Below are 72,089 nucleotides of genomic sequence, written 5' to 3'. Positions count from 1 at the left end.
GGGTCGTATTCCGGGGAGCATATGATTAAGGACTTGCCCGAAATGCTATGCATGCTAGTGGCTATGCAAAAATGTAAGAACTCCTGTATAATAATAATAATAATAATAATAATAATAATAATAATAATAATAATAACAATAATAATAATAATAATAATAATAATAACAATAATAATAATAATAATAAAAGCTCAGGAATCAGGCTCTGTTTCAATATGAAAAGCACAATTCTAAGCAAGTACATTTACAATGTACTATATAAATTTATGAACATTTACTGTAGTTGCTTCTGCTCCTACTCATTTTTCTCATTCTCAGCTATGGGCAGATTCATATTTATACATATTCAGATTTTTATTTATACTGTATATACAATAATTCTTACATTCTTGTAAAGTTACTAACACGCATAGCATTGTATAGCCTGTATCTATAATACCTATCCTGTATAATACAGGATAGGTATTATATAATACCTATCTAGAATATATGTATAATACCTATCCTGTATTTCTTCTCAAATGAATGCTTTTTATTGATTGAAGCATGACTTTTGTAAGCCATGAATTATTTATAGCCTCTTAGTGGTGACTTGTTTAGTAATCATGGGATGGTGAATTTTGTACATGCTTAGTTTATGAAGAAATGTTTGCACACCTACACTGATGTTTTCCACGCTATAGTACTAAGTTACACCTCCCAATTTATGTTGCTGACAGCCTAAACAAAGTTGGTTACGGAAGCTTCATTGTATTGTATCTCTGATATTCTGAACTGGATTAAGCTTTTCACCAGTACAGGTATGTACTTCCCATGCACTGGTTAATATGACCCTGCAAAGACCAGGGATATTTGACAGTGCCATTGTTCGAACGTTGTACTCCTGACTGTTCATGAATCCTATCTATAACCGATTTGTACCTTAAGGACCAACTTAATGTGTCTGCTCAGAGAGGTACTTTTTATATTGATGCAAAGCCTGACTTTTATTTCAGACTGAAAATAAACAATTCAGTTATGTCTCACCTTAAGTTTGTGAGCTACACGGTGTGCCACTCCTAGGTTTGAAGTCCAGACAGATGCACAAAGACCATACGGTGTATTATTGGCACGATTAATTACTTCTTCCTCGGTGGTAAAAGGAACAACACATGTCACAGGTCCAAAAATCTCTTCTTGCATGCAGCGAGAATTATCATCCAATCCTACGATAACAGTTGGTCTCATGAAATATCCCTGAAAGTGTAAATAAGAAAATGCCTTCAAGTTAGAGCAAATATGTCTTCATGCAAGATTGAAACTACGTATATATATTTTGGTGAGAATGGGAATATAACTTCAGATGAGAAGGTTAAAAAAAGCCTGCAGGTGAGAAAGAGAAAAAAATGTGTGTGTGTGTGTGTGTGTATATGTAATCACCTGCATTTACCCGAGGGCCACTATTTTTCTAGTGACCTCAATGGGGACTGAAAGTTGGTAGCTTAAGATCCCCCCCCCCATTGTTCTGATGACTTTTTCAAGCTGAATTTGAAATGCCATTGTTCTGGCATTTACAGCTTAAGTGAGTAGGCAGTTCTGTGGGTTCATAGTGTAACTCCATGGGTGAAAAAGCATCTCCTGTTTTCTGTCCTACATTGTAGTTTGTTGAGCTGGAAACGGTTTTTCTCTTCTTGTGTTACATTTAAGCTTTTGAAGATGTTGTCTGCAACTTGTTCGGTATTTTAAAGTGTAATTAAAATATGATAGCTATGATCATGATGTTCCATGTTCTTGATGTTCTAAATTTAAAAAATCCTCATTAGGTTTGCCAATTCATGTTACAATTTTATATGTGATTATCATATTACTGTACCTCTATTTTTTTCTGATCACAATATCAATATTTAACATATCTAATACCTCCATATTCTAGTTTAGGTCTCACAATATGCAGGTGTAATTGTACATTTTGAGTGTAATTTACACTTAGGTAATTACACCTAAGTGCACAGGATGAGAGCTACACTCATGGTATCCCATCTTCCCAGCACTGTCATATAATGCTTTGAGGCACACATGCATGCATGCATATCTGGTATATACACTACGTCTTAGTGTGGGGAAAGAGGGACACATTTATATGATATATGCACTATGGCTGTTACTTTATTTATTATGCACCCAATACCCCATCTTGTAAGTGGTAATTAAAAAGGTAAGATGCATATACATATACAGTAATGGCTTCAGGAAACGAGCCCCCAGTTTTTTTAAGTCAACAAACTACAACACATATGATCTATTTGCAATTACACCATTCAAATGCATGGGTTACATAACAATGAGTAGATTGTATATAAGATGTATAGAACATTGTAGAAATTGTCAAAAATGTGATTGCCACAAGGACTGGGATAGCTATCTACTATGCAACTCTCCTATTACCCTGTAATATTCAAAATTGAAAATTATTTTACACATTAACAAAATGAGTTGCATAATGTACTTCCAATATATAATACTGTAATATACTGGAAATCATACAAAATGACATTGCAAGATGTGTGTTACTAGTACAGTAAGTAAGTACTGTAATTATCAAAAGAAGACACCAATCCTGGAAGGCCATGTAGCACCATCAAAAGTAGTGTTTCTAGCTATTGTTATAATTATAAGGTGTGTGTGTGTGTGTGTGTGTGTGTGTGTAGATAAATTGTAAAAGCTAATGTAAAATATCCACCAAAGTCTGCTTAAGACTTCTTGTGCCTCTGTTATCCTTTTGTGCCACTTCTCGCAAACTGAGAATGCAGCACATAAGAGACTAGAGATGCCACTGGTACTGGTAGCAACAATTAACAAGATGCAGCAGGTACCTTTCACAAGTTTACTAGTAGGTCAAAATTTTGAAAGGAATGGAAAAAAACAGATACGTATTTTGGTGGGACAGTAAATCATCATAGGTCAGTTGAAAAACGGGCTGAAAGGGTGCCAGAAGGTAAATACAGTAGTATGAATGAAATAGAAAAACAAATACAGCAATAATTCTTTACAATCTCAAAAAAAAAAAAAAAATGACAAGTTCATAGAATAGAATTGCTTACATTTCTGTTCTCCTCTTGAAGAATACAAAGATCCACACCCTCACCACACAGAACTGTACCACCATCTTCAATAGCATAATGAACATAACTGCGAACTTTATCCAGGTGAGCTTTTGAGATGAGGGCTCCCATGAACATGTCATCATTTGATGGGTCTCCTACCTGCAGCTCCCTGAAACAATATTTCCAAACAACATAATGTGTTAAGTTAATATTAACATCAAATTTCAGAGTAACATTTAAGAAAACATTTAGATTACAATACTTCAACACCATTTCCAAAGACAAGAATTTTTTTTTCTGCAGGAGCTGTATATCATTTACGGAATAATCATGAATAAAACAATCTTATCATCCCAAAATGACAGCATTTATAGTAACTATTGATCAAACATACAAAAATGGATTGTTGCACATACAAAATTTTATTAATTTTAATACAATTACTTTTTCAAAAGGGCACGAGAAAATAAGCAACAACCATACCTAAACTTTCTTAGCCCTAGTACAACACATATATATATAATATGTACAGCAAAGATGGTGTATATTATGCCTAAGACAGGTTAGGCTAGGTTGTATAGTTACTATTTAACTTCTTCCGAGTATTCCGATAGCACAAAATTTAAAAAAAAAATTGCGTACAATACTCCATTTTGTATGTCTGATCAATAGTGTTTACTATAAATACTATCCATTTTGGAAGATGTATTTTAATTTAGTACTACTGTAATATAAGAATGAAACCCAATTGCAGTACAGTAATTAGAACAGTAAAAATAATGCAGTACATAAAAATAATAGTACAGTAAAAATAATGCAGTAATGCAGTAATAAAATTACTGCATTACAGTAATTTGGATTCCTACCCTTAAAATATATTCTTAAGATAAGCTGCATAACAATACAAATTAAAACTTTAAAATTATACTTGTACCTGTACTCACTTTGTAACTTCCACAAACTTATCTAAGAATTCTTCATAGAGTGGTTGCTGAACAAATATTCTGGAGGTACACAAGCACACCTGAAATAAACAATTCATTACTTTAACAATCTAAAATTAATTCTGTACAGTATATACATTACCCGACATTTTAATGTATTAACCACACTAACATGTGAACACCCATGTCCTATTGGAAATTAAATGTGCAACACATTATAATCTAGAAGAGAATGGGGGGGGGAATGAAATGGCTCATAAACCTGACTTCAAGAGAGGACTAATGCTAAGGAACTTGCTAAGGAACTTAGCAAGTTTTTAAATTAATTTGATTGGAAAGATTTTTTGTTAGGCAAAGAATAAAAAAAAACAAGAGAGAGATTTATGCCAAATTTTATAATACAAGTGATAACGTCGTCGTCCCTTCATTTTCTAGTGTGTGGTTTGGTCAACATATTTCAGCCATGTTATTGTGACTCCTTGTCTGCACAAGTGATGATATATGATGAAGGTACAGTACACAAATAATTATACCAAAATGGAGATGCAGAACTAGAAATCAGGATTGGTTTGATGAATTGTGAGAAGGCTAGAGAAAAAAATACAAACAAATTTAATCAGTAAAGGAGGAGGCCTAACTCTTAAACATACCAGTAACACAAACAAGAAACTTCTATAAGGCAGCAAGAAGAGAGGCAGTAAGAAACTTTGAGAAATGGATAGCAGACATATATGAAAAGAAACCCAGCCTATTCTATAAGTTCATAAAGAGCAAGTTGTATGTAAAGGATAAAATCCAGAGAGTAAATGCAGACATTAAGTCACAATGACATGGCCGATGATATGATGACCAAACCACACATCAAAAGATGAATAAACGATGACGTTTCGATCCATCCTGGACCATTAACAAGTCGAGTGTGAGGGAGAAGAAATGAACGGGCAAAAAAATAAGGAAAGAGTGAGATGAGGAGCAGGTAAGAGAAAAAGGTAAGAATAAGGTGAAAGGTACAAATGGGATGAGTGTAATAATGGGATCAAGGAAGAATGGGATGGGGTAAGAATAAGTGGAGGGGAAAAAAAGGAAAGGAAGGGGGGTAGGCTTAAGTAGGTCATGTTTGTTAAGAAGGTTTGAGCATTTAAGTATTTACTGTGAAAGGGAAGGGTCAACAGCAAGAAAGCCAGGACTCGGGTGCATGTTGGGTTGGTTGTGCATCAGAGCCGATTCGACAAGATGGTTGTGATACACAACATACCCAACATAAACCTTAGTCCTGGCTTTGTTGCTGTTGACTCTTTCCCTTTCACAGTACATACTAAAATGTTCTAACCTTTTTAATAAACATGACCTGATTTAAGCCTAACCCCTTTTCTTTTTTACCCTTTTATTCTTATCTCATCCCGTTCTTATTTGATTGCATTATTACACTCATCCCATCCATAACTTTCATCCTATTCTTACATTTCACCTTACGATTCTCAGACAGGACAAAAATCGTTTGGCACATTTCCTTTCACCTAAAGTTCACCTAGTATGAAATAGGTACTTGGGAGTTAGGCAACTGCTGTGGGGTTCCTGTCCCTGACAAAATGAGTTAATACCAGAAAAAACTCTAGACCAGATACAGCAATAACAGGGGAAAAACTACAGACCTGCATTAAGCTATTAGGACAGATTTTGAGGCACAAGCGCTTTCAATGGGGAATGTTAGCAATAGACAAGAGTTGGATGAATCTAACATCATGAAAAGGAGACCAATTTGTTGACCACATGTAAATTTACTATCCAAGGAAATAGCACTCTTAGATCTTATGCTAACAACAGAAGAGGGCCTGGTCAATCAAATCCAGGCAGAAGAAAATCTCACATTCGTGCATCCTAACTATTCAAGGAGACCAAGACAGAACATGGAATGAAAGTTATAAATTAAGAGTCATAGATAATAAAATGAACAAATCTGGTATACAGTATCGTACCTACCTCTCCTTGATTGGTGAAAGAACCTCGCTTAAGTGCCTCAATACAAGAATCCAAGTCGCAGTCATTAAACACCACAGCTGAGTTTTGCCACCCATCTGAAATATACAATAATCACCATCAAATAAATACCATAACTCTATTGTAATGGAAAAAGACCACCTTATGCTCCTGTACAATGGCATCTCCCAAAAAATCAGCACTCCATCTAATGGATTCCTATTAACAATGGATCATGTCCATCCAGTTAATTTTACCTCAAGATATTATAACAAGGAAAAAGAAAATCTTGATTCCAGAGGAAGAATGTAATCCAGATTGTTAGTTCATTACATGTAATAATTTACATCAAATTGTATTACTGTATTTATTTTTTTCTATATTTTGCTTTTTAATTTGTAAATCATATAAATTTTCTAAATGTTTTACCAAGCTTAATGTGCAGTGTATAAAGTGAACAAAGAAGTTTGTGGGATTTATATTTTTAGGTGGTATATAGCCTGCCTGGCTTGGTGCCTTTTTTTGATAATTACTTTATTTTTTGGCATCCAGACCTACTATGAACAAACACATTGATCATGCCTGTTGCTTGTATTTGTTGTCAAACTTCTTGATTCTTGATTCCAGCATTCTCATTGGTTTTCCTTCTGATATATAATTGTTTGAGAGTTAACACCAAATATGAGGCAGGAGAAGTATTGGTAAATCAGACAAGGGTAAGAGGACTTCAGGGTCTTGGTAGTATAGTTGGGTTCATTTTCAACTCATAATTGAAAATCTCGGGTTTGAATCCTGGGCAGGACAGAAATGGTTGGGCATGTTTCCTACCTCCTAATGCCCATGTTCACCTAGCAGTAAACAGGTACCTAGGAGTTGGGCAACTGTTGGGAAGGCGAATACTGAGAAGTCGGTAATTCAACCTTGGGGGGGGGGGGCCCCCCTCGACTTAAGCTTAATTTATGTACATATACAAGCTGTCTGTCCTTGACAAAATTATTATTATTATCAGATTGCCGAGTTATTAGAGAAACATGATCGAAACTGGAAACACAAACACCTGGCATATGATTAAAACATTGGTAATAGTGCCGTTCCCGACACAGAGATTTATGGAAGCAAATCATATAGAATGTGAATAAAAGAGAGCAATGGTGGAAAGAGTATCGACATAAAACATTGAAACTGTCTAAGTACTGTACAGTATATGAATTTGGATGACACTGATTACCAGTGAATGTTAAAGCATTGCAGCCAAGGGCTGGCTGTAGCTGAATGAATGACAGTAGTCATGGACACTGAGGACTTCAAAACCAATTCAGGGTGACTGCAATGGTTTAACAGGTGGCATGATATACCATAGTACTTTAATTGCATTTTGCTGCCTCTGGGTTATCATGGCCAGCCTGTCCTACAGAAAGTTAAGTGAATAAATTATTTGTTCATACAGAATTTATTTTATGCATAATTATTATTTATATGTCCACAATCATTATCTATTTTTCTGAATATGCTGAAACATGTATTACATAAGAACATTTCTGAAAATTGGGGACAAATAACTAAAACTTTTAAAAAATCCAGAACAGATATGAAATGATAAACATGGATTTTGGAGGTGCCACTGAATAATGAAACCTGTCATCAAATAATATGTCCTCGTTTGGAATTTTCATTTTGTAGAGGGTCTGAGAAAGACGGGAAATCCAAATTTCTAACATTTCCTAGGCCTAGTATATACTAAATGCTTAAGGCTTACGAATGCATATGTTAGGCCTAAGATTGCTTATTTAGGCCTGCAACAGGTAAATTCAGATTAGGTTTATGGTTAATCTGTCATTCCATCCAATGATGCTATAGCTTTTATCATTTCAGAAAGATGACTTGGTATATATTATATTGCTGGTAGGGACAGAAGTCAATTATTTATATACTATACTGTACAGTATATCTAGCTGTGCATGTGGTCATCAAGCCAGTGCTGGCCTTAACCTGGCTGCCTGAATGACAAAAACATCAGCCACTGTGCAATGCCATTAATGTACATGTAGTACCAATAAGAAAGCCAATAAATTTACAGTTACAGAGTTTATCCATAATTTACAGAATACAGTACTGTACTGTATTGTACAATATACTAAGTTCAAAGCCCTATGAACCTGACTGATTCTTCTTCCCTTACTGCAAGTACATCTTATTAAAATAAATGTGAATACATCACTCACTTCAAGCGATAATTTCTTGAACATGGGAGAAGCGACTTCAGCAATGTGTCTTCCAGTGACTGTAGAGCCAGTAAAGGACACTAGGGGAACATCAGGGTGAATTACAAGAGCTTCCCCTGCAGATGAACCGAGCCCAAATACCATGTTCACTACACCAGCAGGGAAATCTGCCAAAGATACATAACGGAATATATATATATAGTACTGTATTGTATCCAGTTTCATAACCAATTACAGGCAGCCTACGATTAAAGCTGTACAGTATTGGAGAATGACGATTCGATGGTATGCGGGCAAGCAATTTTGTAGCAAGGTTTAAAGTGTGCAGGTGAATTTTGATAGTTCAGTACACAAGTTAAGTGCAGATCGGCACTGATGATTGCATAATACATGGGGGTCTTCCACATTTACAGCAACGTGTAGAGATACAAAATACTGTACACCACAACTCTTGTTTCATTATTTTTTTTTATTCATAACATAACAGATAACAGATTCATAACATGACACAGTAGCATAATAGACATTAGGATAATATAGCATGGGATTGCTGGATTGTTTTAAAGCATAGGTTAGACATAATGTGAATTAATTTGGGTGGATACAAGTAGGAGCTACCTCATATGGATCAATAGGCTCTATAGTTTCCTTTAATCTTATGTTCTTTCTGTGTTCTTAAATCATTTCACATTCCAAGCATTCTGGACTTTATTATGTACTGTTAATTTTGGCTGGCAAGTGGAAGGAGTATAATTATTAAATGTTAAAATAGGTGTTATATTGATAAAAAGAGTGGGAAACTGAACTTTAGGGTGTTTCTTGAGCCTAACCTTATTTTTCCTCTATACCATTAAGTTTGCACAACCTGAGGTCTGTCCGGATCCATTAGGAGTCCGGAAGCACCGAGCTGGTAGCTAGTCCAAGTTTTACATATAACTTGCATACGCTCTGGTGCAGGTAATGGAGTTTTTCACCAAACACAAAATAAAATCATAACAACATGATATATCTATGAGAAAAATATACAGTATCCTGCACCAGAGATACTCATAAATATATTATTGTGGTTTAATTTTGCATCCTTGATATATTACCGCTGCAGTGTTTTCCACAGCCTTGAACATGTTTATACTGTATTGTATTAGAACTTGACATATGTTAGTTTCTGTAAAGCTAGTCCATAATGGTAAAAAACTTACCAACTTCTTCGAGAATTTTGCAGAACATGTAGGCAGTAACAGAAGTCATTTCTGATGGTTTAACAACAACAGTGTTGCCACACATAAGGGCTGGAGCAAGCTTGAAAGTCAAGAGATATAGTGGCAGATTCCACGGAATGATAAGACCAGCTACACCCACAGGCTCTCTGATGGTGTAGTTCACAACACCTGCCTCTGGCTGCATATTTGACCTGAGTAAAATTAAATTTATCATATCAAGGGTCTAGTAGTACAGTTGGTTTCATTCTCAACTGACAGTCGAGGATCTCAGATATGATTTCCGGACAGGACAAAAATTTGAATTTACCTGGTTGGGCACTTTTTTCACCTAATGCCTCTGTTCACCTAGCAGTAAATTGGTACCCAGAAGTTAGGCAACCATTGTGGTGTTGCATCCTGTGGAGGGTAAGTAGTTTAACCTTGTGGGACGAGGGAGACCTCAGTACAAGAATAAACATTTTGTTTATTCTTGTTCACCTAGCAATAAATAGGTACTGTACGTGGGCATGAAGCAGCTATTGTGGATTGCATCCTGGTCAAGGTCAGATGGCCTTAGAAGAATCTCGGTAAGCTTAACAGGCTTCCTGTCCCTCACAGTGGGAAACCCTTTGAAAGGTCAAGAACAGTACAGTCCATACCTACAACACTGTACTGGATGTGTATCAATTTAAAAGCTTAAACTTTTCTGAAGCATCAGAAGTCATCTGTTCCTATCCCCAACCTATGTAAAAAAAAACAAAAAAAATGATTTAAGGCAAGGATGCAGCACTCATATTTTAAAAGCTAACTATAATTTCTTTTTGTACAATATCTTTTCTCTTTTTTTTTGTCACAAGACTTACGTGTTGAGTTGGTGAGGAATGGTGTGGGCAAAGTGTCTGAGGTTAAGCACTGCCCTGGGAATATCCATAATCTTAGCAAGCCACACAGGTTTGCCCTGGTCCTTGGATTCTGCCCTAGCAAAGTCTTCCAGCCGTGATTCAAGTATATCCGCCACCTTCAAGAGGTGGTTTGCACGCGCTTGAGCAGACAGACTTGACCATCTGGAAAATAAATTGTAAATAAGGTTTACACGGACCAGGCCTATAAACCTACTGCATAGCTCAAGAATTCTGAATTCAAAATGTAATACCTGAACATATTTTTTTAGTATAAAAGTCTAAGCAAAGTGAAAATGCTGTTCATCAACTTTATTATTTATATCAAAATACTAGTATACTGTATTATTTTATCTATTAATGGTGTGATCTCCATGCTTGGATGTCGTAGTCGGGATGATGATGGTTCACCAGAGATTTGTACAGCTAAATAACCACTTTAATTTTCTTTTAAATTAAAGGTTCATTTGATTATTCCTATTTTCCCTTACCTCAGCTCCTACTTGCTGAGCAAGTTGATGTGGTAGTCATGATGTGTATTGTAATACAGTACTCTACATAAGGTCTGGCATTTTTCAATATTATGAAGCACTTGCCATTCTTTTGACTATTAGTAGGCTTCATATAGGTTGTTTAACAAGGCCTCAATGTTCAAATTCAAAAAGTTCCCATTTTGCCATAGACTTTTGTGTCATCTGCAATATAGATAATGTGATTTATGATTTTCTCATTTATAGGAGCCATTAGGAGAATTCAAACCTGCTCACTTGGTACTCCCAAGCCAGTGCCCAAGACCACCACAGCACGACATAAACAAAAGCCGTGCAACCCAGGACTCCACTGAATCCTCGAAGATTACAGAGGCTTACAACTGAAGCCCAGTCAGGGTTTTAAACTGCATGAACTAATACTGTATCAGTAAAAATCCTAAGTTGAATAATTAAGATCTGTTATCCATGTCTTATAATTAATTTAAAAGAATTTGTAAAACAGTAAAACATACATTTAGACATCATCAGCATACAAGACGTACTTTGGAAAGGCCCTCTTGGCAGCTGCCACACCAGCCTCAACCTCAAGCATGCACGAGTCTGGTATCTTGGCCCAAACTTTCCCAGTGCTAGGATCATAGGAGTCCAGTAGACGCTTGCATTGCACCATCGTCCCAGCAATGAAGTTCTCTAGGGGTGGCATTGCATCCATTATGCCTGGGGATAGATGGGAAGAACAATATTTAGAAAATGGAACTGCATGTCTACTTCTCTTCCTGTTTATTTGGTTATTTAGTTGCTTAGCTCATAAATATTGCTTGCTGCGAGCCTCCAAACCTGATGATGGGTTTGGGTCACCTAATTGTGTTTGCAGGGAATAAGCTACAATTTTCCCCCGAATACGACCCGCCAAATCATTTACCGTTCCCACTAAACGCCGGGCGAGTGCTCTGACGCTGTGCCACAGTTACATTAGATATTAGAATATTAGTATAAATTACTCAAACATCTGCTACAACCCTGGACCACATATGGACTAATATAACAGCTCCCCCCCCCCCTTTGTCTCTGATATAATCACTGATAGAACAACCAATCACTATCCTACCTTTCTCTCGGCAAACATGGATATAACACCCTTGGTTACCAATAAACTTACCTTTAGACTACACAGAAAACCAGCAATAGGGAACCTCATAAATGGTATCTGTGCATGGAAATACCACAGCAAATTACCTCAAGTCTATCAGCAAAAATTTGCTATGAGAACTATAACAAACTCTGTCTTCTGACAACGCACAGCCCCTCTGTGTAAGTCCCTTAACATGCTAAACATACACTCACTCCACACATTCTCATGTGCTATCTTCTTCTTCTTGAGAATAGGTGCAGTTTGCATGAAGGGGTGTGCTATCTACATGTACAAAACCTTGTTCCTGAATGCTAATTTTTAACTGAAATTTTGTTTTGATAGGTGTAATAGAACCCATGAGCACAACACCAGAAATAAATATCTCTGATATCTGCAGAGTCAAACTGTCATACATTTATATTTAAATATGTGTCTGCCTCCAGTATCTCCTCTCTCTTGGTGCATTACTTAAGTACTCACCTGGCAGAATTTGCCAAATCAAGCTCCAGATCTTGGGTTTCACATTTCAGTTATCCATTATCTCTTGTAAAAATCTGACCGTATTTATTATTATCCCAGAGCTTAGTCATCTCTCGTATCAGGAACGGTTGAGGGCCACAGGAATAACAACACTGCAAACCAGGCATGACAGAGGCGACCTCACATTGTTGTTGTTGATTTAGGGGCGACGACGATCGTGGGATGGGATGCGCCCCGGCGTACCCGTTAAGGGTGAATCGCGAAGCCAGGAAAGGTGAAACGCCAAGCCAAATCGCAAAACGAGTGACGCCAATCACTGGAAACTAATATGCCATACGGCAAATAAATGCACAGACGGATGAGGGCAGAGCAGAAGCCGGCCGCCCACCACGGATGAGGGCAGAGCAGAAGCCGGCCGCCAACCACGAATGAGGGCAGAGCAGAAGCCGGCCGCCCGGCCACCACGAATGAGGGCAGAGCAGAAGCCGGCCGCCCACCACGAATGAGGGCAGAGCAGAAGCCGGCCGCCCACCACGAATGAGGGCAGAGCAGAAGCCGGCCGCCCACCACGGATGAGGGCAGAGCAGAAGCTGGCCGCCCACCACGAATGAGGGCAGAGCAGAAGCCGGCCGCCCACCACGAATGAGGGCAGAGCAGAAGCCGGCCGCCCACCACGGATGAGGGCAGAGCAGAAGCCGGCCGCCCACCACGAATGAGGACAGAGCACAAGCCGGCCGCCCACCACGGATGAGGGCACACCAGGAGCCCACCAAGACCCGCCAACCCCCGGCACCTCTCGGCCAAGCTGGCCCCCGAACACCATCAACCTGCCAGGAGAACCAGCCAGTACACGTAAAAAAAAAAATCTATCAGCAATCCTGTGACCCAAGGCAATATGTGCGCCAGGCGTCGTACAATCGGACCGCTGAAAAGGGATGCCAAACGGCAGTAGCAAAGCCAAAACGCGAAAACAAGACGTGATCCAGCGGCACCCAGGTGGAGGTACAGGCGCTCAACCCAGCACCTCAGCTTCCACCAACCGATCAAAGACTTTCCAGTCATACTAAATAGTGGCTTCTCCCACCAGGCGACCCAACCTTCACAATGGAGCCCCACAGGCACCTCCGCAGCCCCTTGCATCACGTGCAGGCATTAGCTCTGGTCTTATTAGACTAGCAGAGAGGCTTGCCGGACCCAACAACCATTGATACGTCAGGGAACTGAACGCACTGTACCTAGCCAATGGCCTGGACTACATCATAACCCCTGACGCAAGTCTCACTCCCTCCCTTACCACACAGGGCACTTCCTCAAGGTCGACTACCGAGTCGATCTCATATCAGACTTCGGCTCCATCGAAGACCCAGGCTGCACAAACAGCAGCATCTTCCACTCCAGCCCCACAAAGATCCCACCATCATCATCTATATCATCATCCATCATCATCTATTTAATATTGACCTCTGCGAGCCTGAACACCCCACTGCTGTTAGCTTCCTCAACTGTATGAATTCCTGCTTCCTCATACCCTTAATCACTAGACCTACTAGAATCACTGATAGCACTGCCACGACGCTCGATCACATCTGGACAAACATAACCTCTCCGCTTACTTCAGGTATAATCATCGATAGCACTACAGATCATTACCCCACATTTCTCTTAACTAACATTAGCAAACCACCTCTTGAGTCAAGAGTGATACGTTTTAGACTACACAATGAAACTGCTATAGACAATTTTATAACTGCTGCTGATAATGTCAACTGGGAGTCCGAGTTAGGTAACATAGTGGACATCAACCTAGCAGTGCAATCTTTTCTTCAAAAAACTCTTAGCCTTTATAATACCCACTGTCCTATGCTTACAAAACAAGTCACAACCAAAAGGCTTAACAATCCCTGGCTTACAAAGGGAATACTTAAATCTATTAATAAAAAACATGACCTTGAGAAGAAGTATAGGTTAGGAATTGTCTCCAAAGAATTCTCAAAGAATTACTCATTATTGCTGTCTAAGATAATTAGACGAGCCAAAACTAAATACTACGAAGATAAATTTACCCAAATAAAGAGCAACATTAAACAAACTTGGAGAACAATTTCTCAAATATTGGGATCAAAGAAGTCTTTAAATAACAAACCGACTCTCCTGTCTAATAACGATGGTCAGCTTTCAGCCTCTGATTCTGCTATTGAGTTCAATAGGTTCTTCTCTTCCATTGGTTCATCCCTTGCAAATGATATTCCATCTTCCAGTACAGACATTAATGACTATCTTTCAGGTAACTATCCACAGTCTCTGTACCTAAAGCCTATTAATTCCACTGACGTCAATGAGATAATCCTTTCCCTTAAAACCAAGTCTGGTGCCCTTGAGGAGATACCAACTTTAATTTACAAAAAAGCCTTCAGATCTTTAGCCCCTGCTATTGCTTTGCTCTTCAACAAGTCACTTGAACTCCAAACCTTCCCAGATATTCTAAAAAAAGCGAGAGTAACGCCTGTCCACAAATATGGTAATCTCACAGATGTTAACAACTACAGACCTATATCTATCCTGCCAAACTTGTCAAAAATTTTTGAAAAACTAATCTATAAGCAGCTTTACTCATATCTAGCCAAACTCAATATACTTAGCCCTTGCCAATATGGCTTCAGACCCAAAAAAAAGCACTAACGATGCACTTATTAGTATGCTTAACTCGATTCATACAGCTCTTGATAAAAATGAGTTCCCTGTTGGGTTGTTTGTGGACCTGCGTAAAGCTTTTGACACTGTCAACCACCAAAACCTTCTTCTTAAATTACATCATTATGGAGTCAGAGGACACTCCCTACAATACCTTAAATCCTACCTTACTGACAGGCTCCAATATGTTTCTGTGAATAATACAATTTCTCCCACCCTACCCATCAACATTGGTGTTCCCCAGGGCAGCATACTTGGCCCTCTCCTCTTTCTCATCTACATTAATGACCTTCCAAATGCCTCCCAACACCTCAAACCAATTCTATTTGCTGACGACACAACCTTCATTTACTCCAGTCCTGATCCCCTTGCTCTAAATGCCACAGTAAATACTGAGCTAAATAAAGTCCATCTGTGGCTAACTGCCAACAAACTCACCCTTAACATTGACAAAACCTTCTATATTCTGTTTGGCAATAAATCCTCTAATCAAATAAATCTCAAAATAAACAATACCCAAATTTGTAACAAATTAGATGGCAAATTCCTTGGCATTCTCATTGACCACAAGCTTAATTTCCAGGGACACATTCTAAACATATCAAAAAAAGTTTCAAAAACTGTGGGCATTCTTTCTAAGATCAGATATTATGTACCACGCCCTGCCCTGGTGACTCTCTATTACTCCCTTATCTATCCATATCTCAACTATAGTATTTGTGCTTGGGGCTCTACTACCCAAAATCACTTACGTCCTCTAATTACTCAACACAAAGCTGCTATTAGGACAATATCCAATTCTGGCCCCAGACATCACTCGGTACCCCTACTTAAATCTCTGAATATGTTAGACATTAAGTCACTGCACATTCTCTCATGTGTATTATACATATATAAAACGCTAAACTATAATGCCAATCCTGATCTCAAAAGCTTCATAGAAGGTTGTATCAGAACCCATGAGCATCACACCAGAAATAAATACAGTTTTGATATTCCTAGAGTACGACTTAATCAAACTAGAAATGCTCTACAAATCAAGGGGCCCAGAATGTGGAATGACCTTCCCAACCATGTTAAAGACTGTACCTCTCTCAACCAGTTTAAGTTAAAAGCGAAGCTATACCTAATAAATTCCCTGTAACCTACCTTACCCTTCTATTGTCAACCAATGTCTGTTTTTTTCTTTAAAGAGCGCTGTTTGTCGACATAATTGTATTTGTGCTGCTTTTTCATCTATGTTTTCATTTCTTGTTTTCATTCTACTCATTATGCTCAATTAGTATTAAGCTTGTCATTTAAGTTTATCATGCCCGAAACGCTTCGCGTAATAGTGGCTTTAGGCATTGTATGTACTAGCTCTACCTATAAGTCAAACAATCCTTGTAATTATTTATTGTATGTATGTACCTTACCTAAATAAAATTGTATTGTATTGTATATCTCAGCAGATGCCCTCGCTGAAGTGCTATCCACGACCACCAACAGCACCACCGAAGCGACTGAACTAGGTTCTACTGCCACACTGCAACTCCAGAGCCAACAACAGGCTGTGAGGCCAAAGCAAATTCCACCAACTGCGGATTCCTCGGACGAGGAACTCTCAGTAGGAGCTCCATCGACGCAGTACTCCACCTACTCCGTACAAGATTTCCTCATGGAACCCACCTCACCAAAGTCCAATATGACAGCACAGCCATATCAGCCTGAAGCAGGGTTCAGAATAAGAAAAAACGGAAGACCTAGAGGCCTTCACAAACTCACCTGCTCTATAATTGGTACAGCCAGGCCCCCCCCCAAAAAATATATATATATAGGTAAAGTATGGCCTTTTGGCTGTCGCTTTGACTTCTTCGCCCCCCCCCCCTTTGGTGCTTTGGTTGGTCCATCAATTCCACAAGTACCCAAGAATCATCGCCCTGCTGCTGGGTAAGCCATGGCTCTTTCTCTACGACTACAAAGCCTCTTCTCCGGACTATTCTTACGTCTGTCCCCACTTCCCGCTCCCTCTTTACCTATACAATCCATGCATTCATTCATGACAGGGCGGATCTCATCGAAACCTTTAAAATACTAAACAATTTGGAGGATGTCGATTCAGACAACCTCCAAATTGTTTAGTCAGATGTATCACGAACGAGGAGCAACGGGTTCAAGCTCAACAAGCGACAATGTAGGACAGAAAACAGGAGATGCTTTTTCACCCATAGGGCTGTAAACACATGGAACCGCCTACCCGCCTAAGCCGTAACCGCCAAAACTCTGCTGGGTTTTAAAATACAGCTGGAAAGGATAATCAGGGCAAATAGGGCTGCCGGCTTCCTGTCCTCATCGGGGCCACTAGTATTAATGGTCCGCGGGTAAATTATCACATCTAGTCATATAATTAAGTAAGGAAGTAGCTTCTAGTTCCCTTGCTACTGTCACATTGAGTAAATGTTTTGTTGTATTCCTGTCAAATCTGGGTCTCCAGCTTCCATGTATCTTTGTTCTCTTGTTTCATACACTTAAGATTTCAACTTCATCTGCTCTGCCAATCCCTCTGACTATCTTGCATACCACAATCATGTCACCGCACTCCCTTCTGTTATCCAGCATGTTTAGCTACAATTCTCTCAACCTTTTTCAATCATTTCTTACCCCACTATACTTATCCAGTTATGTTTGCATTAATCAAGTTTCAGCTTCTTAACCCAGCTACAATATTAATTGTCTGGAATGACTTCTCAACCCCCTTGTGTTTTAAGATATTTATAGATGACAGGTGCATGGAGCTTTCCTCCCTCCCCATACAACGTTTCAATGGGACTTCCTCTCACCAGCTGGATAAAATCTATTGTATGTCTGGCTCATTTGGGAATTCATCTTCCAACTACACACTCTCCTCGTCCTGGTCCCTACTTTCACACAGTAGATTTTTTAAGTCGTGTTAGTACCCCTTACGATGAAAATAGGTCCCCTTGTGTCTTCTCAAGTATTCCGAGATATAGCTCCTGTATATGTTATATACATATATATATAATATAATTATACTAATAGTGTGTAATATGTATACTGTAAGTACACATGCATGTGTGAACAATCTTTCAGGAAATAATCTGGAATCGCCTATTCACTGAAGCCGTAAATGCAGAGTTCAAAGTTAATCTGGACAAAATCCTGGGAAAAAACAGGGGAGGTTGTTGAGAACCCGGCAGTATAGGGATGGTGCCAGTTGTGTTGGTAACAGCTATGAGGGTGATGGTGGCAATAGTGTTTGTTCCCGGGGTGGTGGTGGTGGTGGCAGTGATGTTGGTTGTGGTGACAGTGATGTTGGTGGTGCTGGTAGTGGCAGTGATATGCTGTCGATAGTTAAGATTATGATGATAAATGAATTAAACTGAACTTATGGTGGAGAGGAGAGAAAGGTGACATGTTACACCTTCCGTACAAGTAAGTAATTATCAAAAGAAGGCACCAAACCGGGAAGGTTATGTAGCACCATCAAATGTGCCCCCCTCTGTACAAGACAATATATCTCGTATAATTTTTAAGTGACAACTAAAACACTACAACAGACAAATAATCCATAGTGATTGTTATTTAACTTTCGTGTGGAAACAATATAGCAGATATGAACGCGAGTGAAAAAAACCTCCTTTCCCCTCCCTCATGTCTTGAGCGTACATACGCGTATTTTTTTTATTAGCAAAAATATAGATATACACAGCAAAGTGCTACTACCCTATTCTAGAAATAAGCTATGAGTTCATCTAATATTCCAATCTCACAGGATGTTAGTCATACATGGAATCAGGAGAGAACATGCGAGTCTTAATTCTGTTAGCCTGGACTAGCAAGCTCTTTGTAGAGCACAATTATATTTTTCCAGGAATGTCCAGGACTTATATCTTGGAATGTCCAGCTCTAACTCAATTTCAGGCTTATCACATGCAGCTTTAGCTGTCTTGTATGTGTCATATCATGCTGGACAACACTTATGTGAGATGGTTCCCATACAAATGAGACAAATTCTATCTCTGTGTATTAATGATATTGCTTGTAATTGATGTTACAACATTCTTGGTATCTATTTTGCATGTTAAGTTTTGAAATGCTTGAATAGCTGATTTGAATCACAGAAAATTACTCCAATATTTGTCATGCAGCTAATTCTGCATATGTGGAGTTAAGGCACAGTCTCACACTGGTGGTCTGTGTACATTTGTTGTCTTTGTGTATTCTACAGATCTGCAGTGCACCCTGTTGGCCTTTGAACAGAGTCGTCAGTGTAAGCATAGTGCTCGTGAGGACCAAAATTATTTATAAAGGTTTCAAGTGTTGCTGCTTTGGGGATTGCTGGGTGTTCCTTACTCTTTTTTGCTGATGGAGATGTAAGACACTGTATTTTAGGGTACATATATAATGGGACATCATTAGCTAGTACAGTACTGCACTTACAGCCCCGCTCCTGTGCCAGGTAAGTCCACTACGGGCTCACCATAGCCCGTGCTACTTGGAACTTTTGTTCCCAGTAGCTGAATCTTAAACAGCAACAGCTAGTACAAGTGCGTTGGTAACACTCACCCATCTATAAATAACACCAGTCAGTTTATCTCTTTTAGTAGAACTGATGATGTTGAATCTGTCATGACCCTTACACTCATAGTTATATTGAGATGCCTAATTCTTCCACATACGGTTGGGAGTTTCAGGTTCTTCCCTCATGTTGATGATTCTTGTGCATCTGGGGGCTCCATGTATTATCCTCGTGGTTCATTTTGAATTTCCTCCAATACTTTCAGCCTAGCCTTTGGGAGATTTATAAGGTGCAGGGTATGATAGTCAACTAGGGACCTAATGAACATCATGTAGAACATATTGGCCTTTTTCAAATTTGTAACATTAATAATATGCATTCCAGCATTGTTTTTACGTGCTTTAGTCTTTCTTTAAGCCAAAGTGTAGTTCGCTTAGTATTACTGTTGATATTCATAGTATATTGCCTGCAGTTTTTGATGCGCTGATCATTGACTTTAAAAAAAGGGCGATTGTTGTTTCTTTGGGGGACAAGAGGGAAAATTGAGTCCTGCTTTTTTATGTGGAGACGGTAAGCCCACATTCAATACATCTATTTGCAAGCATATCAAGGAGAGTCTGCAACCGGTTACCACTGTTTGCAATGATGCAGCCTCATCGACTTGTGTAGGTATGAATGACAGGGATACAAGACACTCCGTACATTGACAACATCGCACACTAATATTTTTACCACTTCGGACACCAGCTTTCGATGTTTCGCATATGTGTACGTGTTCCACATTAAAACGACAATATAATGCTATTAACAATTAAAATCTTCTATTTAACAGGCATATAGTTATTAAATGAAGTTTAGTGATGTAATAGACATAATCCGGAGTTGGTAAGGGCGCCGCCCGCCAGCGTAAACACAACACACCCGAATGCCCACAAACACGATACAACGCACAAAACACAACACTTCTGTCAGTTTTTAGATAAACTCCTTTTATATTTATTATGTGAGAGTTATACTTGTATAAAATGATAACTATTATAGGTAAGCGCCTAATATTTAATATTAATCAATAAAAAAGAAGTCAGAAGCCACACGCCTGTCTGTACATGTCTTTTGTTTAAAAGTATTTTGGGCGCTCATGTACTTGTGCGCTAGCTGGCGTTCACAACTGTTCTCGCCTACAAGCATTAGAATTAAACAAACGAATTTATTTTTTCATTTATATACAAGAAGAGAAGGCTACCCTTGAATCTGTAATATTCATCTGATCACTGGTCTCCCATTTGGTCCTCATTGCTTTATCTTACTATTATTGAATGTCAATAACCGTATTATGCAATTTCAATTTCTTCTATTTCTTTCTTTATTATGCACCCCATACCCATCCCGTGGGTGGTGGTGTAAAGGATTACAGAGGCACATAATCGGTTCAGGAACTGAACCCTCTAGTTCGTTTAGCTAAGCAAATAACAATGTTTGACGCTAGTTACAAAATTATTAATGTTGTATACACATGTACACACATACATATATATATATATATATATATATATATATATATATATATATATATATATATATATATATATATATATATATATATATATATATATATATATATAATTATACCAGTATAATCTAATAATATATACTGGTCTAATAAAATAATTAGACCAGTTAATACTCTCACTCGTTGTGTTAGGATATGTTAGCTTGATAAAACTGACTGTTCATTGTTGAGAAATGTGTTAACAAACAATATATCTGACTTATCAAGACTGTAGCTTGCTTAGCAAAAGGAACTTTTTTTTAAATTTGGGTTCAGTTTAACTACCGCTCAAGGGATGAGTAATTGGGGCATAATAAAGGAACTAAGCTGATAAAATGAAAGATGGGAAAACAACATTAGAGAGATAAACTCGAGAGACGTTTTCATGTTAACCCGAAAATTATTTGAGGAGCAAGACGGACTGCGGGTCAGGCAATTGGTCTTCATGCTATCATGATGGGGGATCAGCCATTACACGTGTTAATGACTCTTGTATAGTTGTGTAGTTAAGGATATCAGGGTAAAGGGGTAATGGGCAGTGTGGTTGATTGTTCTACCTGGGAATCCTCCACTGTTTTATATCTTATGTATGTATGTATGTACTAACCTAGTTGTGGTTGCGGGGGTTGAACTTTGGCTCTTTGGTCCCGCCTCTCAACCGTCAATCAACTGATGTACAGATTCCTGAGCCTACTGGGCTCTGTCATATCTACATTTGAAACTGTGTATGGAGTCAGCCTCCACCACATTACTGCCTAATGAATTCCATTTACTAACTACTCTGACACTGAAAAGTTCTTTCTATAATCTCTCTGTGGCTCATTTGGGTACTCAGCTTCCACCTGTGTCCCCTTGTGCGTGTACCACATGTGTTAAATAAATGTATGTATGTATGTATGTAATGTATATATGTATGTATATATGTATATATGTATGTATATATGTATGTATATATGTGTATGTATATATGTATGTATGTATGTATATATGTATGTATGTATGTATGTATATATGTATGTATGTATGTATGTATGTATGTATGTATGTATGTATGTAAGGAGAGAGAGAGAGAGAAGGAGAGAGAGAGAGAAAAAAAAAGAGATGAAGATCGAGATAGAGAAATAGATATAGACAGAGTCAGGGAGAGAATGTTAGACACAGAGACGTATAGATAAGGATATGCAAAGTCGGTGAGAGAATGACAGATAGAGCGAGGAAAGAGACAGAGATAGGCTGACACAGAGAATGTCAGAAACGAGGAGAGGCAGAGACAGAGGGACAGGGACAGGAGCAGAGGGACAGGGACAGACGGACAGGGCCAGAGGAGGGACGGGGGAACAGAGGGGGAGCAGTGGGACAGGGAGGGAGACAGGGACAGAGAGGGGGACATGGGCAGAGACAGAGGGACAGGAACACAGGGACAGAGACAGAGGGACAGGGTCAGAGAGGGGGACCGGGGGACAGAGGGAGGAGAGGGGGGCAGGAGACCAAGAGAGAGGGGACTTAGGAGAGACAGGGGATAGAAAGAGTGGGCAGGGGGACAGAGGGAGGGACAGGGACAGACAGAGAAGGACAGGAACAGAGAGACAGAAAGGGCGGACAGGGGGACAGAAAGGGTGACAGAGAGAGGGACAGGGGAAGAGAGACAGGGACAAGGGGACAGAGATGGATAGGGGGACTGGAGGAAAGGGAGGGGGACAGATGATGGATAGGGGGACAGAAAGAGTGGGCAGGGGGACAGAGAGGTACAGGGGACAGAGAGATGGACAGGGGGACATAGAGGAACAGAGAGTGACAGGGGGACAGAGAGAGGAACAGGAGGACAGAGAAGAACAGGGGGACAGAGAGAGACAGGGGGACAGAGAGAGACAGGGGGACAGAGAGAGGGACAATGGGATAGAGAGGGACAGGGGGACAGAGATGGAAAGGGGGGACAGAGAGGGGGACAGGGGACAGAGAGGGGGAAAGGGATCGGGGACAGAGAACAGAAAATGTGGGCAAGGGGACAAAGTGAGGGACAGGGGACAAAGATGGACAGGGGGACAAAGATGGACAGGGGGGACAGGAGGAAAGGGGGGAGATGTATGATTTGGACAGAGAACAGAAAATGTGGGCAAGGGGACAAAGTGAGGGACAGGGGACAAAGATGGACAGGGGGACAAAGATGGACAGGGGGGACAGGAGGAAAGGGGGGAGATGTATGAGGGGAAATGTTTGCGGAAGATGGAGAAGGGGTATTTAGAACGGTAAGTTAGAGAGGGGGCAACTAAGGCCCATCATTGAAAAGCAAATGAGCAGCATTGCAATAGCAGGAGCCACGCACATCTTTAGCCTGCGTTGTTGAGACATTGTCAATTAAGCGGTGTCCAATAGCAGTATCTTCGGTATTTAAGCGATACCTTAAAAAATACTGGAAATACTGAAAGATATTAATCCAGATATTAATCCCCTTGTGCAACGCACACAAGAGGCAACAGCTTCTAGCTCTACAAGCGGCAATATAAAATAGAGAATAGGCGATTGTTTTCACTCATAGTGTAATAAACCCACGGACCCACCCACCCGCTGAAGCCGTAAATACCAAGACATTACTTCCGTTTAAAATTAAGCCGGAATAATCCTCAGGTATGTGGAGGATGGGGGAGGCCTTTGATCAACCGCCGACTTCCTGCCCCGTCGACGGGGCCATCAGCCCTCAGTGTGCCCTCAGCCAAATTCATGTGAAATATGTATGTGTGTGTATTAAATATTTTAATTTATTATTTCCAAGATTTAGCTGTTAGCTCCTGGACCCCGCCTTTCTAAGCGTCGGTTGTCTAATGTACCGACTCTCGGCCTCTTTTCCTCCATCATATCTAAACAACACATATTTTTATCTAACACACACACATCCCCAAGATGCAGCCTTTAGCAGCTTCCTGACTGTCAGGTTCCTATTTACTGCAAGGTGAATAGAGGCATTAGTGTGTGTATCTTTGTGTCTGTGTACTCACCTAGTTGTGCTTGCGGGGGTTGAGCTCTGGCTCTTTGGTCCCACCTCTCAACTGGCAATCAACTGATGTATAGATTCCTGAGCCTACTGCGCTCTATCATATCTGCATTTGAAACTGTGTATGGAGTCAGCCTCCACCACATCACTGCCTAATGCATTCCATCTATTAACTACTCTGACACTGAAAAAGTTCTTTCTAACATCCCAGTGGCTCATTTGGGTACTAAGTTTCCACCTGTGTCTCCTTGTCTTACCTTTAAAGAACACAACAAAGTAGCCGTCACAACTGCAAGAAAAATGACAGGTTGGATAACAAGAACTTTTCACACTAGAGATGTTATACCGATGATGATACTTTTCAAAACGCTTGTGCTCTCTAGAGTGGAGTACTGCTGCACAATGACAGCACCTTTCAAACCTGGAGAAATTGCTGACCTGGAGAGCGTGCAGAGATCCTTTACTGCTAGAATCCACTCAGTAAAACATTAAACTATTGGGACCGACTAAAGAGCCTAAAACTGTACTCCCTTGAGCGCAGGCGGGAGAGGTACATAATAATTTACACGTGGAAAATATTAGAGGGGCTGGTCCCAAACCTGCACACAGAAATAACATCACATGAGACCAGAAGACATGGCAGGATGTGCAGAATACCCCCGTTGAAAAGCAGAGGTACAACAGGTACTCTGAGAGAGAACTCGATCAACATCAGAGGTCCGAGACTGTTCAACACGCTTCCACTACACATAAGGGGCATAACTGGCCGACCCCTCACAGTGTTCAAGAGAGAACTAGATAAGCACCTCCAAAGGATATCTGATCAACCAGGCTGTGACTCATACGTCAGGCTGCGAGCAGCCGCGTCCAACAGCCTGGTTGATCAGTCTGGCAACCAGGAGGCCTGGTCGACGACCGGGCCGCGGGGACGCTAAGCCCCGGAAGCACCTCAAGGTAACCTCAATGTAAGGTTGTTCGCCTACCACCTGTGTTAAACAGTTTATCTTTATGTACCCTATCAATTGCTCTGAGAATTTTGTAGGTAGTGATCATGTCTCCCCTTACTCTTCTGTTTTCCAGTGTCATGAGGTGCATTTCTCGCAGCCTGTCCTCGTAACTCATGCCTCTTAGTCCTGGGACTAGCCTATTGGCATACCACTAAACTTTTTCAAGCTTCGTCCTGTGCTTGACAAGGTGTGTGTGTGTACGTGTGTAACACACACGTACTTATGTGGTACGTATGTACTACATAATTGTAAGGCGTTTTCTGAATTAGAAAAGTCGGCTAGCAGTCCACCCTTAACGACACAATTAAATCATTACATAAAAAGTACGTGGCTGTGCAACAGTGTGTGGGAATTGGGGAACTGGTGATCATTCAGACGACTGGTGAGGACCAACAATGACGTAGAAGGATGGTAACAGCGTCTGAATCAAAGGACAGTGACAGATAACTTGGCTTTATATTATATATATATATATATATATATATATATATATATATATATATATATATATGTATATATATATATATATATATATATATATATATATATATATATGTATATATATATATATATATATATATATATATATATATATATATATATATATATATTTTTTTTTTTTTTTTTTTTTTTGAGATATATACAAGAGTTGTTACATTCTTGTACAGCCACTAGTACGCGTAGCGTTTCGGGCAAGTCCTTAATCCTATGGTCCCTGGAATACGATCCCCTGCCGCGAAGAATCGTTTTTTCATCCAAGTACACATTTTACTGTTGCGTTAAACAGAGGCTACAGTTAAGGAATTGCGCCCAGTAAATCCTCCCCGGCCAGGATACGAACCCATGACAGCGCTCGCGGAACGCCAGACGAGTGTCTTACCACTACACCACGGAGACTGCAATATATTTTTTATATATTTTATATTATATAAATATATATATTTTATATATATATATATAAATTTTAAGATATATTTTAATCTATATTATATATATATATAATATATATTTTAATCCCCTTACTGTACCGTGAGGCGTCCCTGGTAACCTTGCAATACCAACTGGTTTCTGATCAAAAGCTAAAGTCCAGTCGCCGCAAGGGCAATAAAGAGAAAGAGGAACATTTGTGGAAGCTTTGGGACCGTTACGAGGAAAAACAGATAAGCACCTCACAGTTCCTCAAGGAATGTTCGCGTTTTATCCCAGGAAGTTCCTGAACTAGAATTAGAAAACAGCAGTCTGTTTACTGGTTGTTATTTAACTTAAGTTAGTTGTAAATGTTAATGTAAAAATAGCCACTGAGAACTGATGAGTTGGCCAAGACTTTTGCTCGTAAAGAGGGAATTGATTACAAACTTGGACTGCCTTTGAGCAGCCTGAGGGCAGCAATATCCCAGGAACATCAACTAAATTTCGGAGACTTGAGGCAAAGTGAAATTCACACCAGTTACTCCATCTATCATCATTCTATTATGCAGGAAGAACCGCACGTCTATGGGTCATCCAATAATGTTAGCAGACTTCTAGATGTTACCACTGCTAGGCTTAGGCTCGGCTACAAGTACCTCTGGGAGTTTGTAACATCTGCTGATGTAGATTTGACTAAATGAGAATCTGCCTTTAAAGGAGCAGTTGAGTGTAACCTTGGATTGTCAATGAGCAATCTGAGAGCAGCAGTACACCGAGAACTTCAACAAGATCTTGTAGATCTGAGGCAAAGTGAAATTGACACCAGTAATTCCATTTATCATCATACTATCATGCAAGAGGAGCCACACATCTATGGATCATCCAATAAAATCAGCAGACTTCTAGATGTTACTACTGCTCGGCTTAGACTCTGTTACAAGTATCTCTGGGAATTCTCATTATCTGCCGATGTAGACCTGACCAAATGTAAACTGTGTCAACAAAATTATTCGCACACCCTCCGTCACTATGTGATGGAGTGCGAAAAGATACGTGAATTTAGAGACAATTCTATAACCAATGTTCCAGCGATGTGTCAATATTTCATTCAAAATGATCTGCTACCAGAAATTTTAGCCAAATATCCCCAGTTTGCTAACTGTAGGTAATAACTGAGTGATTGTAACCTATCCACCGCTGCCCACTGGATGGGGGGCGGTGTGCAGGACAAACATATAAATTTTGACACTAGCTCTCCACATATGTCAGTTGCTTAATTTAGAACCTGTACTTGAGGTCGATCTCGAACCCATTGTTGATGTGATGACTTATATTGAATTTTGTAACTAGCTCATCAAGATTGTAACTTGCTTAGCTAAATGAATTGTGGGGTTCAGTCCCTGAGCCCATTATGTGCCTCTGTAACCCTTTCCACTACCGCCCACAAGATGGGTATGGGGTGCATAATAAATGAACTAAACTGTAAACTCTGTCAGCAGAACTATTCGCATACTTTGCGTCATTATATAATGGAATGTGAAAAAATCGCGGAATTTAGAGATAACACCATCAATAGTGTCCAAGAAATGTGTAAGTACTTCATTCATAATGATGTGCTGCTTGAAATCTTAGCGAAATATCCAAAATTTGCTTACTGTAGGTAATGCATGCACATGACTGTAAAGCTGTCGCCCAGTTGGGTGGGTGTGCAGCAAGACTAGTAACTGTGTGACTTACCATAGATGTAAAGTGCCTTGTATAGTGACTGTTGTGAGCCTCTTGCTGATCACTTGTGACACAAAGATTATTGATGTGTGTATTTGTGTAGGTGATTAGATATGTATGTGTATGTATATATGTATACGTATATATATATGTACATGTATGTATGAGAGTGTGTACATGTATATATAATATTAATAATTTTGTAACTAGCGTCACAAATTGTTATTTGCTTAGCTAAACGAACTAGAGGGTTCAGTTCCTGAACCGATTATGTGCCTCTGTAATCCTTTACACCACCGCCCACGGGATGGGTATGGGGTGCATAATAAAGAAAGAAATTAAATTGAATTGGTCTGATTAAGACCATGTAATCTATGTTTTGCTCCACTACTTACTGGTTGAGTATGGGGTGCATAACAAATAACAGCCTCCTTCGGGGGCGCCTTGTTTCTAAACGTGTTAGTCTTAAATCCTTTAATCTCAAATCTTGCTACAATGTACCTCTTAATATATGCTATGTACTCTCGCAACCCAATGTACCTTCTTGTATGTAAATAAATAGATTTCAACTGTAAGAGGGTGTGGTTTGCACCTTGTTATTCTAATAATGGATAAATAATTCTAATAATGGAAGCGCTAATTATATGAACAAGTGCCATGTATTTATTCAGACGAGAACAACAGCGAACACAAACCAGCGCATATACGAACGGAATGGTTTGTATGTACAAACTTCTCAGTGAACGAAGTTGTTTCTAGCCCGGTATCCGAAATTGCAGTATACGACTTGACCAGTCCCCGAATGACAGCTACCAGTCTATGCATCAGCACACTGAAAAGTGTGGTGCTGAGCACTCCATTCTCTCTCTCTCTCTCTCTCTCTCACACACACACACACACACACACACACACACACACACACACACACACACACACACACACACACACACACAAATAGGTGAGTACACACACAAATACGTGAGTACACACACACACAAATAGGTGAGTACACAGACAAATAGGTGAGTACACACACACAACACGCTTTCTCTCCCTGACTAAAACAAATTATGACTGCTGTGTTGAAGAGTGCATCACAAATTTTCTGAGCGAAGAGTGAATTCGAGAGCAAGACGCACACTAAGCACTCGATTACATTGTAAAGTGAGCGGCGCCCGGCGCTTGACGACTATCTAAGCCAATGGGACACTTTACGTTAGCTGCGCCGTAACTGTAACAACTTATACCATCTAATATAATTCAATAATAACGTAGAATGCTGCTAGTGGCAAGGATTGCCGCTACACATCACAAAACACACACACCTTAAACTCTCAAGTGCGCTATACCTGTTGATGTTTTGAAGATGACTGTAGAAGGTGGATGGATGGATGGATGTAGCTGTGAAAGTCACCCCGCACAACGTCCTCCTCGTCCAGCGTCTGGTCGTACACTACGCTGTGATTGTCATGCTGGTTTGATCAAGGTTATCCAGCCTCAGTTGCCACATTTACCAGCTGGGAGAGAGTCGGCATTGGCGTGTGCAATTGTAACATACTCGTGTCTGAAGCTAGACATAAATAAATACAGCGAAATTATTAATGATGGCAACGGTCCATTTCATGTGTATTCCATCTCATTTTGGCCTCCGAATGCATGATAGTTGATGAGTTAGCCAAAGAATCTGCCTTGAAAGATTATAAGCAGACGACGAGTTATAATAACGAGGTTGAAGATAAGATGACCAAATCACTCATCATAATGCGAAGGAACGACGACGTTTCCCTGAACCATTTGGGTTGGACGGTCGAGCGACGGTCTTGCTTCTTGCAGGTCTGCGTTCAATTCCCAACCGTCCAAGTGGTTGGGCACCATTCCTTTCCCCCGTCCCATCCCAGTTACCCTGACCCCTTCCAAGTGTTATATCGTCGTAATAGTTTGGCGATTTCTCCTGATAGCTCCCTTCCCTCCTCATCTTCTGATGAGTAAAATCAATACATGAATCATGTACGTGAATAAGATGATTGCATGACTGAAGTACAAATGATTCAAAGGAATACATTAATACGTAAACATGGATAAAGTATACGTGAGTAGCAAGTATACATACACGAGTATTAAGGAAACAATGTTATACGTGCGTACAAGGAATAAGGAACGAGTATAAACAAACAATGTTATGTTATGGCGATGAAAGTTTATTAATAAATGTATTTATAAATTCTACGTTTGAACGTATAATAAGGGTAATTAAGATAAGTGAAAGTTTTACCTTGGGTAAAAAAACTTGTGATAACATTAACGTTGTAAATTAACAATGCACTATAACTTGTTGAATTAAAGTGACTTAAGGTTAACATCGTGAAATTAACCTTGTATATTTAATTTGGAAAGTGTGACAAGGGTAAGTTTAATTATGTGCAACTACCAGAGGGTAAGTCTAACATGGAGAATTACATTGGTGAAAGTGCCACCTTGGTTAAATTAACAATGTAATACAGTAACATTGTCCCTGAGCCCATTATGTGCCTCTGTAACCCTTTCCACTACCGCCCACAAGATGGGTATGGGGTGCATAATAAATGAACTAAACTAAAAAACATTGTAGAGGTTAACATTGTATTGACCACCAAACAGCAGTAGGCCATTATAGTCATTAATGACTATAACAGACACCTCGAACACTTTTTATGTAGGACAGACGTAAATATTTGTATGTATTTATGTATGTAGGTTAGATTAGCAGTTTAAAAGCACTACAATCACCTGTGGTTGATTGTTCAATAAATCACCGAACTGTATGTTGAACACATCTCTAACACTGTCCATGAAGGACAGACGAAAATGTATATATGCTGGTTAGCATTATAAATGTGTGGTCACGTCTGTGGTATAAAATAATAATGATAAAATTATCTTCCATGTACAGTACTGTATATATTATTTGACTTTCCGTAGAGTTTACTGCACTGAGTTACTGGGTCACTACACATAAGGGGCATAACTGGCCGACCCCTCACAGTGTTCAAGAGAGAACTGGATAAGCACCTCCAAAGGATACCTGATCAACCAGGCTGTGACTCATACGTCAGGCTGCGAGCTGCCGCGTCCAACAGCCTGGTTGATCAGTCCGGCAACCAGGAGGCCTGGTCGACGACCGGGCCGCGGGGACGCTAAGCCCCGGAAGCACCTCAAGGTAAGGTAAGGTACTGTACTTGAAAACGACGAACTGAATTCATTTGGGTTGCTGTGAAGAAAATAGCGAGTAGGGAAGATGGTTAGTAATAAAAATAGTGAGAAGAGAAGGTTATGATGACGAAGATAGTATATGCAGTGAAGATAATGTGAGAGAGAGATAGAGGGGTGACTGACAAACCCAGACCAGTACAAGGAAAACATGAACGAGGTTAGGGTAAAATTGGTGGGTCGAGGACCTTCTTACCCTTTTGAAAGAGAGGGAGATATCAGCCTATGTTTCAGGCCCGAAGATGATAGATATAAGGGGAATGTTATCCAACATCTTGGGCAGAGAGAAAGATAAAGAGCGATCAAGGCAGGGGGTGGACATAAGCCAAAATAGTCCGGAGTCCAGATAGGTTCAGGAAGAGGAGGAGGATGGAGCCTGGGGCCTAAGGGGCTTGCAATGACATAGAAGAGAGAAGAGGTAGTAAAACAAGGTGAAACCTTGACAGGACACACAAAACTTGGAAGAAAGGACGGGTACACGAGAAGGAGAACAGAGAGAGAAACTCATGACATTAGACCAAGGTGGAGCAGAAGGATGTGAGGTGGTAGAGACAGCAGAATCCAGAACCTGGAAAATGGTTCCAGATCTGGAGAGTGGGCTGGAGGATCCTAAGAAGCCTCAAGAGCCCAAGTCATGTCAGAGAAGAAGCTAAGGTGATAGACCTGGTGTTTTCCCTCAGGAAAAAATACATGGTCTCTTGCAGTAAGAATGGCTTGTTCACACTTATTCATACAACACCTGGAGTATGCAGGATGGGCAGATAATGCAGTATGCTGGGAAAGAACACACTGACTTTAAATGACCGAATTCACAACACATTGGGCAAAGGAGCACTTCACTACAATGAGTCACAGCACTTTATCCATACTTAAAACACTTATTGCAGACGTAAATAGGGAATGTATCCCATCATGTCACTTCGCACCAGCAAGAATTACTGAGGGCAGGAGGATATGACCATCGAATGTGAGCTAAACAATTTGAAGAGGTATCAAATGACAACTGTGAGGGGATTGTGTGAATGAATTAACTTGAAAACAGAATGGCTCTGTGACTCAAAATGGTCTTTTAATTTCTGTGTGACATCTTGAAGGTCCCTGGATTCCATTGCAAAATAGGACTGGAGGATGACAGTGCCTCTTGTAGTATTCATAAACATGCTTCTAGATTACACTTCACAAACACATGAGAAGAAAGTGAAATGGTCAGCAGCCACTTTCGAAGGAGCCTCAACAATGCGTGCACCAAACTATTTGGAATGGAATGCTATCTTGGAATCAATTGACTGAGCGAGGAAGGAAACAAGGAATATACCCGTCTTGATGCATAGTAAACGCACAGATGGCTGAAGAACCACAGGATCTAGTTTGATGATGATGATGATATGATAACCATGATATGATTTTATATTTATTTTATTATATATATATATATATATATATATATATATATATATATATATATATATATATATATATATATATATATATATATCTGTAGGGTAAGGCAGGTCCTAGTCAATAATGGCTTCTCCAATGGTTTCGTCGAAGACATCATAAGAAGGAAAGTGAAAAGCCATGCAACCTCTGAAGAGACAACTAACACAACACCTATACCCCCTATTAGACTATTTTACAGGAACTTCTTTTCCACAGCTCATAAAACGGAGGAAAGGGTCCTGAAAGATATTGTTAATAGAAACGTTATCCCTACAGACAAAAATCAGAGGATACAACTGACGATTTACTATAAAACCAGAAAAACGGCCAGCCTACTCATGAGAAACTCTCCAGACACAAAACAGAACGCTTTAAAAGAGACTAACGTCGTCTATGCCTTCAAATGCCCTCTTGGGGACTGTAAGCTCCAAAAAACCCAGTATATAGGCAAGACAACAACATCTCTTTCTAGGCGTTTAACGATGCATAAGCAACAGGGCTCCATTAAGGAACATATAATCTCTTCCCACAACCAAACCATCGCCAGAGAAATCCTAGTAAACAACACAGAAATCATCGATAGATACAGCGATAGCAGGCGGCTTGACGTTTGCGAGGCACTACACATCAAGAAGTCAACACCAGCAATCAACAGCCAATTATTGCACAACTATATTCTACCCACCTCAAGACTCCGCTCCAATATAGAAGCATCAAGAAATATGGACCAATAGGCTTTCTACAATCACTTCCATTCAATACCCATTGTTTCGTGTTCTGTCTTGTGTTGATGAAATTAATACCCTATTAATGCCACCTCACCCCATCCACCTCACTCAAATGTAGATATAAACAAATCGGAGATGTGTAAGTTCTATTCAGTTGTGTATGTGTAAACTAAAGTCTTTGAAAATGTAATAAGTTTTACGAAACGCGCTCAAGTGTCGCGTCAGACTAGAAATAAAAATGAATTTTGGAGAATTGATTTTTGAATTACCACCAACAGTGAAAAGAAATGTACGAAAGATTGAGAAAATTCGTGTTAGAATTATTAATCTTACTTATTCGGTCATATTTAATAATATATGTCTACAGGAAAGACTGCTACCAAAATATACTAAAATAAATATAAATATAAATATATATATATATATATATATATATATATATATATATATATATATATATATATATATATATATATATATATATATATATATATCATGGTTGTTGCATTGAACACACTATATATTGTATGCTACCCAATCCCCCCAATATATGTACCTAAGCCATACAGCTCTACCATTGTAATCATTGCTGTCATCTTAAATGTGCTATCAATGTGCTTTAATGTGCCTACTAATCTTTGTAAAAAATTCTTACAATGTACCCGTTAACATGTTATAAAGTTTGCCAGAAGTTACCCAATTAAAATTATTTGTTAGATTAATTAAGGACCTGCCCGAAATGCCGTGCATTCTAGTGGCTTTACAAGAATGTAAACACATTATGCTATGTATCCCTCATAAACCCAATGTACCTTCTTGTATATATAAATAAATAAATGTTTTAATCTCTGTACCTTACGCCAGAAAGGGAGCTTCCCAAGTTGCATTTGACAGCCCATTAAATCATTAAACTACTTTAGTCCTCTTACAGCCCATCTCTTGAAATGAAAGTACTTATAGTAATGATATGGTCAAAAGTTAAAATATGTCGTGAAGGACCAATAGATAGAAGTTTTGTAGTATTGAATTCAGACAAACTGGAAAAAGTTTATATATTTATATTGCTAATAAAACCTAACCTAACTTATCCTGAGGCCAAATATAATATGTATATGTGCTATACTAGGCCTAGGAATATTTAACTTTGGTTTTTGCTTGATTTTCCAAACTATAAAAAGTACAAAAAAGGCTTACTGTGGCTCCATTACTACATATTGGTAAGATCGACCACCGTTACAAAAAGTACAGTACAGTACTTGTACTGTGAAAATAGGAGGATGGGTTGCCTCTTGCCACACACACCAGCCATGAAGAGGGCCGATATGTATTGATGCAAATATAACCCAAAAAGATCGACTCGTTGATTACCGTTGCTTATCAGTACAGTATAAATTAGTGCTTAACTATTAATGTACTGCATAAACTCCCTTGTTCCCTTTGAAACTTTCTATGAAGCTGCTTATCCTTGTACTCTAATACAATGCACATCATAGACTGATGTGATGGCTGATGAAAAAAAAACATTGAACATAATACATCTCCTTTCTGGATGAGACTCGGTAGCTCCCTGAAGCCATCTTGCCGAGATAGCTCCCAATTACTTGGTCACATCAGCCATGGAGGGACCAGAGCCAGAACCTGGGCCCACCTCACAGAGGTAGAGAGAGCAGGTGACATGATTACTCCATTGGGAAAGCCTCCAGACAGTCAGCAAACTAATGCAGACCATTGCTGGATTCAAAGACACCGAGACCTCAAAGCTAATAAACGAACTCCCCAACAATGTAAACAAAGGATCGAATATCTCGAAACGAGCATGAGCTCGTTAGCACTGACCTCATCAGTTGGGCGGGAAACGCAGAGCTCCCAGTCCTCCATACCAGTTCTGAAGCAGATGTGCAGATGACATCCACCAATTGAAGACCTGAAAGAGGGAATCTGGGAGTCACTTGAGCTCACCTAGAAAGAGGCGCTTCATTACATTTAATGCTGGTTTTATGGGGGGAGTCCTCTGTGGCTCCCTGAACATAACTGCCCACAGAGAAGAAAGAGAGGGACATGCCAGGGAAGAGAAACCAAAGGCAAGGAACACAAAAACCTAGATCAAGAAACTATCCAAACAGAATCAACCCGCAAAACATCCACTGAGGCAGAATCAGTGGCACGAAGGTAGTGGTCAAGAGATGTTGCGGGACATAGCACATGATGCACCCCTGGCCGAACCAACCATTTATAAGAACCAAAGGACACATCTGGAAGCCGTCAACTCAACCTTTGCCAGAAAAGGAGACACTCATCAAGGCCAAAAGAACAAAATCCGTGCCTCTGGAAAATAAACAGGAAGCTCCCTGACCCCACTGTAGGAAGTCAGCACCAACACGAAAACTGCCATAGAAAAAGAATCCCGGACTGAAAGGGACATGCTAAAACTGAAAAGGTGTTCTGAGGACATGATCCAAGGACCAGGAGGGCTCAGGTGGCACATGAGTAGGCCAGAGGTAAAACAATGAGTGAAATGGCTTCCGAAATGATGCCAAGTATCAAATGCAAACAGCAGAAGCTCTATCACCACTGCATGATAAGAAGCAACAGTATTTGGCACAAGATGCTGCTCAAAAAACATTCAAGAAATGAAAGGCACTCACCAGGGAGCCAAAGTTGGGGACAAAATAATATACACATGGAAAATACTTGAGGGCCAAATCTACACAATAAAATAACATACTGGAGTGAACGATATGGAAGAAAATGCAAAAATAGAACCAGTGAAGAACAGGGGTGCCATAGGCACAATCAGAGAACACTGAATAAACATCAGAGCTCCACGGTTGTTCAACATACTCCCAGGAAGTATAAGAAATATTGCCGAAACAAACATGGATATCTTCAAGAGAAAACTAGATACAGTAGTTTTCTTCAAGAAGTGCCGCACCAACCGGGCTGTGGTGAATACATGGGCCTGCTAGCACTCCAAGCAACAGCCTATTGGATCAAACTCTCACAAGTAAAGCCTGGCCCCAGGATGGACTTGGGGAGGGAGAACAACTCCCAGAACCCCATCCAGGTACACTCCAGGGTATGTACAGCACAGACAATCAAACCCTGAGAAACTAGCAGATGAGCTACCTGCAGTATCCAACTCCAAAAGGCAATAGACCTAAGGAAGCCCCCCCCCCCAGAGTGTAGACAATGAACCATAGGATTTGTTTACATTGTTGGGGGGAGTTCATTTGGCAGTTCTGAGGCTTCGATCTCTGAATTCAGCAATGGTCTGTATTCAGCCTTTCCTCATAAACGAAGGGCGAAGTCCATTCTATGCACCCCCCAAACCCCATTTATGAATGAAAAATGGTTTACACATGACTCACAACTGATGATGTCTGAATACTTCTGGAACGAGTGCTTAAATTACAACTTTGGTTTGAACCACAACACTGTAGATGCTCCTCCCATGAACTATAAATACAAATAATCGCCGACAGAATTTAAACACCTAACCTAACCAATGCCTAAATATGCACAGTATGCTAATATATAACAATATTAATTTATATTTGAGAATTCCTATTATGAATGAACAGCATGTTATATTGATGAATGCGTTCTTGGGGTTGCCGGCTGAATAGACTTGGTCTGAGGACGGGTTGCTGTATTGGTTCGCAGACTTTCAGGATGCATTTCCAGTGGGGGTGGAGGAGTGTTATCTGCTATTGCTCTCTCTCTCTGTGCCTCTGTGTTGGAGCCAGGTTCTGGCTCTGGTCCCCACTACATGTAAGGGGCATAACTGGCCAATCCCTCACAGTGTTCAAGAGAACTTGATAAAACACCTTCAAAGGATCAACCAGGCTGTGACTCATATCTCAAGCTGCAAGCAGCCACATCCAACAGCCTGGTTGACTAGTCCAGCAACGAGGAGACCTGGTCGACAACCGGGCCGCAGGGACACTAAGCCCCGAAAACACCTCAAGGTAACCTCAAGCTATACTAAACAAAACTAAACTACATGGCTGATGTGACCAAGTTGTTGGGAGTCGTCTCAACAATATGGCTTCAGGAAGCCACAAGGGGCTTTTCCCAGAAAAGAATCACTAAATAAATGCATGCTAATGTCTAATTACTAGTTACTAATCAATGCTAATTATCTAATTACACAAGTAAAACATATGAAAGTACTTACCCATTGCTCTATTTTCCTTATTTGGCCAATTTGTTATCTATTGTACTAGCTTATGATAAGCTTTTCTCTTCTTGTAAAAGTGTTGCCATCTCTTATAGGAGTGGAATGGGATACAAATCAAGAAAGGTTATTAAAACACAAATATTATCCAAAATGAATGTTAACTCCTTTATACAACATATTACAAATATGATAAACATACAAACAAGGTGATACCAACACCATTTACATTTTCTCATTTCACAAAAACACTGGGGTCAATATTACTTTGCGACTTAGCAACACAGTCGCTGGTGACATGACACTTGGATTGGCAGAAAAATAAAAATGCGATGAATCAGAGAAGTGCAAATTTGACGTCCTGACTAGTTTGGAGCGCAACTGGCAATGTTTGTCAACATCTCTTCAAGAAAACAAAATAATTACAATGCTGAATGCAACTACAGTAACATACTTTCTATGAACATTGAAACTTTGTATATTTCTGGACATAATCATTACAACTTTTAGCCATCTGCTCAAAACAAATTTTATGGTTTAATAGTACAGTAGATTGATTATGACGATGAAATGGGAACGTGCATGTATTAATTCAATTACTATTGAATTACCCGTCATCTATAATCTGATACATTGTCTTACAAAGGGATGTATATTTCCAAGAGCCCTTTCCCCATGAGCTAAGAGATTACTGCTTTAGTTTCTCATTAAATTAAATAACATCTGATTTAATAACACAATCTCCATGGCTTTTACTTGTCTAACAGTAGGTCAATCATTCTTGAACAGATTTGAATGAGAACCAAGTAAATTATGTTCTCTTCATTTAGTATTATTCTAGACACAAACCTATAGCTGATCAGACTAAGAATGAAACAGTAATGAAACTGGAAACTAAAATTGGATTTCCTAATATTTAACAGAATTACACAGAACAGATGAAACTAGTCTTATTTGAAATGGCATTTTTGGGCATATTATCAAGACTTAACAATAGTGCAAACTTTAATAATTTGTATATTGTAAGCAATTATAGGAAAATGGCAAGATCATTTAAATAAAATATGTAAAGAAAAGAAAGTTTGAATACATGAAATGAGCTGGTAAAAACTTATACAGGACTCCAATACTAAAACTATCAAATAATATTCGTTTAGCTATCAATTAATGTTTTAACAATGATCAATTGGGTATCAACCATACAACTTGTATTTCTGTTCCAACATTCATAAGAGGACAAGTTAATATAGTGATACATTATATATATATATACATTATATATTATATATATATATATATATATATATATATATATATATATATATATATATATATATATATATACATATACATATATATATATATATATATATATATATATATATATATATATATATATATATATAATAGAAAGAGAACTGTAACAAAACAGCATATGGTATTTAATTTCACAGTTTCCTTCTGCACCGGGCAGAAAGAATGGCACTTCAGCACAAGGGACTATGTAATAAGACGTGAGTACAAGCCAACTACCAGAGCTGCACACTCCACCTAGAGAGGGTAGGTCTGTTTAAACATCACATTTGTTTTAGCAATGTTATTACACTAATAATAATAAAAAAGTCAATCAAACGGCTTAAAGTTCTTATACTTGTAAACTTACACTGCATATAAATAATTAAAAACCATCTTATTTAGAAATTGCATGATTATATCTGATAAGGCATTGTCAAACAGCTGCTTTTTACAATAACTCAACTTGCCCTTTGTCCAGTATCAGGCTAACTCGTGTTATGCATAGTGTATGATTTCCAGTGCTCAAACTTGCCTACATTTGCAAATAGATGCTGTCAATAACTCCAAATATAAAATAAAACTTATTAAAAAAGTACTTTAGCATTTTTTAATTTAAATCTTGACGAAATACAGTTATCAGATATGACAGTGAATTTTCTTTTGTTGTTCGTAGGCTTCTTAAATTCAAAAAAGCTCCTAAAGTATGGAAAACAATTAATATAGTTTAGCTTGAATTCAAGACTTACTAATACTGATAGTGTACATTCCATTCTTTTTAAGTTTCTTAACAGACATTGTTGCAGTAACATAACTGCTAGTCAAATACAAAATTATGCAAATTTAAGAATAATCAGCTGTTTGTAGGAGCATGTATGTTATTGAAGATGGCAAAATCAAATCAAACAACTCTATTGCATGTTAAGGTTTGTGCTTTATAATTTTTAATATAAATAAAACAAAATCACAGGGTTTATGAACAATGAATACTTAAATGCTGGTAATTGGGTATCTGAAAAAAAAAATCGAAGCAAGAAATTTGGTTATGCTGAAAACCGTCTAAAACATTTGGTAAAACAGATGCTCAAATTTATTAGTTGACACAATTCATCCAGGAGCTGATGGTTCTAATAGAGAATTTATGTTTCTAGTGATGTATGTAAATAACACCTGAAACCTTAGTCTATCAGAGTTCACCTGGTAATTGTCAGGAACACAGGGAGGCACTTTATGGAGGGACTTGATTTCTGTGGGTAAGGAAGACGAACATTTCTGAGGTAAATGACATCTGGGACACCTCATCACATTTCTATGGGAATCATTCCCATAAGGCAGTTAATTTAAAGCACAGGATATTCCTCGTCTCAGGAAGTCAATATATACACTCAATTGTCACATTCCTCTAGAATGTTTTAAATATTTCACAAGCACTGGAAAATTTAAGGTACTTAAAAACAGCTTCCTGTAACAGGTCCACACAACAGATGGTGCACTGCAATAATTGGGATCAATATCATATGCTGCCAAGAAATTCTTGGAAGGTTATGACAATGTTTTGTATTATTGGCACTGACATCTAGGCACATACTCAGATCATAGTATGCCAGTATTGTTCGCATTCCAAAGTTACACACACGTTTACATTGAAAGTCTTGTAAACCGAGTGATTATAAAAATGATAAATATCCATGCAGTCACTAGATGTCTTAGCTGCGACCCTTAAAATTCACTATCGGGTATGTCTTTGGTTCAAGGTTTTTGTCATTCATGCATTAACACAGAGAGAGAGAGACACACGTTTGCCATTCCTCTTGTTCAAATTTTGCATAGAGGAGCTTAGCATCCACAAGCAAGATAGGCTGAGCATGCTTCTTGGCACATGAGGAAGTTGGGAAGGATCATGCTGCAAGACAGAATTTTCTTCCGAGATAACCAGTTTTGAAGCATCACAATGAAGTGTGTTCATGAAAAAAACACTAAATCAGTGTCTAGATTACTTGTTAACTAGTCGAACAGAATATCTAGACTAATTTATCTATTTCTGTTAACATGTATAACATGAACTTTAACATTGAATTAATACGTTCTACACGCTCAATATTCTGCTTAACATGGTATCAAGTAATTAAGGCATTAATGAGAGGAAAATAATTACATTTCAATCAAATACCGAATCTCAAGAAAGCCACAATTTAAAAAAAAAAAAAAAAAAAAAAAAAAAAAAAAAAAAGAGTGCACTAGTTAATTACAATTACAATGTGTTCATACTGGTTACCTATTTACTTCTATAAAAAAAAAATTACCACAATTTCACTGTACCATTAAAACTTGAAATTATCAATATAACTATTTTTTGCTTTGTGAAGACAAGCTACAGTGCTCCCTCTAAAATCTAGATTATATTATTCCAGACCAGGTGTAAATTTACATGAATAATAATATACATAAATTTCTGAATAATTCAAAATGTTTTGGCCATCACCAAATTTTCCAGATTTTTATATATAAATCTCAAAATGAAAATGAATCTTAAACATTTGCTATAATTATGCTTAATGGGTTTCCCACAGAACAATTTCTCTATGTTGCACTCTATGAAAATCTTTAAAAATGTTATCGGAGAAATATTAAAAGTTACTATTAAACCCTAATTTTTCAAATACAATAAGGGTGAATTTCATTATGTAAAACATAAATAATCTATCATATGACATATTTACCGAGAGATCCTATCAGTAGAGATATTTGACCCTCATCCCAAGTATTTTCCAAGAACCAACCACTTTCTTATTTCTCAAAAAGGTACCATTTCACTGACCCCTCTAATGCTGTAAAATGTAACAGGCCCAAAGACTTTCCCCACACCCAAAAGACTTTCTTTAGCTCAGATTGTGTATGAAATATCTTTGGAACCTATTCCAATAAATAAGATAATAGGGTCTTTTTCAAAATAACATTTTTAACACTTCCACCAAGCCACTTTCAAAATGAAAACTAGCCATATGATTTATTCTTAAATAAACCACCGAATTTCTCACCCTAAACATTTCTTTGGCTCATCCATCCTTTTTGTCCAGCCACTTGGGCTGGACGGTAGAGCTACAGTCTCAATTTATGCAGGTCGGCATTCAATCCCCAACCGTTCAAGTGGTTGGGCACAATCCCTTCCCCCCGCCCCCATCCCAAATCCTTATCTTGATCCCTTCCAGTGCTATATATAGTCGTAACGGCTTGGCGCTTTTCCCTGATAATTCCCTTAACTCCCCTCATCCACCTTTTCCCATGACCAAAACTATTTTATGAGCAACTTTATCCGTCTTTTCTTTTTTTATGAAAAATTTACCCTATGGAAGTCTGGATTTTTGAGTGAGCACTATAATCTGTTAAAACTTTAAAGTAAATATATTAAATACATAAAATTTACAAGAGGAAAGCTATGAATCTGTAGGAAAATTTAGAGAATAACCATTGATAAGAATAGTAGAAATTAAATATTTGTCAAATTACAACCACTCACTTTAGCAATAATCAAATAATATCACTCAATGCCACAAAATTTGCATGAAGATCCATCACACTTTTATGTTCTTTTGGGTGTCTAACATTATTTACAATATATGTTGTATACAACTCTCATTGAAGTTTGAAAACAAGATCATATTCAACAATATATATACCTCAGAGCCACAGGAGGAAAAGTTTCACATACATCAAATCAGTTGCCATTAATGATACTGTATTACTTTGGGAGAATCTTCATCACTTATTTTCAAGATGAGAATCAGTCAGTTTAAATTATAAGAGTTTTCAGTACTGGTAATCATCCGAGTCGGCATAATCAGGATAATCATCATCAACGTCCATGGGATCAGCGGCCAGGTTAGTGACAGTCGCCGAGAGCGGAGAGTGCTTGTTGAGGGCTCCTCCACTCCCTACGCCTCCCAGATTGTTCCTGCTGCCTCCGTTCGAGTCCAAGGCATCGTCACATCCCATCGATAACTCATCTTCGTCTCCGTAGAACCTGAAAATTTTAGATGAATGACTACAATACCCTCCTCACAAGCTCACTGACACACACAAATACTGTACATCAAGATCTGGATTCATCACACAAAATACTGGCTGGAAAACTGTTTACTATCTTAATAAAATCATAGTAACAGATATATTGTATATTAACAAAAAAAAAAAAATGGTCTAGAGATTTCACATCAAGTATATATATGAGCACATTAAAGCAAATTCTGGGGTCACACAAAAAAAGAACAAGAAGTTGTTCAACATTAACCAAACAAACATGCTTTTGTCATCATCAAAAACGAAACTTATTTGTAAAAAAAATTGAAAACTGATTACTGTACTTCAAAAGTATATAAATTTACACATTCATCCTTCTCTCTCTCGAGAGAGAGCACAAGAGTATGACAGCACAAGAGAAAGGGATAGGGAGGAAAGTAATTATCAGGGGAAAGTACTAAGCCATTACTCCTCTACAGCACTTGGAAAGGGTCAGGATAAGGATTTGGGATGGGACAGGGGAAAGGAATGGTGCCCAACCACTTGGACTGTTGGGGATGGAAAACGCCCTGCATAAAGCAAGACCATCATTCTACCGTCCAGCTCAGGTGGATAATGAGGGAGAGAAGGAATGAATGTGTAAATTTATTTACTTTTTATTCCAGATTTCATTCAATTTTGATTACATTATTATGTATATTGAAATGCACAACAATGTAATTACACCTTGTAAGGAGGGTGCCAAATGAACACCTGATCCAAGCACTAGACTAAGACTGAAAGCTGCCATACCTACGTAGAAAATAGTAACGAGAGAGTGAGTGGCAGCAAGAGAGGGGCACAATTTGGAGGATTCTAGCTTTTTTACATACCTATTCTAGTTTTCTATTAAGAGTTTATCCTTTTGCTAGCCATAATTATTTATACAAATACACTGACTAGTCCAACCTAAGCACTATAAATAAATCTCAATACTGTACTGTAAATTTTTAACTTAATTATGACTTTCAATTACTGTTTTAAACTTTTTTTATCAAAGCTCTGCTATAAAGCAACATGATAATTTGAAAAGCTGTATTTTAGTAATCATGAGTTGTGTATTCTATATCAATAATAATTAATTAATTTTTGTATTTAAATATAATAAACACAATTGAGAAATAGACCGTTACAAAAAGGCCTTAAGCATGTTAGTGCTAGCTTCATAAAACAGAAAACAGTCATCCAGGATGTCACACTCATAAGTAACTCTTCCTCTATATATGTGTGCCTATGTTTATGTATGTACTCGCCTACTTGTGCTTGCCGGGGTTAAGCTTCAGCTCTTTGGTCAACCATCAATCTACTGGTGTACAGATTCCTGAGCCTACTGGGCTATATCATACCTACATTTGAAACTGTGTATGTAGTCAGCCTCTACCAAATCACTGCCTAATGCATTCCATTTGTTAATTACTGTGACACTGAAAAAGTTCTTTCTAACATTCTAACATCTCTGTGGCTCACTTGGGTACTAAGTTTCTACTTGTGCTGGTTTCAGGAATTCCTCTTTGTAAACTTGGTCGATTCCTGTTAGAATTATGTAAGTGGTGATCATATCACCTCTATTTCATCTATCTTCTTGTTTTAGCACATTTAATGCCTCTACTCTCTCCTCGTAACTCTTGTTTTTCAGTTCCGGAAGTCATTTTGTAGCATGCCGTTGCACCATTTCCAGTTTATCTGCTTTTTGAGATTTTAGCATCATACAACTGCTACATCTTCCAATTTTGGTCGCACTAAAGTCATGAACAGTTTCTTTAGTATTTCACAATCCATGTACAGTTAGAAGCTAGTCTGAAGTTGGAAAGCGGCGCATACGCTCCTCTCAAAATGTTGTGTGTGTGTTCCTCTTACGTGTGTACTCAATTAGCTGTGCTTGTGGGGGATGAGCTTTGGCTCTTTGGTCCTGCCTCTCAACCGTCAATCTACTGGTGTACAGATTCCTGAGCTTCTCGAGCTCCATCATATCTACATTTGAAACCGTGTATGGAGTCAGTCTCTACCACATCACTTCTTTCTACATTCCATTTACTAACTACTATGACACTGAAAAAGTTCTTTCTAATGTCTGTGGCTCATTTGGATACTCAGCTTCTACATGTGTCCCCTTGTGTATGTACCTACCTGTGTTAAATAGTTCATCCTTGTCTACCCTGTCAATTCCCGAGAATTTTGTATGTGTGATCATGTTTCCCAGAGCTCTTCTGTCTTTCAGCAACGTGAGGTGCAGTTCCCGCAGCCTTTCCTCATAACTCATGCCTCTTGGTTCTGGGACTTGCCTAGTGGCATACCTCTGAACTTTTTCCAGCTTTGTCTTGTGCTTATGGGCTCCATGGTGGGATCACATACTCCAGGATTGGTCTTACATATGTGGTATATGAGGTTCTGAAAGATTCCTGACAGGTTTCTGAAGGCAGTTCTGATGTTAGCCTGATTGATACCGGGTTGGTTGCTTCACATATGCCACTAATGTTATTCTTTTGATGTGGGCTTCAAGAGACAGGTTTGGTGTGATATGAACTACATCTTTCTCTCTGTTTCATGAAGGACTTCATCTCCCATTTGGTATCCAGTGTCTGGCCTCCTATTTCTCTGCCTAGTTTCATTACCTTGCATTTACTTGGGTTGAACTTAGTAGCCACATGTTGGACCATTTGTTGTGTGTGTGTGTGTGTGTGTGTGTGTATGTGAACAAGTATAATCACTAAGAACTCTTTTTGACCCAACCAGGATTCGAACACCTGCCACCCAAGATCACTTATTGGCATACAAAATACCGTAACCACTACACCAATCATTGTCTCCTTACATGTACAATATATACAGACCTGTACATCTAGATATACATTCACACTCACACTTGTGCACGCACGCACGCACGCACGCACACTTACACTTGAAAATGCAAATACTGTGCAAGTTGTCAAAAAGTCTACATGTAAATACATCTTATCCAAATGAAGCTAGATGCTATTGCTAAATTAATCAAGCATTTGTGATACTCTATAGCTCCAAAGAACTACTATTCCTGCCATAAAAAGAAATTTAACAATCTAATCATTTATAAAACCAGAGCATAGCATACAACACTTGAATTTTCAAAGAAAATGTATAATTTCAAAAAGTATGATTTAAAGTGATGCTATGGCTTTAGTCAAAATTGTAATGTCTACATATGAATAAAACCTCTAAGCTATGTTAGCTTAGAGGTTATATCTCTAAGCTATGTTACTGTTGGTAAAAAAAATGCTATTTTGTGGGAAAAGGGCCAAAAAAATACAAACATCAAATTAATATTCTGCTCAATAACAATATTACAAGGCTAACCTGCCATTGCAGCGAGGCAGTGCACAAACAAATATGCCAAGTATCAAGTGAATGTAAATAAGTGGACACATTAACAAGAGAAAGGTGGTGAGGGCGCACACAAAGTACACAGCTGGCATGCAAGTGCCCAGGCAGGGACCGAGCCCCTACAGATGCACAAGCTTCCCACCTTATTATCTGTGCACCAGCCTCAAAGACTCTCCTCCACAATCCTGCAAGGTGCACCAAGCACTTAAGTTTCTCCACTACCTCCTCCACCATCATCTAATCTTCCACCCAAGAAGAACCTAAATGAAAAAAGTCAACAACCTACTTTTACCATCCTCATAGGGGGGGAAAGTCATTGATAACAAAGGATATGGGCATGGTGGGGGAGGGTCACAGTTAAAGCAACAAGGGTGTGCCACAGGAGGAGGGTGATGTGGTGGGTCATGAATGTCAAGGGACACTGCAACTTATTTATCAAAAACTGAATCTACCACATGAAAATTAACTCAATTCATCAGTTTTTTTTAAAAACAAATACAGTATATAAAAGAATAATTTTACTTTTATTTCATAAAACACTGTATTCCTCTCAAATTCAAATCTAATTCCTTATGACTACTAACAGGCTTCCTTAAGTATAAAAAAAATCTAGAATAAATTATATATTGATGTAACTTTAATTTAATAAATATTGAATTACAACATTGGTTATTTATCTACTTGTAATAAAGCACACATTACAAGTACAGTATTTTACATCGCATTGTACTGCATTATAAGAAAGGAAAATCAAAATAATTCATAAATATTATCTATGTATAGCTAAGTAATATGGTTAATAAACGTAAGATGCTTTGAGAGGAATTTACATGAAAAAAACTAGTATCAGAGCTGAAAAGTTGGGAGAAGGTAGAATACATAATAAAGCTCATGATAAAAAAATATTTTTTCAGTTGTGGCATACCCTATGCAACAACAAAAGTTATTACAACACAGTAAGGCATTATGACTTATCATGTCGACTGCACACCAATACACTTACTCATGCTAATGTCGAAAATAACTTGCCTGACTATATAGATTGCTAATCCTTAAATGTCTATTCTGGAATGTGAATATTTTCTAGGTTTTTGCTTTTTTTATCTTGCTGAAAGAGGTAAAACATTAACTAGAATGACTGTCAACACAAAAACATTCACAATAAAGCTTAAACGTTCAATAAAGAATTACACGTTTGTGTAATTCAAACTTCAAGGCATTTCATTTTAAACTGTCATAATGTAGTTTATGTCCAATATAAAATAAATTCTGTATTAAGAAAAAAAAAGAGAGAGAAGAAGGGTTAACAATCTCAGTTTATAGATTATGAAAAAATTATTAAATCGTTAAAAATTGAATTAATATTCTTTATTAACAATGAATGGCATATTTGTATTTTTGTTTTACTAAAGTATTCAAAATTTATATCCTAACTGCTATAACAGTATGTTTTATTAAATTAAGGCAATCTTCCATACTTAAAAGAAAGAGAATTTGAGCGCACATGAAAAGCACATACCCGAGCGGTACATTATTCAGGGGTAAACATGAAAACTGTGCACGCTGTATCATACTGGTGAAAGGGACACTTGGAGACTACAAAATCCATTCCAGAATACAGATCCAGAGAGAAGGGCATTTACATGAAAACTCAAAGCCTTGCAAGGAAAAGAACCATGGCCTCAAGAAACAAAGCTGCATCCATGCTAACACCCAAGTAAGGCCACAAGATCTACTCGTACTAGAGTTGTGAGGACAAGTGTGCCTGACAGGCACATCAGGTTGCAGCTGATGCAGCAACCTGATGCAGCAATTGCTGATGCAGATTTGCTGCACAAAAATAGAGCATACAGGGTCATATTCAAGGAGACTGGCGCTTGTCTTGCACTCAACACACTCAAGATGAGCAACCTTCAAATCAAACACCATAGTACACAAGAACATCTGCTATTTCCACAATTAGAAAACAAAGAAATACCTGCTATCTAGGAAGAAATTAGTACAGCAGGTACTACAGACCAAGCTACATAAAGACCCAAACTCAAAATAATCCATGTTTAGGTCAAAAGCATGAACCCCAACACAACAAGAACAATAGAAGATCCTGATTGTCTAATCAGGGAGGGGAAACAAAGAACCAGTTTCATCTTCCCCTGAGAAGGATCGTGAAATGGGATACACAATCCACATCTGGAAATACATGGGACCTGATAACCAGTCAAAGAAAGGTAAAATGGAAACTAGGATGGCTCCTTCATTAAAACCTGAGACTGGGCCACATAGCCCACCTGGGATGATGATGGGGTGGCTACTGATACAGGCCAAGGAAGTAGAGCCCATCCTCAGGCCACCTTACCTTGAGATGGTTACCTTGAGATGTTTTCGGGCTTAGCGTCCCCGCGGCCCGGTCCTCGACCAGGCCTCCTCATTACCAGTAAATAGGGAACATTCAGAAGCAATTTAGCTTCCCCAAGGAAGGAGGAATAACTTCCTCTCAGAAGAAGGAGGCAGCGGTTCTGGGCAAAGCTTGTAATTACCAAACAAACCATTTGTGGAAAGAGGAAGAACCAACTCTATACTTCCAAACATACTTGAGCAAGGACATGCAGTGTACTTGCTGGAGTAGGCCAAGTTTTAATTCTTTTTTATCCTGACTTTCATTCTTCAATCACTTTGTGTACTGTACAGACTCCTGAGCCCCTTGACTTCTGCAATGTTTACGTGTGAACTTGTGAATGCAGTTTGCCTTCTTTATTCCCTTGCACATTCCATTTGTTCACTATTTTGATAATGAAAAAATATTTTCAAAGTCTGTCATTCATTTGAGTAAAGTAATTAGAGTAATACAGTAAGACATGGTCAAAAGAATTGCAACCGGGAGTGCTACTGCCCTCACACGGATCCCACAGCCTCTCTCAGACACAAACCGGGGTTTTACACAATTCCCCCCCCCCCATGCACCCGGGCTCTGTCAACCAGATGTTCTACCTCTCTGCCCTTACTTCAATACACACACAAATCACAATAGCGCGATATATCAAATGAACAAATCCACAGGGGGACGTGACGAGGGTTCGAACCTATGTCCGGGATGATCCCAGATATAGATTCAAACCCTCATCACGGCCCTTGTGGATTTGTTCATTTAATAATAATTACTGTACAGTGTATGTTCAAGTACCACCAATACCAAACAACCTATCCTTGTCTGTCCTATCTATGAGAATTTAGAATGCAGTGATCACATCTTCCCATACTCTTCTCTTCGTGACATTACGTATTATTTACAGAGAGTTTTCTCGTAACTTATATCTTCAGCTTGGATTTATGTTAACAAGATAAGAACTACATGCTAGCACTGCACATTCCACAATTCGTCTGGTATGTGGCATATATCATCCTGAATTACTCTTATTTTAAAAAAACATTCATTTGATTAGGGTTTTAAAAAAAACATTTTGGAGATATTAGCCCCTGGTATTTTTCCTAAGATTCTACAAGGCTATCCTCTCCCATATGGTACTCTGTGTTCAACCTCCTGATCCCAGCATTCAGCTTCATTGCTTTGCATTTGCTAAAGTTAAACAATGTACATGAAACAAATATGTAAATTATTTGGCAAAACTTACATGTCGTCTTGGTGATCTGCTCCTCCTTCCTCGGCAACTAAAAGCTCATATTCTTCGGCAGCATAACGATCCCAGTCAGATACCTGCAGAAACTGGTCAAGGTCAGGCACACATGCTTAAACCTTGTAGAGCTAATCAGTTATATAAATGGCTTTATGGAAGTGTTATGAGGAATAAAAATAGAACATTACATGTTCAAATTGCTGACATTATAAAACTTTCACAGTACGTTAACAAATTAAGAAATTGCCTCATTCTGTTGTTACACTGCAATAATTGTAATAGCACTGTAATAATCACTCAAAGAGTTGCAGCTTAAACTGAAATTCTCACACATGCTTTCATTATTAATCAGACTTAAGCTAGCAAATCACTCAAACTTTTTATTAACTACCAATTACTGGATTTACTCGAGTCCAGAAAGCAGGAAAGATTAATAAAATATTGATCAGAGAAAATCTACGGAGCAGGAAAGTGGGATCGAACCAGTGATTTCATTGTGTATGATTAATCAGGTTTCTGTCATCATTTAAGCTAGAGGTGGCTGAAATCACCAATGGAAAATGTATTATAAAAGAATATGTTAGAAAAGTGGTTTTGTAATTGACGTTATGATAAAAGTACGAGCGAGTTATGTGCATCAAAAAGAGATACAAACATGCCCAAGTTTAAGATCTTAGAGGAAGGATCATGAGATATATCACCAGGACACATATGTGAGTTGATGTAAAATAAAGTAGTACGTGTAATAAAACAATCTACGTGTTATGAAACAATTTGCAGAAACAGCATCAGAGACAAGAATACACACAAGATTGAGTCAAACACTTTCTGGCTCTTGCAGTACTATAACTTTGCCCTACCTAGGAGCCTAACCCATTAAAATAAAATTGTTAAGGCATTATGCATTAACATGTTCAGAACAGTACGTGTGAAAGCCTAAATGTTTTAATAGAATACCCAAGCCAATAGTAATTGGACAAAACTACAAAATACAGTACAATAAAAAGATGCAAGAAAATTAATGATAACTTGAGCAATCCACCAATAATAAAAAGGTAGACTGACATTTTTCTTTAACATGTAGGCAATTATAAAATGAATTTGCTAATTGCAGCAGTTTCAACATACCTCTGGTCCGTCATCATCAGCACGGTGGGAGGCAAATGGATCACGTTGCTCATGGTCCAAATATTTCTCCAGGTTGAAAAATGTGTCAAAGAATATGGGAGTCATTCGACACTTTTTCAGATCCCTGAGTGAGATCTTGTCAATTTCCTCTGGTCTAACCATATCTAGCATCTGTAAAAAATCATTATAAGATCTTTAATGCATTTTCAAACAATTAGCTAATAAATATTCCATAAATATAAAATATTAAAGAAAATATTTACTGAGAAACTTACCCTATCATTAACCCTACCCTCACTAGCAGTTACTTCAAGACAACAATTTAATGGGAGAAATTACAAAATATGCCAAAAATTCAATTTCACACACACAATGTCCTTTTTCAGTAGACTGACTTTTTTTTTACCTTATACTGTACAGATAAAAAATTAAACATCCTTTATTCATTTACCTGACAAAGACAATCATGAAAAGGTAGAGTTTCAATGCCCAAAGCTTCCATACGCTGCAACTGTTCTTCATAGAAGTATTCCAGCTCGTACATAGATAGGTAACCATCTCCATCAAGGTCCATGCATCTAGTTGGAAATAATTTTTATATTGTGAGATCATTAATATTTTCAGGGGCTTTAAATGACTTACTTTGTATGATTAAAAGTATAATATACAGTAAATATACAGTAAATATATATTTTTATTAAGATATGCAGTGCTTATGTTTGCTTTCTTTTGTAATAGTATTTTGCGTTTACCTAAACCAATACTCTATAGCTGTTGGATGCCGTTTGTCTTCTTCAGAAATTAAGAACCACACAAATTCTTGGTAACCCATGCGATCTTGTTTCTGCAGCCGTCCTCTTGTCACTGCTCCACTAAATATACGCTCAATCATACGCCAAGAGAGTGCTGAAAGAAAAAATTTCATATTTAAAAGTTTATTAAAAGTCGTAAGTTACTTAACTAATAGATTATTTTATAAATCAAAATGAATAATATAACTTACCTCGTTCATTGTGTTTGGCCAGATCATGCTTGTCAATGAACAAATCATGATCGGTGTCCAGTTCCCAGAACTTGCAATAAATGACATAGAAGTGTTCATAGCTAAAGTAATCTGTGATTTGGTTAATATCTTCTTCCTCATCTAAATAGATTATAACCTGTGGAAAAGTAAAAGATTGAGATCAGGTAAAAATGTAGTTACATCAATAAAGTTACAGTATTCAGCATCATTTAACTCTTTAACAGCTCCGCGAATTAAAAGTCCTACATCATGGTGCTCGTGACAAAAAAAATAAAAAATAAAAAAATAATAAAACCACAATTAGCAGTTTGAACACAGGAGGCAACCATAGATAGTGAATGAAGTCATTTAAGGGTTAAAGATTTATAGTTAAAAGGCATTTCCAGTCAAAAAACAAAAATCCTGAAAAGAATGATAAATGTTCAAATCATTTCTGAGCAATCTGTCTTATCCAAAATTACAAAGTTATCATTAACCATCATTAACACAGACAAATAAAACTACCCGATGGTGGTTTCAAGCTTCACCATTCTCACAGCCCAGTCTTGCCAGGCATTCATAGCTGATGTTTCTTAAGATTTGTACAATAAACATTAATCATTGTACTGCGCAGAGCACCCTAATGCGCGCTGAGAGTTGTGCTACAATACAGTATTTTTTTTAATTAGGCTATATTTCAATGTTTTTTAATGTTTTCATCACTCTTTGTGTTTTGAAATGAAAATGGTTGAGTTTTGGAAACATTTTGACATTAACTTTACCTGAACATTTATAAAAACAACAAAAATATGTCTTTGACAATTACTGTTCTATGAAGTTTTTGCCAAAACCAGGTGCCCAGTGCGGTAGTTAAAACAATCTTTATCACACTTCTTTAAGAATTAAGCCACAGCAGTTTCAATGAAAGTACTGTACTGTACATAAAAATTTACATTTGCCCAATGAATTCCACAAATTAAGTTGAATCTTCATCAATTAAAAATGATAAAGATGGCTTTAAACCCTTTCTAGATTTCCATTCTAGTACCGAGTGAAAACATCAGTAGCACAAAGGTAAATTTCCATAACAGTACATGACTATTATTTCTTACTTCAGAGTAAAAAATTGATCATGTTACACCTGGTATACAAAAAGAACACATGCATGCACAATAACCATATTTCTGGAGACAAGGGGCCAGATTCACGAAAGCACTTACGCAAGCACTTACGAACCTGTACATCTTTTCTCAATCTTTGGCGGCTTTGTTTCCAATTATTAAACAGTTAATGAGCTCCGAAGCACCAGGAGGCTGTTTATAACAATAAAAACAGTTGAATGGGAAGTTTTCATGCTTGTAAACTGTTTAATAAATGTAACCAAAGCCGTCAAAGATTGAGGAAAGACGTACTCGTTCGTAAGTACTTGCGTAAGTGCTTTCGTGAATCTGGCCCAAGTTATCCTAAACGAGTATTTATACTTTGATATTTATTAATAAACTGTTAAGTATGCACTAAAAAGTGAATATAAATACGTGAAAAGTGTGAATATAAAGTGAATATAAAAAGTAATAATAAATACATTATTGTATTTATGTAAAATATTTAATTTTTTTGTTTCTTTATACATTATGCCTTATCTAATGCAATTCTTTCAATATATTTTATCATATCCAAAATTTCACCTGGTGGTTAACCACATTCCATAAATATTACCCTAAAAAGGGTTATGACATTTAAAAGAATCCTTATCATTCATCACAACTTCAATAAGATCTATTGAAAAAGTTATGGTATATGTACAAGTGAATGACAAATTTCACATGTTTACAAAAGAAAAGGATATACAACTTACTTGTAACAAATTAGATCTCCTAAGCTCTGGCAAAGTTATTCTGCCCGACCAAGATCTATTTACACAATAATATATTCTTGCTATGACCTGCAATGAAAGAAGTGGATAAAATGTAAACATTTATTATCTAACAGTACTGTCCTGTACTGATTTTAAATCATATATCAAACCTAAATGTTTAATGTGGTAAACATCCTGGATGGTCAAGTTCCAGAGACAAATTTATCTACACAGAGACTGGATGAAAAATTAAAGTTTAACTGTTAGTTTCAATGTTTGCAAAACAGCTCATGTTTATATTCTAGTGATAATATAAATGCTCTACAGAAATGACAGGTATAGTGCCAATTTCATTCTTCTATCAGTGATTTGCCGGGTATATGGAATTGATACCTGATCATCATTACCCTATTTCAAATTTTCATAGGGTGGAGATGCATTAGCCCAAAAGATATGTTGAATATAACAAAATAGGTTAAGAATGTTAATGATACAGTACTCATAAAAGATACTCATTCATCATATCTTCCACTCTACACACCATGGAACCTCTGAATCAACACGCACACAGTCTCCAGTACTCGCACCCCTGCCTTTCTCGTTTCCCATGTCTAATAATCTACATGGCATTTTCCTTCCCCAATCTTCGAGTTTCCTTTATCACTATCATTATTATTCAATGTAAAATTCTCATTTTTGTTTATAGAACAATATGAAATGGCAAATGCTTGCAGTTATCTTTGTGCAACTTTCCATGGTGATTTTTGATAGGATGAGGAGTGACAGTGGTGGGTTGGGGTTGACCATTTTAGGCAGGATTATCTCTTACTGTAACAACAAATGACCCTCTATGAAGTAAAATGGTGTTCCCATAGAGTTTTCCACCAGACAGTTAGAAATGTTTGTCTTCACATAGTCAAGGGTACCTGCATAAATGCAGATGTACCCAAAGTGTTAATAAAAAAAAATATAGGGATTTTTTTGTATCACTGCTACCTTATTCACTCTTGTGTTCATGATGATATCCTCAAAATGCACCCAGAGTTTGCCAGTGCAGAATACTGATCACATGGCCCTGAATGACTAACCATCCTGTGTGATGGGGATTTTTAGCATCACGTACATGTAGTTAATTCTTGATACACTGTACTCCCCTTTTCTATAGTCTACATTAGCAGCACAATGTAGATGTAACTAAATACGTTAATAAAAAAAAATTCTTTACCTGTACCCCACTAGCCAAGTACTGTATACATTTCTACCTCGGACTCAATTTTAAGAACAGAATCGGGAATAGATCACACAATTACTTCCACTCATATGATGTAGTTCTAATCAGACTATAACAGTAAAAAAAAAAAAAAAAAAAAAATCCTCCCCTCTTAATTTTGGCTAGAGGCATCACTGATGCATACAACTAAACTGTCATGTGATACAAAACAGAACTCACAGTGTGAACATATCTGGAGTGGAACTCTGTGGCCTCCTTAAGGAAGGTTAGCCCAGGGTGTGTGTCCACCACATCCTGGATCATGCTGAGGAAGTCCTCAGGCATGAGGTAGTTTCGCATGCCACGACTCAACACCCGCACAAACCGAGAGGCCATATCGTGACAAGTAGAAATAACTCTGCAATGATTGAATCAAATCACATTCAAGGTTATGAGCTTAGCAGCCACAATGCAAATATTTATTTTATATTTCTGCAATTATATGTAACAATAATTAACCGAGATACAGTTTAATAACTAAATATTTACTTTACCGTTCAAAATTGTACACGTAAGTTACACAATTTTAAGAAAAATGAGACTAGATTTTAGCATGGTAACAAATATATGTTTGCAATATTATACTGAATTAAAATTCAATATTTTAAACGAAGTACCAGTAATTACTATTTCACTCAAACTATATAGTGGTACCTTGATTTTTTTAATTTAATCCATTCCCAGAGACAGCTCGTAAACCGAAAATTCGCAAACCGAAAAGAATTTTCCCCATAAGAAATAATGTACAGTAAATTGAATTAATCCGTTCACACTCCCAAAAATATTAATTTTAAAATATATTTCATACATAATACACACTAATATTTTGTAATGTAATATTATACAAGTAATAGCTTACTTTTATTGATGACTTGTTGGCGTATGTTAGATAGTGAGGAGGGGGGAGGAGAGGTGTTAGTGTTTGGAAGGGGAGTCCCCTTCCATTGTTACATCAGGCAGTGATGACTTCTCTGGGGTACTCTCTCTCCTACGTTTTGCCGGCATAACACTAGGACCTGGTTGTGGCTCACTGCTTGTTTTTCTCACTAAGAACCTTTCCATAGAGACTTGTTTTTCCCTACGTCTTAACACTTGTCTGTAGCGAGACATCGCATTCATTCACTCTGAATAAACGTAGGGAAAAACAAGTGTCCTTAGACAGATACTTAGTAAGACAAGCAAGCAGTGAGCCACAACCAGGTCCTAGTGGTATGCAGGCAAAACGTAGGGAAGAGAGAATATCCCAGAGAAGTCATCACTGCCTGATATTATAATGGAAGGGGACTCCCCTTTCAAACAGTAACACTCCCCCTCCCACTTCCCCCCGCTTCCTCCTCACCGCCTTTCTTACGCCAAAGAGTGTCCCAATAATGATAAGATAGACTGTACATACTGTATTGTAACTGGTACAAAAAGTGTGGTATTCAGCATAAAATATATTTTTCAGTTAAAATTTTTGGGGGTGTCGAACGGATTAATTCAATTTACATTATTTCTTATGGGAAAATTAGTTTCGCGTTACAAATTTTCGAGTTACGACCCATCTCTGGGAACAGATTAAATTCATAAATGGAGGGACAGTAAGCACTGTACTTGAAAATAAATTTGAACATGAAAGCAATAAAACATTTAGTTTTATTATAAAATTATTATAAGATTAATAATTTTCCAAACATTTACATCTGGAATGCTTTAAGATTTACCAAATACAAGTTAGGATAGTTTACTATATTTACTATTAAATACAAGTTTCCCAAATACTAATGCACTGTAATATCGACAGAGACTAACCGGTTCCAGTAATCAACAAACTGTTCCTGCGTGAGGTAGCCCAGCTTATCCCCGCCAGCGGCGATGAAGAGGGGGGCCTTCCAGTAGAGGGGCAGTTGGCAGGCCCGCATAATAGGCCCCATATTTTCCCGTGTTACTTGGCCCCCCTGCTCCCGGAACACAGCGTTCACGTGCGATAGCGCCTGCTCCTGTGTCACTTGGCTTGATGGTCGACCCATTGGATAATAGAATCTGTCAAGATGTGCAGGGGAAATTATTAGTGTTACACATATAATTACTGTTTGAAAATTAACACGTGTAATCTATTAATTATGTACATATACCTTAAAAGAATTTTAAATACTGTAATCATGTTTAAATGACATGAATTATTTAAATATTGGGAATAGGTGACAAAAGTAAAACTTTTTTAGTTATAGAATCAGGAAGCGAGTGTTGGATGGGTGCACGGTGAGAAGTGAGGGGCGGGAGGATGGGAAGCAGGAAGGAACGGAAGGAGTAACTGCCAGAAAGTGTGAAAGGTCTACCCCTCCCCCTCCCTCCCTCCCTGCCCTCACATCCAGGTCAGGTGTAGAGACTGGGGTCACGGGTCACCCCACAGTCTCTCACCCCCACACTGCCGTAACTCCTCCACTCACCCACACTCTCTCACCCCCGATCACCGACGACTCAAATGACTTAAAAGTGCTAATCTTAATTATTTTCTCCCGCTCGCTCTCTCCGTCCGTGCCAGCGAGGTAATTCGGATAAGAATGATGGAATACAACCTCCTGGCCTCCCTGAACACTCCGCCCCACCTTCCTCTCATCCACTCTCTTCTGGCGCAAATTAAGAAGCGGAGATGAGAGGCTTGTCAGCATCATTCCGCATTTCAATCCACGATGAACAAGCCTTTTGGGGAGTGTTGTACATGCTGCTATGGCGGTGTGTCCACTCACAAGATGAGTGGCGCTGCCCAATAAACTCGCCCCTCGGGGCAAAATTTACAATAAAATTAAGAACTTCACGCTGGCTACCCATCCCCACTTCTGGGTTCCATAGACTCAGGGTTCACCAACGCTTATAACAACCCGTGCGACTCAGACTGTTCACGGGAGACATCTCCCGTCACGCAGGGTGCAGTCGCACCTCCACAGATCTCCAGTATCAGCTCTTGATACTGGTAATGGCTCAAAAGGGCCACCACTTACGGGCTATTCATGCCCGTGCCACCTTTTGGGTGGCTTAATCTGCATCAATCATCAATCAATCTTCAGACTATTGTGGTAAGCTTGCGTCAAAACACGCATGACAGACGTACAAGGATGGTAATAGACCCGGCAAGAAGCTTATCAATAACATTATCTTAATTATCTTCAAAGGTAATTACGAGACGAAGATAATGACAGAGGATACCAACAACAAAATAGTTTCCACCTGCCGGAAGAGAAAGCAAAAATAGCGTAACAAACTTGAGGATTATGAATTATATCAAGACATGCTTTCACACAGCCAATGAAGACGCCTTTGTTGAGGCTACGGCACAAACTACCTCATTACCACTTTCTCCCACCATTAGCATTATATATATATATATATATATATATATATATATATATATATATATATATATATATATATATATATATATATATATAAGCCTATACTTGCATAAACCACAAGTGAAGATAAACAATCTTTGGACAACACCCACCAGTGGGACTCGAACCCAGAAAGCACAACTACCTTCCAGTAGCTGGCATAACTAGTATGCTTTAACCCACTACGCCATCAGACCTTACAAAAGAAGTAGATAGTTCGAGATATATATATCTCAAACATCTCTACCTCCCGAAGGCACCAGATGAGTGAGGGGTCAGTCTGCAATTTTCATCAAGCCACTGTCAATGTGAGAGAACTCGTGTCCAGCTTATAAGCCTATACTTGCATAAACCACAAGTGAAGATAAACAATCTTTGGACAACACCCACCAGTGGGACTCGAACCCAGAAAGCACAACTACCTTCCAGTAGCTGGCATAACTAATATGCTTTAACCCACTACGCCATCAGACCTTACAAAAGAAGTAGATAGTTCGAGATATATATATCTCAAACATCTCTACCTCCCGAAGGCACCAGATGAGTGAGGGGTCAGTCTGCAATTTTCATCAAGCCACTGTCAATGTGAGAGAACTCGTGTCCAGCTTATAAGCCTATACTTGCATAAACCACAAGTGAAGATAAACAATCTTTGGACAACACCCACCAGTGGGACTCGAACCCAGAAAGCACAACTACCTTCCAGTAGCTGGCATAACTAGTATGCTTTAACCCACTACGCCATCAGACCTTACAAAAGAAGTAGATAGTTCGAGATATATATATCTCAAACATCTCTACCTCCCGAAGGCACCAGATGAGTGAGGGGTCAGTCTGCAATTTTCATCAAGCCACTGTCAATGTGAGAGAACTCGTGTCCAGCTTATAAGCCTATACTTGCATAAACCACAAGTGAAGATAAACAATCTTTGGACAACACCCACCAGTGGGACTCGAACCCAGAAAGCACAACTACCTTCCAGTAGCTGGCATAACTAGTATGCTTTAACCCACTACGCCATCAGACCTTACAAAAGAAGTAGATAGTTCGAGATATATATATCTCAAACATCTCTACCTCCCGAAGGCACCAGATGAGTGAGGGGTCAGTCTGCAATTTTCATCAAGCCACTGTCAATGTGAGACCTTTTACGCCATCAGACCTTTTGTAAGGTCTGATGGCGTAGTGGGTTAAAGCATACTAGTTATGCCAGCTACTGGAAGGTAGTTGTGCTTTCTGGGTTCGAGTCCCACTGGTGGGTGTTGTCCAAAGATTGTTTATCTTCACTTGTGGTTTATGCAAGTATAGGCTTATAAGCTGGACACGAGTTCTCTCACATTGACAGTGGCTTGATGAAAATTGCAGACTGACCCCTCACTCATCTGGTGCCTTCGGGAGGTAGAGATGTTTGAGATATATATATCTCGAACTATCTACTTCTTTTGTAAGGTCTGATGGCGTAGTGGGTTAAAGCATACTAGTTATGCCAGCTACTGGAAGGTAGTTGTGCTTTCTGGGTTCGAGTCCCACTGGTGGGTGTTGTCCAAAGATTGTTTATCTTCACTTGTGGTTTATGCAAGTATAGGCTTATAAGCTGGACACGAGTTCTCTCACATTGACAGTGGCTTGATGAAAATTGCAGACTGACCCCTCACTCATCTGGTGCCTTCGGGAGGTAGAGATGTTTGAGATATATATATCTCGAACTATCTACTTCTTTTGTAAGGTCTGATGGCGTAGTGGGTTAAAGCATACTAGTTATGCCAGCTACTGGAAGGTAGTTGTGCTTTCTGGGTTCGAGTCCCACTGGTGGGTGTTGTCCAAAGATTGTTTATCTTCACTTGTGGTTTATGCAAGTATAGGCTTATAAGCTGGACACGAGTTCTCTCACATTGACAGTGGCTTGATGAAAATTGCAGACTGACCCCTCACTCATCTGGTGCCTTCGGGAGGTAGAGATGTTTGAGATATATATATCTCGAACTATCTACTTCTTTTGTAAGGTCTGATGGCGTAGTGGGTTAAAGCATACTAGTTATGCCAGCTACTGGAAGGTAGTTGTGCTTTCTGGGTTCGAGTCCCACTGGTGGGTGTTGTCCAAAGATTATTATATATATATATATATATATATATATATATATATATATATATATATATATATATATATATATATATATATATATATATATATATATATATATATATATATATATATATATATATATATATATATATATATATATATATATATATATATATATATATATATATATATATATATATATATATATATATATATATATATATATATATATATATATATATATATATATATATATATATATATATATATATATATATATATATATATATATATATATATATATATATATATATATATATATATATATATATATATATATATATGACAATGTCAGACCACGGAGGAAAAATGAAACAGGAAATTTCCTTAAGTACTTTCGTATATTAAATACATCTTCAGAAGGTGAAGATGTATTTAATACATCTTCAGACCTTCTGAAGATGTATTTAATATACGAAAGTACTTAAGGAAATTTCCTGTTTCATTTTTCCTCCGTGGTCTGACATTGTCACATTCTTAATCACGTGTTTATTTTCGTGATATACTCACATATACATACATACATATATACATATATACATATATATATATATATATATATATATATATATATATATATATATATATATATATATATATATATATATATATGTCGTACCTAGTAGCCAGAACGTACTTCTCAGCCTACTATGCAAGGTCCAATTTATACTACCTCCACCAGCCTGCTCTGTTCTGGCCCTGCACCAGCCTGCTCTGTTCTGGCCCTGCACCAGCCTGCTCTGTTCTGGCCCTGCACCAGCCTGCTCTGTTCTGGCCCTGCACCAGCCTGCTCTGTTCTGGCCCTGCACCAGCCTGCTCTGTTCTGGCCCTGCACCAGCCTGCTCTGTTCCGACCCTACACCAGCCTGCTCTGTTCTGACCCTGCACCAGCCTGCCCTGTTCCGACCCTACACCAGCCTGCTCTGTTCCGACCCTACACCAGCCTGCTCTGTTCTGACCCTGCACCAGCCTGCCCTGTTCCGACCCTACACCAGCCTGCTCTGTTCCGACCCTACACCAGCCTGCTCTGTTCTGACCTTACACCAGCCTGCTCTGTTCTGACCCTGCACCAGCCTGCTCTGTTCCGACCCTACACCAGCCTGCTCTGTTCCGACCCTACACCAGCCTGCTCTGTTCCGACCCTACACCAGCCTGCTCTGTTCCGACCCTACACCAGCCTGCTCTGTTCTGGCCCTGCACCAGCCTGCTCTGTTCTGGCCCTGCACCAGCCTGCTCTGTTCCGACCCTACACCAGCCTGCTCTGTTCCGACCCTACACCAGCCTGCTCTGTTCCGACCCTACACCAGCCTGCTCTGTTCCGACCCTACACCAGCCTGCTCTGTTCCGACCCTACACAGTTCTTGTCACATGACGTGGCGTGACCCAACATATGTGTACACGCTGGCTGTATACCTTCCAATGAAACATCTTGGAACTGCACGACTTCCCAGCAGTTGATTGCTGGGGAGTTGATTGAGCTGAAGTACACTCATGAGTTACTATACAGGGTCAAATGTAATCTTCAAATTAAAAGACACAAAGAATACTTGACAGTCAAATCGAATGAAATCCTGTTATGAGGTTCTATTCCTCAGCAGTTTTCCTCATTAAGAACTTAAGAGTCGTGGTGAGCAGCGACTCGAGGGCCAGAGATCAAGGCATCAGTGCAGGAAGTAAGAGTAACAGAGTGCTGGGCGCCACCAGGAGCAGCATCAGAAACACAAACAGGAATGTCACCCTTGTTATAGATTCAGCTACTCGAAACAAGTGCCAAGTGGCACGGGCTACTTGGAAGCACTTGCTTGGGCCGCTCCAAGCAACATCCTGATGGACCAAACTCTCACAAGTCAAGCCTGGCCTCGGGCCGGACTTGGGGAGTAGAAGAACTCCCAGAACCCCATCAACCAGGCTATGGTGAGCCCGCAGCTTACCTGGCACAGGAGCGGTGCTGTCGGAATGTCACCCTCCAGCTGAATCTAAATAGCATCAATGAGACTCCACTTGCGCTAACCACGCTGTGCATTCCTGGTCCCATTACTACACAATGCGCAGAGAAATTAGTGAAAGATGACGTGGCTGGATGAAAAACGACTTGGCCGCCTTCCTAGGACAGACTGGCGAGGTAGATGGATGAATGCAGGACGGATTTAAGCGGGACCCGCTTAGTGAGGACTAACATGCTCAACTTAGCCAGCCTATTCGTTAAAAAAAAGTATCCGGAAAATATATTAAAAAATAATACCTGGTTGATACCTGCTTGTTCTGGGAGTTGTTCTACTCCCCAAGCCCGGCCCGAGGCCAGACTTGACTTGTGAGAGTTTGGTCCACCAGGCTGTTGCTTGGAGCGGCCCGCAGGCCCACATACCCACCACAGCCCGGTTGGTCCGCCACTTCTTCAAGGATACAATCTAGTTTCCTCTTGAAGAATACCGGTAAAAAATCTGTACAAAATAGGAGGAAGACTGACCTGGGAATGAGGAGGTTCTTGGTGGCTTTGGTGTGGCGTCGCGAGGTGTTGGTGGTCCTGGGGGAGTGGACCGGAGAGCCCGGGGAGGCGGCCAGCCCCAGGGGAGAGCCCGGGGCGGCAGGGTGGGCGTTCTGCTGGTGAGTTGGGCTGGTGGTGGGCGTGGTGCTGGTCGGGGTGGTGGGCGAGAGGGACGACACCGGCGAGCTGCCCCCCGACGCTGACAAGGGGCGGGCATTCTCCTTCTGGCTCGCGCTGTTCTCCCGCACGTACGTCTGCAACAACAACAACAACAACACTATGTAAACACCGAAGTATAATGCAGGCGATGAGTCACAATAACGTGGCTAAAGTATGATGACAAGACCACACACTAGAAGGTGAAGGGACGACGACGTTTCGGTCCGTCCTGGACCATTCTCAAGTCGATTGTGACCATTCTCAAGACAATCGACTTGAGAATGGTTCAGGACGGACCGAAACATCGCCGTCCCCTCACATTCTAGTGTGTGGTCTTGTCATCACCGAAGTATAATAACACAAGCAGCAATCTTCAAGAGTCAAGCCAATAGTAAAGACAAGAACGACAGCAACCAACAAGAACGCTGCAAACTACCTGGAGGTGCGTACTGTACTCCTGAGATTGATTGACTGAAGAAGATTAAGCCACCCCCAAGAGGTGGCACGGGCATGAATAGCCCGTGAGAATATATATACATGCTATAACAAACTTATGGCCACGGGAGACATCTCCCGTCACGCAGGGTGCAGTCGCACCTCCACAGATCTCCAGTATCAGCTCTTGATACTGGTAATGGCTCAAAAGGGCCACCACTTACGGGCTATTCATGCCCGTGCCACCTTTTGGGTGGCTTAATCTTTATCAATCAATCAACTTATGGCCACGGGAGATATCTCCCGTCACGCAGGGTGCAGTCGCACCTCCACAGATCTCCAGTATCAGCTCTTGATACTCGTAATGGCTCAGAAGGGCCACCACTTACGGGCTATTCATGCCCGTGTCACCTTTTGGGTGGCTTAATCTTTATCAATCAACTTATGGTGAGAGGTTTGATCCCTTCCCATTCATACATGCCCAAAACATTAAATATGTATTAACTTGCTACAGATAATAAAACGTGGTTGACATTTACAAGTAAAACGCCAAGTCCGCCCGCTCCTGTGCCAGGTAAGGTCACTACGGACTCACCATAGCCCGTGCTACTTGCCCCGCTCCTGTGCCAGGTAAGTCCACTACGGGCTCACCATAGCCCGTGCTACTTGCCCCGCTCCTGTGCCAGGTAAGTCCACTACGGGCTCACCATAGCCCGTGCTACTTGCCCCGCTCCTGTGCCAGGCAAGTTACGGGCTCACCATAGCCCGTGCTACTCGGAACTTGTTCAGAGTAGCTTAATCTATAACAACAACAGCCAAGTCCGCATAATACCACTCACAGTCCAGAATGCAAGACAATGTGATTTTAATTATCTAACATTTATGTCTTGTGTCCTGTCACATCTGAGTAAGACGCCGAAAGGCAGCCATTCCGGATCCCTCCTAGATCACCTCTTCACTCGTGTTGATGATGATATCCTCATGTTGCATCCGGAGTATGCCAGTGCAGACTGCCTCTCACATGCCTCTGTATGACTAAGCATCCTGTGTGATGGGGATTTGTTAGCGTCACGTAGCTAGCTTTTTTTGACACACTGTACTCCCCCTTCATATAGTCTAGCGTAGCTGTGCAAATGCAGATGTACCTAATATATTAATTAATAAAAAAAGGGGCTCGGCCGCCAGTGAGGGACCGACACCACCAACCTACGGTAATATTAACGATTCAGAGACCACATTAAAAAAAAAGCCCCCCCCTCCCCTACCCACCACAAGCACAATACACACCTTACTTTGAAGTTAAGATCTCCACCCCCCCCCCACCCACCCCACCGTTTCCTAGACCCCACAAAACGGATATCTTAACACTCATTATACACTCTGGGCCGTTGTACCCTCATTATATACTCTGGGCCGTTGTACTCCCACAACTACTATTTAACCACAATGTATGAAACAAAATGGGGGACAGCCAAGACACGATTTTCCCAGCACCTATATTCTCGTTGATATGAAGGCGGAGTCCCGCGGGAAGACCTATACAACCCGTCCTCCTCATAAATCGTCGCATTTTGACCCATACTCTAAGACCAGAAATTATCGTACTAGAAAATGGTAGCGTCTCGCGAAACTGACGTACTGGCTCGTTTTCTGTTTTGGGTCCTCTGGTGGATTAGGATAAGGGGCACTTTAGTACGATAGTTTCTTCACGTTGGTAGTCCTTAGGAGGACGGGCCTGACATACAAGCCAACTGCCATGCGTCCGCTGACACCCCCCCCCCCTCATGAAGGTCCACTGGTATCCCATGAATGAACGCGTGGAGGGCACACATCGCCTAATACATCCAACTTTCTACAGCGTTAAACAGCTCAGAGTTACGTAGAGAACGTCCTAATCCAATGACTGACCCAACACCGTGTTTGGCTACCGGCCGACGCATTCCGACAAGGACCTGCCATTCACAGCCAATTCCCGTGAAGACAAAAGCTCTCCAGTCAGCCAATACACTTGCGAGTATGAAGACATATCGGCAACGCCACTAATGGTCTCCGGGTGCGTGATGTGTAGGTTATAGCTGTCTGAAGCTCCTGAGACTGATGGATGCCTACTCCTCCTCTAGCTGTCTAAACCAGTGGACATGGACATGTGCAGAGGAATCATTGACCTCGAGAATGCTATCCGCCAATAGCCCCCGAGGTACGAAGATGAATATTGACCTAAGCTAATGAGAAAATGTATACATATGAGAACAATTGACGGTGACGTCAGTTTCATCCAACTGCCAGCAAGCTGGAGCGATCAGCTGCCAACGTAAACAATGACCTTAGCCAATCAGCGTTAACACTGTGGTTATCAGCTGGTGGCGCCTTTGAGCTGCCTGGCGCCACCACCAGCCTCGAAATGTTGTTTATTGTTTGTGATGTGTGTGTATATGTATGTATTAACACGATGTACTGAACGGGGTGAGAATAGCTTGAGCTACCTCATCCCTTTGTGTGGATTTTACCTCAATAAACTTATTTCAATTTCAATTTCAACCAGCCTCGCCTCCTCAACACACACCAAACATGCTCTCTAACACACTGTATCTTCACATAAATATTTCTAACGCGGGAGGAGGACATCTCTTAACAGTTTTAAATATCTAATCTACCTTGAGCAGTACTGCAATAATAAGCCATTAAACAACGCGCACGACGTTCAGGTGTTGTGACTCTACAACACTGATTAAGTTAGTTATTAATTATTTAAAGATACCAAACTCAATTTTACGGTCAACGGCAAATATATATATATAGCAATGCGGATGAAAAGTCACAATAACGTGGATGAAAAATGTTGACCAAGCCAGATTCACGAAAGCACTTACGCGAGCACTTACGAACCTGTACATCTTTTCTCAATCTTTGGCAGCTTTGTTTCCAATCATTAAACAATTAATGAGTTCGGAAGCACCAGGAGGCTGTTTATAACAACAGTTGAATGGGAAGTTTTCATGCTTGTAAACTGTTTAATAAATGTAACCAAAGCCGTCAAAGATTGAGGAAAGATGTACACGTTCGTAAGTGCTTGCGTAACTGCTTTCGTGAATCTGGCCCCAGATGCTACTAGGTTAGAGGTTTGGTTGAAGCCACAGGTATGCTACAGGTGTGGCTACAACCTTGCACTGCAACAAAAGCATGATTATCGACCTTGTCCTCCCTCCCTCCCTCCCTCCCTCCCTCCCTCACTCCCTCACTCCCTCACTCCCTCACTCACTCCCTCACTCCCTCACTCCCTCACTCACTCACTCACTCCCTCACTCACTCACTCACTCACTCACTCACTCACTCACTCACTCACTCACTCACTCACTCACTCACTCACTCACTCACTCACTCACTCACTCACTCACTCACTCACTCACTCACTCACTCACTCACTCACTCACTCACTCACTCACTCACTCCCTCACTCCCTCACTCCCTCACTCACTCACTCACTCACTCACTCACTCACTCACTCCCTCACTCCCTCACTCCCTCACTCCCTCACTCCCTCACTCCCTCACTCCCTCACTCCCTCACTCCCTCACTCACTCACTCACTCACTCACTCACTCACTCACTCACTCACTCACTCACTCACTCACTCACTCACTCACTCACTCACTCACTCACTCACTCACTCACTCACTCACTCACTCACTCACTCACTCACTCACTCACTCACTCACTCACTCACTCACTCACTCACTCACTCACTCACTCACTCACTCACTCCCTCACTCCCTCACTCCCTCACTCCCTCACTCCCTCACTCCCTCACTCCCTCACTCCCTCACTCCCTCACTCCCTCACTCACTCACTCACTCACTCACTCACTCACTCACTCACTCACTCACTCACTCACTCACTCACTCACTCACTCACTCACTCACTCACTCACTCACTCACTCACTCACTCACTCACTCACTCACTCACTCACTCACTCACTCACTCACTCACTCTCTCACTCTCTCACTCTCTCACTCTCTCACTCACTCTCTCACTCTCTCACTCTCTCACTCTCTCACTCTCTCACTCTCTCACTCACTCTCTCACTCTCTCACTCTCTCACTCTCTCTCTCTCTCTCTCTCTCTCTCTCTCTCTCTCTCTCTCTCTCTCTCTCTCTCTCTCTCTCTCTCTCTCTCTCTCTCTCTCTCTCTCTCTCTCTCACACACTCACACACACACACACACACACACACACACACACACACACACACACACACACACACACACACACACACACACACACACACACACACACACACACACCGTCATTCATTCATTCATTTTTTTTCTAAGACCTCAAGAACGATGCCAGCAACTCGGGCCATGCACAAAGAAGGTGGTCTCAGAGATGCATCTCTCCCAGAGGCCAGAATGGACGCATTTCATGAAAAAATACGACGCTATCTGAGCCCAAGAGACGCGGTGGGTTAGCACTGTGTTGAGGTGACGGGGCCTACTACTGATGGCGGCCACACCACTGGTCGTGCGAGGCAGACTTAATGACAACTGCCTCCCGGTAATCTTCCATATACAGTCCTCTGAAGGTTGGGCGCTATCACCTTCGCTACGGCCATTCACAACTGGTTCCTCTCGGCTCCACTTGACCGTACACACGGCCCTGTGGGACCCCTACTCGTACACACGGCCCTGTGGGACCCCTACTCGTACACACGGCCCTGTGGGACCCCTACTCGTACACACGGCCCTGTGGGGCCCCTACTCGTACACACGGCCCTGTGGGGCCCCTACTCGTACACACGGCCCTGTGGGGCCCCTACTCGTACACACGGCCCTGTGGGGCCCCTACTCGTACACACGGCCCTGTGGGACCCCTACTCGTACACACGGCCCTGTGGGACACTACTCGTACACACGGCCCTGTGGGACCCCTACTCGTACACACGGCCCTGTGGGACCCCTACTCGTACACACGGCCCTGTGGGACCCCTACTCGTACACACGGCCCTGTGGGACCCCTACTCGTACACACGGCCCTGTGGGACCCCTACTCGTACACACGGCCCTGTGGGACCCCTACTCGTACACACGGCCCTGTGGGACCCCTACTCGTACACACGGCCCTGTGGGACCCCTACTCGTACACACGGCCCTGTGGGACCCCTACTCGTACACACGGCCCTGTGGGACCCCTACTCGTACACACGGCCCTGTGGGACCCCTACTCGTACACACGGCCCTGTGGGACCCCTACTCGTACACACGGCCCTGTGGGACCCCTACTCGTACACACGGCCCTGTGGGACCCCTACTCGTACACACGGCCCTGTGGGACCCCTACTCGTACACACGGCCCTGTGGGACCCCTACTCGTACACACGGCCCTGTGGGACCCCTACTCGTACACACGGCCCTGTGGGACCCCTACTCGTACACACGGCCCTGTGGGACCCCTACTCGTACACACGGCCCTGTGGGACCCCTACTCGTACACACGGCCCTGTGGGACCCCTACTCGTACACACGGCCCTGTGGGACCCCTACTCGTACACACAGCCCTGTGGGACCCCTACTCGTACACACAGCCCTGTGGGACCCCTACTCGTACACACAGCCCTGTGGGACCCCTACTCGTACACACAGCCCTGTGGGACCCCTACTCGTACACACAGCCCTGTGGGACCCCTACTCGTACACACAGCCCTGTGGGACCCCTACTCGTACACACAGCCCTGTGGGACCCTACTCGTACACACAGCCCTGTGGGACCCCTACTCGTACACACAGCCCTGTGGGACCCCTACTCGTACACACAGCCCTGTGGGACCCCTACTCGTACACACAGCCCTGTGGGACACTACTCGTACACACAGCCCTGTGGGACTCCTACTCGTACACACAGCCCTGTGGGACCCCTACTCGTACACACGGCCCTGTGGGACCCTACTCGTACACACGGCCCTGTGGGACCCCTACTCGTACACACGGCCCTGTGGGACCCCTACTCGTACACACGGCCCTGTGGGACCCCTACTCGTACACACAGCCCTGTGGGACCCCTACTCGTACACACAGCCCTGTGGGACCCCTACTCGTACACACAGCCCTGTGGGACCCCTACTCGTACACACAGCCCTGTGGGACCCCTACTCGTACACACAGCCCTGTGGGACCCCTACTCGTACACACAGCCCTGTGGGACCCCTACTCGTACACACAGCCCTGTGGGACACTACTCGTACACACAGCCCTGTGGGACACTACTCGTACACACAGCCCTGTGGGACCCCTACTCGTACACACAGCCCTGTGGGGCCCGCTTCTTTCCCACAAACTCGAAACTGGTCCACAAAATTATAATATATTGGCATATTGTGCATATATAGGCCTAGGTTAGGTTAGGTGTTTAGGTTCTGTTGGCGATTATTTGTGTTTGTAGTACGTGGGTGAAGCATTTACAGCGTTGTGGTTCGAACATAATTCGTCAATAAAGCACTTGTTCCGGAAGTGTTCGAACGTCAACAGTTGTGAGACGCATGTAAACCGTTTTTAACTCAAACAGGGGGGTTTGGCGGCTGGACTAACGGGGCTTGGAACTTTGTATGCGCGGACGAGCTGCACCCACCCATACTCACTCACAATACACACGCATACATCTCCAGTATACACCTTTTGTATTGAATCCCCGCATGAAGAAACAAACGAAAACTAGACAGTACAGGGGGTTTGGCGGGTGCATGGAATCACTTTTGGGTCTTTGTTTGGAGGACGGGCTGCACAACTGATGACGTCCGAACACTTCCGGAACAAGTGCTTCACTCACGTCCTCTGTTCGAATCACAATTCCATAAATGCTTCACCCACGTACTTCAAATCCTGTGGCAATGGGTATGACCAACAGGTGAGCGGAAGTGACAAAATCAACGATCACACTCGAAAAGGCTTAGCAGTGGTGAATGGAAATGTCAAGAAATAGTGCCAGACTGAACTTGACCGAGTCGGAGGGCGGAGGGCCAGGCACCTTTCACACCCTGACCTACTGAGTCCTGGCTAACAGTGAATGTGACGCCCGCCTCTGATACATTAGCACCGCTCCTGTGCCAGGTAAGTCCACTACGGGCTCACCATAGCCCGTGCTACTTGGAACTTGTTCAGAGTAGCTGAATTTATAACAAATAACGAAGGCGACGTTGGAACGCGTACCTGTACGGCCGGCGACAACGCCTCCGGCCAGTAACGCAGCCTCCGGCCAGTAACGCAGCCTCCGGCCAGTAACGCAGCCTCCGGCCAGTAACGCAGCCTCCGGCCAGTAACGCAATCCTCGCAGCCTGATCATTTAACGAACGAGTCGCTGTGTTCTTCCTCGGCCAAGGTTCATGAAGCACTGGAGATGCTTGCCATTCAACAGGCTGCTGGAGGGACCTCCACCTCTCACACAACCCTTCACATTAACTCTCCTTCCTTCCTCGTCAACGAAGATCCATGGACCCTCAAATCTCCACTGAATATCATAATTATATTACCTTTTTTTTATTTGGCAAAGGAACTGTATGGTTTCATGAACCTTGGGGAGCCAGTCGGCCGAGCGGACAGCACGCTGGTCTTGTGATCCTGTGGTCCTGGGTTCGATCCCAGGCGCCGGCGAGAAACAACGGGCAGTTTCTTTCACCCTATGTCCCTGTTACCTAGCAGTAAAATAGGTACCTGGGTGTTAGTCAGCTGTCACGGGCTGCTTCCTGGGGGTGGAGGCCTGGTCGAGGACCGGGCCGCGGGGACACTAAAGCCCCGAAATCATCTCAAGATAACTTCAAGATGGTATGTATTGACAAAATTAATATTTTTTTCTTTCGGTATATAGCATTTGGAATGTTTACTAGAATAACTATTTTTAAACAAAAATCACAGGTATGCATTAGGAGGCCTGGTCGACGACCGGGCCGCGGGGACACTAAGCCCCGGAAGCACCTCAAGGTAACCTCAAGGTATGCAAGAATATATTGGCTTGGCAAGGGACCGACTTTAGATTAATGATTGATAGCGATTAAGCCACCCAAGAGATGGCACGGGCATGAATAGCCCGTAAGTGGTACGACCAACTTTAGGGGTCTAAAGTAGATTAAATACAGTAGTTTAAATACAGGACGACACCGCTCCTGTGTCAGGTAAGCTACGGGCTCACCATAGCCCGTGCTACTTGGAACTTGTTCCGAGTAGCTGAATCTATAACAACAACAACAAACAATACAGGACGAGCATGTTTCACATCTCGAGGTTACCTTCAGGTGATTCCAGAGATAAAAATTGATTTCTCAAAATGGCCTCGTTGAAAAGCAGAAGTGCAATAGGTACAGTCAATAGGTACAAGACGGTCTTAACTATAGACTGAAGCAAACATACATCATGGTTACAATCAATGTTTCAATGTACGAATATGTAAAAACAACTTTCTATTGTGCACTGCCACACAAGGGCAGGGATGGGTTCATAAGAGATGCAGCTGT

At 40.3% G+C, this 72,089-nt stretch overlaps 2 protein-coding genes across 7 annotated transcripts in view; both read right to left on the bottom strand.

The window, feature by feature from the left end:
• LOC138370077 (2-aminomuconic semialdehyde dehydrogenase-like) overlaps positions 1-12,858 on the bottom strand; it is a 15,251-nt gene extending 2,393 nt beyond the window's left edge. Inside the window, exons 1-9 of the mRNA XM_069333874.1 lie at positions 12,428-12,858; positions 11,358-11,532; positions 10,289-10,489; positions 9,426-9,637; positions 8,223-8,393; positions 6,008-6,102; positions 4,028-4,107; positions 3,081-3,252; positions 1,027-1,236 (exon numbers count right to left, since the gene is read on the bottom strand). Of these exons, the coding sequence (XP_069189975.1) occupies positions 1,027-1,236; positions 3,081-3,252; positions 4,028-4,107; positions 6,008-6,102; positions 8,223-8,393; positions 9,426-9,637; positions 10,289-10,489; positions 11,358-11,527 (1,311 nt within the window). The 5' untranslated portion in view covers positions 11,528-11,532; positions 12,428-12,858. The remainder of the gene's footprint in view (positions 1-1,026; positions 1,237-3,080; positions 3,253-4,027; positions 4,108-6,007; positions 6,103-8,222; positions 8,394-9,425; positions 9,638-10,288; positions 10,490-11,357; positions 11,533-12,427) is intronic.
• A 24,693-nt stretch (positions 12,859-37,551) lies between these two features.
• LOC138370076 (serine/threonine-protein phosphatase 2A regulatory subunit B'' subunit beta-like) lies at positions 37,552-63,248 on the bottom strand. 6 transcript variants are annotated; one of them, XM_069333871.1, is made up of 11 exons: positions 62,983-63,116; positions 56,793-57,023; positions 55,182-55,359; positions 53,732-53,818; positions 51,877-52,033; positions 51,626-51,779; positions 51,325-51,451; positions 50,874-51,044; positions 49,743-49,834; positions 46,256-46,298; positions 42,585-42,721 (listed from the first exon to the last, which is right to left on the bottom strand). In XM_069333871.1, exons 2-10 carry the CDS (start codon positions 57,008-57,010, stop codon positions 46,277-46,279), a joined length of 1,206 nt encoding a protein of 401 aa, XP_069189972.1. In that variant the 5' UTR covers positions 57,011-57,023; positions 62,983-63,116; the 3' UTR covers positions 42,585-42,721; positions 46,256-46,276. The 6 variants fall into 6 exon arrangements, with proteins under 6 accessions (XP_069189968.1, XP_069189969.1, XP_069189972.1 ...); XM_069333872.1 differs by having other exon boundaries at positions 49,743-49,825; XM_069333867.1 differs by lacking the exon at positions 46,256-46,298 and having other exon boundaries at positions 37,552-42,721; positions 62,983-63,248.
• Between the last annotated feature and the right edge of the window lie 8,841 nt (positions 63,249-72,089).

The sequence above is a fragment of the Procambarus clarkii genome, chromosome 30, assembly GCF_040958095.1.
Source record: "Procambarus clarkii isolate CNS0578487 chromosome 30, FALCON_Pclarkii_2.0, whole genome shotgun sequence".
Classification (NCBI taxonomy): Eukaryota; Metazoa; Arthropoda; class Malacostraca; order Decapoda; family Cambaridae; genus Procambarus; species Procambarus clarkii.
Note: the sequence above shows the minus strand (reverse complement) of the source record. Positions and strands in the feature narration are given on the sequence as shown.

Excerpts from the sequence above, each read along its gene's own strand:
- LOC138370076 (XM_069333867.1), bottom strand. The coding sequence starts at position 57,010 with ATGGGTCGACCATCAAGCCAAGTGACACAGGAGCAGGCGCTATCGCAC. Across the intron at positions 52,034-53,731 it reads GGAGATCTAATTTGTTACAA|GTTATAATCTATTTAGATGA; the intron begins GTAAGTTGTATA and ends ACTTTTCCACAG. Across the intron at positions 49,835-50,873 it reads CTGATGATGACGGACCAGAG|TTTCTGCAGGTATCTGACTG; the intron begins GTATGTTGAAAC and ends GACCTTGACCAG.